Here is a 72,089-nt window from a genome sequence, read left to right as displayed (position 1 = left end):
TAATACAAGGCTGCAGGGAGGCTACTGCATCCATTCATTTGTCTGTTCAGTTGATGTGTATGGATTTGTCCTGCATTTATTTTAGTGTGCAGACATGCAGGGTGTGTTATATACAGACCTTTGAATGTGTATGTATCATTTTGTATAATATGCTTGGATTCTGTGCTTTCCATCTTGTAGAGTCACTGTGACTTCAGTTTCGAAAGGAGCTGATGGTTTACCTGCTTTGTTTTGTCCTTATTCAATAAAGGAACATAATGTTACACATTGTGTTTTTATATTCATATGGAATGTGTATTTGTTTATATGACAGAGTACTAGGGCCACACTGAAGAAAAAGGATAGTCATACATTTATGAGGCTGGTTCTTTCTGCAGAAAAGCTACATATTGTTTTTACAGTTTTGATACTTATGACAATGTGATACTTAATATTCTGGCACATCAGCATGTCTTTGTTTATGAAACCATACTGAAGTACAATTTCACGAAATGCCCCACATCTGTCATTTTAACAACTGTCCTCCTTTAAAACAACTGGTTACAATATTATGACTTGTGTTTTTTTCCCCTCTGTGGCCCTAATATTCTATCATTTTATATATAGCCTTATAGTCTATGGGAAACTGTAAATTATCTAATGATAGCAACATCATCTAAAAATCATTTTTTATCCAAAATCATTGAAATTAATGATCACAAACGTTTAAATAATAACAGTGGGTCTAGTTATATGTGATAACAATGTATAGTGAGCAGTGAAATAACTATTGGTTTCCATTTGTGGTGACTGCTGACTGACATTAGGGATGAGATTAAATAGATCCTGGAATTTAGCCTGGTCTGGAGCAGGCTAGCTCCACAGAATAAATCTCCATGGTAATTTATACCATAACATATCCTCCTGCCCCCTATCCATCTTTAGTGCAACCGGATTACGGATCAATTGAGCCAGGATCACCAAGATATCCTGGCTTAATCCCTTATCCTAGTTTTGTGCAACAGGCCCCAGGTGTTTGGAAATTGCTCCCAAGGATGAACCAGACTTGTGGAGGTCTACAATTGTTTTTCTGAGGACTTGGCTGATTTATTTTGATTTTCTCATGATGTCAAGCAAAGAGGCACTGAGTTTGACGGTAGGCCTTGAAATACATCCACAAGTACACCTCCAATTGACTCAAATGATGTCAATTAGCCTATCACAAGCTTCTAATGCCATGACATCATTTTCGGGAATTTTCCAAGATGTTTAAAGGAACAGTCAACTTAATGTAAACTTCTGACCCACTGGAATTGTGATACAGTGTACTATAAGTGAAATAATCTGCCTGTAAACAATTGTTGGAAAAATGACTTGTGTCATGCTATAAACTATAGTTTGTTAACAAGAAATTTGTGGAGTGGTTGAAAAACGAGTTTCAATGACTCCAACCTAAGTGTATGTAAACTTCTGACTTCAAATAAAATAAAATCACATGTATTTGTCACATACACATGGTTAGCAGATGTTAATGCGAGTGTAGCGAAATGCTTGTGCTTCTAGTTCCGACAATGCAGTAATAACCAACGAGTAATCTAGCTAACAATTCCAAAACTACTGTCTTATACACACAAGTGTAAGGGGATAAAGAATATGTACATAAAGATATATTAATGAGTGATGGTACAGAGCAGCATAGGCAAGATGCAGTAGATGGTATCGAGTACAGTATATACATATGAGATGAGTATGTAAACAAAGTGGCATAATTTAAAGTGGCTAGTGAAACATGTATTACATAAAGATGCTGTAGATGATATAGAGTACAGTATATACGTATACATATGAGATGAATAATGTAGGGTATGTAAACATTATATTAAGTAGCATTGTTTAAAGTGGCTAGTGATATATTTTACATCAATTCCCATCAATTCCCATTATTAAAGTGGCTGGAGTTGAGTCAGTGTGTTGGCAGCAGCCACTCAATGTTAGTGGTGGCTGTTTAACAGTCTGATGGCCTTGAGATAGAAGCTGTTTTTCAGTCTCTCGGTCCCAGCTTTGATGCACCTGTAATTAAATCAAATCAAATTTTATTTGTCACATACACATGGTTAGCAGATGTTAATGCAAGTGTAGCGAAATGCTTGTGCTTCTAGTTCCAACAATGCAGTAATAACCAACGAGTAATCTAGCTAACAATTCCAAAACTACTACCTTATACACACAAGTGTAAAGGGATAAAGAATATGTACATAAAGATATATGAATGAGTGATGGTACAGAGCGGCACAGGCAAGATGCAGTAGATGGTATCAAGTACAGTATATACATATGAGATGAGTGTGTAAACAAAGTGGCATAGTTTAAAGTGGCTAGTGATACATGTATTACATAAAGATACAGTAGATGATATAGAGTACAGTATATACGTATATATATATGAGATAAATAATGTAGGGTATGTAAACATAATATTAAGTAGCATTGTTTAAAGTGGCTAGTGATATATTTTACATCAATTCCCATCAATTCCCATTATTAAAGTGGCTGGAGTTGAGTCAGTGTTTTTGCAGCAGCCACTCAATGTTAGTGGTGGCTGTTTAACAGTCTGATGGCCTTGAGATAGAAGCAGTTTTTCAGTCTCTCACGGTCCCAGCTTTGATGCACCTGTACTGACCTCGCCTTCTGGATGATAGCGGGGTGAACAGGCAGTGGCTCAGTGGCTCGGGTGGTTGTTGTCCTTGATGATCTTTATGGCCTTCCTGTGACATCGGGTGGTGTAGGTGTCCTGGAGGGCAGGTAGTTTGCCCCCGGTGATGCGTTGTGCAGACCTCACTACCCTCTGGAGAGCCTTACGGTTGTGGGCGGAGCAGTTATCGTACCAGGCGGTGATACAGCCCGACAGGATGCTCTCGATTGTGCATCTGTAGAAGTTTGTGAGTGCTTTTGGTGACAAGCCGAATTTCTTCAGCCTCCTGAGGTTGAAGAGGCGCTGCTGCACCTTCTTCACGATGCTGTCTGTGTGGGTGGACTAATTCAGTTTGTCTGTGATGTGTACACCGAGGAACTTAAAACTTACTACCCTCTCCACTACTGTTCCATCGATGTGGATAGGGGGGTGTTCCCTCTGCTGTTTCCTGAAGTCCACAATCATCTCCTTAGTTTTGTTGACGTTGAGTGTGAGGTTATTTTCCTGACACCACACTCCGAGGGCCCTCACCTCCTCCCTGTAGGCCGTCTCGTCGTTGTTGGTAATCAAGCCTACCACTGTTGTGTCGTCCGCAAACTTGATGATTGAGTTGGAGGCGTGCGTAGCCACGCAGTCGTGGGTGAACAGGGAGTACAGGAGAGGGCTCAGAACGCACCCTTGTGGGGCCCCAGTGTTGAGGATCAGCGGGGTGGAGATGTTGTTACCTACCCTCACCACCTGGGGGTGGCCCGTCAGGAAGTCCAGTACCCAGTTGCACAGGGCGGGGTCGAGACCCAGGGTCTCGAGCTTGATGACGAGTTTGGAGGGTACTATGGTGTTAAATGCTGAGCTGTAGTCGATGAACAGCATTCTCACATAGGTATTCCTCTTGTCCAGATGGGTTAGGGCAGTGTGCAGTGTGGTTGAGATTGCATCGTCTGTGGACCTATTTGGGCGGTAAGCAAATTGGAGTGGGTCTAGGGTGTCAGGTAGGATGGAGGTGATATGGTCCTTGACTAGTCTCTCAAAGCACTTCATGATGACGGAAGTGAGTCGTTTAGCTCAGTTACCTTAGCTTTCTTGGGAACAGGAACAATGGTGGCCCTCTTGAAGCATGTGGTAACAGCAGACTGGGATAAGGATTGATTGAATATTTCCATAAACACACCAGCCAGCTGGTCTGCGCATACTCTGAGGGCGCGGCTGGAGATGCCGTCTGGGCCTGCAGCCTTGCGAGGGTTAACACGTTTAAATGTTTTACTCACCTCGTCTGCAGTGAAGGAGAGTGAATGTTTTGGTTGCGGGCCGTATCAGTGGCACTGTATTGTCCTCAAAGCGGGCAAAAAAGTTATTTAGTCTGCCTGGGAGCAAGACATCCTGGTCCGTGACTGGACTTCAACTGTACACACATAGGCTATGAAAGAGGTGAACTTCTCTTATTATGTCTCTTTGAAAATGTTGTGTAATGTTCTTCATTGTCCTATATTATTGTACAGTAGCTATGTCCTCTCCATTACTGTTGTTTGTAGAGGCTTATATTCCAGGAAATAACTACAGTAGGCTATTGACATCAAAGGAAAAGTTTCTCAGAACACTTGTGTGTTGGACGCCACAAATACATTTAAGTCATGCTCTTATCCAGAGCAATTAGGTTGCTTAAGGGCACATCGACAGATTTTTCGCCTGGTCGGCTCAGGGATTCAAACCAGCAACCTGTCGGTTACTGGCCCAATGGTCTTAACTGCTAGGCTACCTGCCACAGCTAAAAGCTAAATGTTACGAGCTAAATGTCACCATGGTGTCAGCTAATGGGAATCCAAATAAATCGAATCCCAAAATGGCTCTGTCTCGCTCTTTCACATTGTAAACACACTATATCCAGGCCATGAAAACCCCACCTAGGTGAATTTGTTTTATATATAGGCCTTCCTGAGCTGCGCTGTGCTCGCCCCAGGGCTATTCTTCATTATTTGACACACGTTATGTATGAGAGATGAGTAATATAGGACTACAATTGGAGAAGGCTCTCACCATGGCATTCAATTACATTTCTTTTCAGTAGGATGGTATAATTATTTTAAAAATCACAGAAGAAGAAGAAGGATGTTCTAGATCTGGAGGTAAATGAATATTGCATTTCTGACATGGAACTTCCCCAAGAAGTTGGAAAATGTATTATGAGATGGAGTTACGTCAGGATGCCACCGGGCCACTAGCAAAGCTTGGAGAAGAGGAATATTGGGCCAGGGACACGGAAAGGTGGATTTCGGGGGAGGAATGGAGGAGGAAGAAGAGGTCGAAGAGAAGGAGGAAAGAAGAGTTTGAATTTGATGAAGATTTTGATAAAAAGGGAGATGGTGTGTCGAAGAAGACTGGGGTCAAGTAAAAACAGAGTGAGATGTCTGCCAGACTTAGTTCTGAAGGTGAAATGGAAGTGAATGAAGGAGATTTTAAGTGAGGTGTAAGTTGTGGTGAGGAGCTTGGAGCCCGAGCCTTGCATCGATGGATGTGGTTAAGATTAAGATTGACCCAGTGGGAGTGAGATTCTTGGTGAAAATGGATCCAAGCCTTTTGGCTGATCCATCTGTGGTATCAGGTTGGATGGAAAAGATGAGTGCTGTTGAGCCGGTGAAGGTGGACTAGTGGACTCGTGATGTTTGTTGTGTACATTCTGCCCAGAGGGTGCGGGCGCTCCGTGCAACACAACATGGGGCAAGATCTGTATCTTGCTTTGCTCTTAGGAACAGGGCACCATTGAAGGGAGTGATTTCTAGGGTAGCGTTAAGTGTGGAGGTAGAGCAATTGATGTTGAAGATTCCTAGTGTTTGTGACACCTGTTGTTTGGTGCGACGCAGACGCGGTGGGAGCATGGTGAAACAGAGGTGACACATTCTGTTCTTTTGAGTCTTTACCCAACAAAGTCATGTTACAGTGGGGAGAACAAGTATTTGACACACTGCCGATTTTGCAGGTTGTCCTACTTACAATGCATGTAGAGGTCTGTAATTTTTATCATAGGTACACTTCAACTGTGAGAGACTGAATCTAAAACAAAAATCCAGAAAATCACATTGTATGATTTTTAAGTAATGAATTTGCATTTTATTGCATGACATAAGTATTTGATAACCTACCAACCAGTAAGAATTCCAGATCTCACAGACCTGTTAGTTTTTCTTTAAGAAGCCCTCCTGTTCTCCACTCATTACCTGTATTAACTGCACCTGTTTGAACTCGTTACCTGTATAAAAGACACCTGTCCACACACTCAATCAAGCAGACTCCAACCTCTCCACAATGGCCAAGACCAGAGAGCTGTGTAAGGACATCAGGGATAAAATTGTAGGCCTGCACAAGGCTGGGCTACAGGACAAATAGGCAAGCAGCTTGGTGAGAAGGCAACAACTGTTGGCGCAATTATTAGAAAATGGAAAACGTTCAAGATGACGGTCAATCACCCTCGGTCTGGGGCTCCATGCAAGATCTCACCTCGTGGGGCATCAATGATCATGAGGAAGGTGAGGGATCTCCCAGAACTACACGGCAGGACCTGGTCAATGACCTGAAGAGAGCTGGGACCACAGTCTCAAAGAAGACTATTAGTAACACACTACGCCATCATGGATTAAAATCCTGCAGAGCAAGCAAGGTCCCCCTGCTCAAGCCAGCGCATGTCCAGGCCCGTCTGAAGTTTGCCAATGACCATCTGGATGATCCAGAGGAGGAATGGGAGAAGGTAATGTGGTCTGATGAGACAAAAATAGAGCTTTTTGGTCTAAACTCCACTCGCCGTGTTTGGAGGAAGAAGAAGAAGGATGAGTACAACCCCAAGAACACCATCCCAACCGTGAAGCGTGGAGGTGGAAACATCATTCTTTGGGGATGCTTTTCTGCAAAGGGGACAGGACAACTGCACCGTATTGAGGGGAGGATGGATGGGGCCATGTATTGCGAGATCTTGGCCAACAACCTCCTTCCCTCAGTAAATCAAATCAAATGTATTTATATTTTTATTTATTTTACCTTTATTTAACCAGGCAAGTCAGTTAAGAACAAATTCTTATTTTCAATGACAGCCTAGGAACAGTGGGTTAACTGCCTGTTCAGGGGCAGAACGACAGATTTGCACCTTGTCAGCTCGGGGGTTTGAACTTGCAACCTTCCGGTCACTAGTCCAACGCTCTAACCACTAGGCTACCCTGCCACCCTTCATACATCAGCTGATATCTCAAAGTGCTGTACAGAAACCCAGCCTAAAACCCCAAACAGCAAGCAATGCAGGTGTAGAAGCACGGTGGATAGGAAAAACTCCCTAGAAAGGCCAAAACCTAGGAAGAAACCTAGAGAGGAACCAGGCTATGTGGGGTGGCCAGTCCTCTTCTGGCTGTGCCGGGTGGAGATTATAACAGAACATGGCCAAGATGTTCAAATGTTCATAAATGACCAGCATGGTCCAATAATAATAAGGCAGAACAGTTGAAACTGGAGCAGCAGCACGGCCAGGTGGACTGGGGACAGCAAGGAGTCATCATGTCAGGTAGTCCTGGGCGCCAACCCAGACAGGAAGATCACATCAGTGACTCAACCCACTCAAGTGACGCACCCCTCCCAGGGACGGTATGAAAGAGCCCCAGTAAGCCAGTGACTCAGCCCCTGTAATAGGGTTAGAGGCAGAGAATCCCAGTGGAAAGAGTGGAACCAGCCAGGCAGAGACAGCAAGGGCGGTTCGTTGCTCCAGAGCCTTTCCGTTCACCTTCCCACTCCTGGGCCAGACTACACTCAATCATATGACCCACTGAAGAGATGAGTCTTCAGTAAAGACTTAAAGGTTGAGACCGAGTTTGTGTCTCTTACATGGGTAGGCAGACCATTCCATAAAAATGGAGCTCTATAGGAGAAAGCCCTGCCTCCAGCTGTTTGCTTAGAAATTCTAGGGACAATTAGGAGGCCTGCGTCTGGTGACCGTAGCGTACGTGTAGGTATGTACGGCACGACCAAATCAGAAAGATAGGTAGGAGCAAGCCCATGTAATGCTTTGTAGGTTAGCAGTAAAACCTTGAAATCAGCCCTTGCCTTGACAGGAAGCCAGTGTAGGGAGGCCAGCACTGGAGTAATATGATCAAATGTTTTGGTTCTAGTCAGGATTCTAGCAGCCATATTTAGCACTAACTGAAGTTTATTTAGTGCTTTATCCGGGTAGCCGGAGAGTAGAGAATTGCAGTAGTCTAACCTAGAAGTGACAAAAGCATGGATTCATTTTTCTGCATACTTTTTGGACAGAAAGTTTCTGATTTTTGCAATGTCGCGTAGATGGAAAAAAGCTGTAAGAGCATTGAAGATGGGTTGTGGCTGGGTCTTCCAGCATGACAATGACCCGAAACACACAGCCAGGGCAACTAAGGAGTGGCTCCGTGAGAAGCATCTCAAGGTCCTGGAGTGGCCTAGCCTGTCTTCAGACCTGAACCCAATAGAAAATCTTTGGAGGGAACCGAAAGTCTGTATCGCCCAGCGACAGCCCCAAAACCTGAAGGATCTGGAGAAGGTCTGTATGGAGGAGTGAGCCAAAATCCCTGCTGCAGTGTGTGCAAACCTGGTCAAGAACTACAGGAAACGTATGATCTCTGTAATTGCAAAAAAAGGTTTCTGTACCAAATATTAAGTTCTGCTTTTCTGATGTATCAAATACTTATGTCATGCAATAAAATGCAAATGAATTACTTAAAAATCATACAATGTGATTTTCTGGATTTTTGTTTTAGATTCCGTCTCTCACAGTTGAAGTGTACCTATGATAAAAATTACAGACCTCTACATGCTTTGTAAGTAGGAAAACCTGCAAAATCAGCAGTGTATCAAATACTAGTTCTCCCCACTGTATAAGTTATCCTGTTTCAGTGGGAAAAGTTGTGTGTTAACTGTAGGGGTGCCCATGTTCCTGGGGATCGGAGGTGTCTGGTGTGAGAGAGGCAGGTTGAGGTGGCCAGGGTCAGAGATGTGCAGAAGGTGTCGTATGTTGAGGCAGTGAAGAATGTTGAGGAGGATGGATCAAAGGTGAGGGATTCTGAGAGGATCACTGTGAGTAGTAGATCTGTGCCAGCACAAATGGATAGGTTGGCTTCTTAACGTTCATAGCAATTATTATCAGCTGTACTGCAGAGATGGAACATGAGTCACAGAAAATAGATGTTGTGGTGTCAGCTGCAGAGAAGTACTTGGGTGTACGAGATTTGACTTTAGAAGAGTTACAGGATGTGCTGAGTGGTGGTGTCCTGTCCTCCCAGAACATTGGCCTGGTGTAGGATCAGAGAGTTAGAATAGTGGAATAGGGTGGTGGGTTTTAATTAGTGTAGGGTTAGTTATCACAAAGTATAAGGGATTTATACTATAATCCAGTTGGGGGCGGTAATGCAACATATTGGATGCCAACCACCATTAAATCCCAACGAAGAAGAGGTTCAATGTTTCCGGGCTGCCGCCCACACCACCAGAGGCATGGTGGATAGTTGTTGACACTAGAGCTTATAGCTGAAATGTTTGAGAGCACATGGCAAATTGACTTTGTGCTGTATTACTAAATCAGAGAAAATATGGATACCTGCCTGTTTGCCTGCGTCACTGTCTGTGCCCATTTGTTTCTACATGTTGTATGTGTGTCTGATGATTTTAAAAGTTCATATTCTGTTTAACTCACACCCAAATAATGTTGTTGACTCACCCTATACTCATATTTGTGGCCAAAGCATAAATATCTAAAAAATCCCCACCTCAACTTGTATCTTGAACATACGTACCATTTAAAAATGCTTGCTATTTAAAATGCTGTCTACTCACATTCATACTATAATGACCACTATACATCCGCACCATTCTGTTTTGAGGTATGCCCACACCATTCCAACACAGAAAAGCTGCTTTTTAACATGCTCAATTACTATTTTTTGGAAGGGAAACCATTTCACTCATATTGCAATTAATTATGGTCATATCATAAAAATCTGGAAACACTGGACAGTTCCTCTGAAAGAAAATGTATAAGCCTACTGAAATGAAGCATTATAATTGAACTGTGAAAACGAATTGACAATTTGTTTAAACTTGATTGCTGAACCGGTGACTATTGAAAACCAGGCATTACATTTGGAAACTATTTTTGTTGTCTGCCTCTGCTCTTCACTTTGTCTGCTCAACCCAGACCATAGAACCTGTCACTTTTCCACCTAATGACACTTATAAAACCAAATCCTATATCCTTTTAATGAGCCACGGAACAAAACTCAGTAGTTGTGAATAGCCTTTATGAGCACCAGGCCTTATAATGACAGTAGAGCTTTAGAGCTATAATGGGCTCATTTTTGGAGGGGAACATTTTCTTTGTATTCATTTTGGAATAGAATGTCTTACGCATGCCAACAGGAACCCCCCTGCCCTGGCCCTTTGCAACCTATGCCACCATTGCTAAAAAAAAAATGAATCCAGGAGGAACACTGCAGTTGCGCTCCATTATATTGGGACTCTTGCGTGATTCTACATTTCATAAAAAAATGTATTCTCAAATAAGTTTAAATTGAAAAAAACGTTTGATGTTCACACGTGTATTGTTTGATTTACTGGGGCATTCACATGCTCGTGGGAAGCTGAGAACTGAGAAGTGGAAAGTCCTGTAGGCCTTCGTCATGTGGAAGGGCCAACTAGTCACAGCCTTGCCTGGCATGAACTTATTAACTTTTTATGTGGGTGGGTGTATGATGGGGTGCTACTCTATGTACAGTATGTTCTGTCAATTGAATCTGTATTTATGTGGAAGCAGCAGCAATCTCTATTGTCTAAGTCAAATTTCCCTTCAGGGACAATAAAGTGTATCGTAAGTCATACATCCAAGAAGATTGTGTTCAAGTGCTTTTGAAGTCAGACATTTTTTAGCTAGCTTCATAAGCTAGCAATCATTGCTAATAATAAAGTTAGCTAGCTTGCTTAACATTGACAATATGGTCACACTAGCTACATTATCCATATTGATAAGGTTGTAATAAATCCGTTTTGGACTGTTGTCATTTTTTTGCTGAAAAGGTAAACGGTCAGTGTGAAATATAAGAAAATTGAAAAGAATAGTAATTATGTCAACCAAACAGCTGGTATCAGGCAAGATTTGGTCTAGACTTCAGGTATTGGAATAACTATTTAGGTTTGTTTCTCTCTCTCTCTCTCTCTCTCTCTCTCAGTGGCTAGCTGTAACATCTTGCAATTCATTCCATTTGACACTTTTAAAAATTTTACCTTTATTTAACTAGGCAAGTCCGTTAAGAACATTCCTATTTACAATGTTGTCCTTGGAACAGTGGGATAACTGCCTTGTTCAGAGGCAGAAGGACAGTTTTTTTCCTTGGCAGCTCGGGGATTCGATCTAGTAACCTTTTGGTTGCTAGATCAAAGGCTCCCTGCCACCCGTGACTGCGCTGACCACTAGAGTACCTGCCGCCCCATGACTGACTTCAAAATGGTCAGTCACGGGTCAATAATATACGGATAGTAGAAGCATGTCTATCTAATACATTTAATGACAAACCATCTAACTACTTAGATAAACATATTAATTACCTGTTGCATAATGTTTGGCGCTGGTAAATGGTTTGCCATGTTCAGAACATGCGGGCACAGGGGGGAAGATTTGGTGCGTCAGACTGTCTACTTAAGTAGGCAATAGAAAAAAAGCCTGTATCACTTATTTGTCTTTTATTTTTATTTTTTATTAATAAAATCAATACAGGAAGTACATGTGGGAACACAAGTATATATAAATAATATACAAAGGATAATTGGGCTAGGGGGCGGGGCTAGGGGGTACAATATCACATTACACAAGGACCTTAAGGGACATACACACACTTAGAATTCTAACAGCTTTTATGTTAGAGTATTTAATTGTCTTAAAATATAGTTCAATTTATGTTTGTAAGGTAAGAAAATGTGGTGTTTTGTTTGTAAATACATTTGTGAATATGACATTTGGCCAAAAGAATAATGAAATGAATTACATAAAATTGTTTCAGCTTATTTCTATCGTAGGTAAAGAATCCAAGCAATACATCTCTCCACAATAGTGTAAAATCTTCATAAATGTGTTCAATTATAAATCTACTGATGTCTTGCCAAAGTTTCCTTACATGAATACAATGCCAAAAAAATGCAACACCATTTCTGGGTGGTCATTACAAAAGGTCAAATTTGAGTTTGTTTTCCTTAAACTTCTTCATATAGTGGTCAGGATAATATTTATGAACAATTTTAAAAGGAAACTTCCTTAATTTTGTTAATAAGTGGGTATGTGTGTGGTGTTGGGGTTCGTTCCTTGTCAATCATTGGCTCATTGGTGAAATTAGCATTCAGACAATATCTTTAATTAAATAATTCAAAAACCTTTATTAATGCAATTGCAGACAGAAGTTGACAACGGGAACATAGCACATGTTTCCAAGTAAGTTCTGCAAAATAGAAAATACAAAATCAGAGTTGTTTTATTATTCCTACAGTCATATATCTTAGTGATGTCACTGCCTACGTCATTACCTTCTACTCATGAGACCAAAACCATGCCTACACAGCTATAAAAACAAGAGTTTTAGTGTTATCGTAAAGCTCAGCAGTAAATGTCCACTCCCCTAGTTGATTTATAGAGGAATGTCTGACTAGTCTCTTATCTCTTACACTCCCCTGCATGGTTCTGTCTCACAGTCACACATTTCTCAGACAGTTTCTTTATTAGAGGCAGAGATTAGAAAGGACAGTGGAACAATATTAAACCTTTATAATAAATATATATATTGTTAATCTGTAGTCTAGTACCCCATAAATGTAAGGAGGTAGGGGTCTTGTAACCCCTCCCCTTCTATTAATACAACATAAGCATAATCAATTATTATAATACATCAAACATTTGGTACAGCCCCTATCATGACCCCAAGGTGAACCCGACAGTGGCAACATCCAAAATATATTATTAATCAAACCATTCCAATAAGGCATGACATAACACCCTGGTGAAACAAGGTTCATATCGCTCTGTTGTTGAATGGAACAAAAGAGAAACAAATCTTTCCTACTGATGAGTCAACAGGGTTAATGGAAGGTAGGCTCTGAGGGTCTGGTCTTGACAGGCTCCTGAATAATAAATAAACACCTGAGGGAATGGCATCTAAAACAATTGCAAAATATTTAGTTGTTACAGGGACCTTGAAAAGCAATTCCTTATATGTAAGTAAGTAAAAAACCCTCTACATTTACAAGTTGGCTCACCAATAGGATATTATTTCGGAACCAATATTCTAAAAACAAAAAAGTATTTTTATACAATATATCCCGATTATTCCATATATAATATCTGTGTGGAGAAGAATTATGCTAATAAATGAAGGACCATGACAAGGTAGTAAAATCCAGAAAATTCAGCCCACCATACTCATAAGTGTTCATTACAACAGTTTCCTAATGTAATGGGAATGGTTTCTCCACAGAAAGTTGAAAAGCATCTGGTCTATCTCCTTGCTTATTTTACCATAAAGATATAACGATAGAGCTCCATATGTTAGCCTAGAGATGTCACGCCCTGACCTGAGTATTCTTTGTTTTCTTTATACTGTATATTTTGGTTAGGTCAGGGTGTGGCGAGGGTGGTATGTGTGTTTTTGTCTCATCTAGGGTGTTTGTACTGTCTATGGGTTTTGTAGATTTATGGGGTTGTTTCCATCTAGGTGTTTATGTAGGTCTATGGTTGCCTAGATTGGTTCTCAATTAGAGGCAGGTGTTTATCGTTGTCTCTGATTGGGAACCATATTTAGGCAGCCATCTTCTTTGGGTATTTTGTGGGTTATTGTTTATGTCTAGTTGCACGTTAGCACATTGATTATATAGTGGTCACGGTCGTCTTGTCGTTTTTTTGTTTAAGTGTTCTTCATTAAATAAAGAAGAATGTATTCTAACCACACTGCGCTTAGGTCCACTCCATATGACGATCGTGACAAGAGATACCTTCAGGCTTGGTTATTAGGACTCTTCCTTTTAAAGATAAGTCCCTCTGTAGCCATTGCTTTAGCTTCTTCTGGGTTTTTTAATACGAGGGTTAAAATGTAGTAATCCTCTAGACTTCTGATCCTTAGTAATGGTTATGCCTAAATATGTAAGTTAATTCTTTCACTGGAATACCATAATATGAAGGTGTCACACAATCTTTGACAGCCATGAGTTCACATTTATTAATGGTAAGATATAGACCAGACACTTTGGAAGGGATTGTATCACATTGATCGAAATGGGAATTTGGTTAGCATCTTTCAGAAAAAGTGCAGTATCATCAGCCAGCTGGCTTATAAAAATGTCTTTACCAGCTATGGAAATACCTTGTACAGGACTATTATTTAAATAATTTGTAAGAAGTTGGGTGATTAATAAAAACAGATACGGAGAGATAGGACAACCTTGCCTAATTCCTCTCTTTAACTCAAATCTAGGTGAGGTGCCATACTTCAATTTGATAGAACTGTTACCATTTGTATAGAGTCTTAATAGCCTTACAGAAAACATTCCCAAAGCCAAATTTCTCAGTGGAGTGGAAGAGGAACTGATGCTCTACTGTGTCAAATGCTTTATAAAAATCAAAAATGAATATGAGTCTATCCTCTGTTATTAGGTCTGAGTGGTCAAGTATGTCTAATACTAGTCTGATATTATTAGACATATGTACAGTTGAAGTCGGAAGTTTACATACACTTAGGTTGGAGTCATTAAAATTTGTTTTCAACCACTCCACAAATTTCTTGTTAACAAACTATAGTTTTGGCAAATCAGTTAGGACATCTACTTTGTGCATGATGTCATGGCTTTGATGTCATGGCTTCATTAGCTTCTGATAGGCTAATTGACATAATTTGAGTCAATTGGAGGTGTACCTGTGGATGTATTTCAAGGCCTTCCTTCAAACTCAGTGCCTCGTTGCTTGACATCATGGGAAAATCAAAAGAAATCAGCGAAGACCTCAGGAAAAAAATTGTAGACCTTCACATTTCTGGTTTATCCTTGGAAGCAATTTCCAAACGCCTGAAGGTACCACGTTCATCTGTACAAACAATAGTTCGCAAGTATAAACACCATGGCACCAAGCAGCCATCATACCGCTTAGAAAGGTGACGCATTCTGTCTCCTAGAGATGAACGTACTTTGGTGCGAAAAGTGCAAATCAATCCCAGAACAACAGCAAAGGACCTTGTGAAGATGCTGGAGGAAACAGGTACAAAGGTATCTATATCCACAGTAAAACTAGTCCTATATCGACATAACTTAAAAGGCCGCTCCGCAAGGTAGACGCAACTGCTCCAAAACCGCCATAAAAAAGCCAGACTATGGTTTGCAACTGCACATGGGGACAAAGATTGTACTTTTTGGAGAAATGTCCTCTGGTCTGATGAAACAAAAATAGAACTGTTCGGCCATAATGACCATCGTTATGTTTGGAGGAAAAAGAGGGAGGCTTGCAAGCCGAAGAACACCATCCGTGAAGCACGGCGGTGGCAGCATCATGTTGTGGGGGTGCTTTGCTGCAGGACCGACTGGTGCACTTCACAAAATAGATGGCATCATGAGGGACGGAAAATTATGTGGATATATTGAAGCAATATCTCAAGATTAAAGCTTGGTCGCAAATGGGTCTTTCAAATGGACATTGACCCCAAGCATACTTCCAAAGTTGTGGCAAAATGGCTTAAGGACAACAAAGTCAAGGTAATGGAGTGGCCATCACAAAGCCTGGACCTCAATCCTATAGAACATTTGTGGGCAGAACTGAAAAAGAGTGTGTGCGAGCAAGGAGGCCAACAAACCTGACTCAGTTACACCAGCTCTGTCAGGAGGAATGGGCCAAAATTCCCCCAACTTATTTTGGGAAGCTTGTGGAAGGCTACCCAAAACGTTTAACCCAAGTTAAACAATTTAAAGGCAATGCTACCAAATACTAATTGAGTGTATGTAAACTTCTGACCCACTGGGAATGTGATGAAAGTAATAAAAGTTTAAATAAATCATTCTCTCTTCTATTATTATGGCATTTCACATTCTTAAAATAAAGTGGTGATCCTAACTGACCTAAGACAGGGAATTGTTGCTAGGATTAAATGTCAGGAATTGTGAAAAACTGAGTTTAAATGCATCTGGCTAAGGTGTATGTAAACTTCCGACTTCAACAGTATGTTCCTCATAAAGCCAGACTGTGTTTCATCAATTATTGCATTAAATTATTTTTGCAAGTAGTAAGGCAAATTTCGTATAGTCATAATTAAGAAGACAAATTGGAGACGAGTTATTGATGAGCAGCACGTCTTTTTTTTAGGCTTAGGTATCAGTGTTATTAGCCCGACTCATTGTAGGAGGGGGAACATTGTTTTTAATACTCTCTAAAAAAGACTTCAATTAGGAAGGGAGCTACTTGGTCAGAAAATAATTTGTAAAATTCTGACGTAATTCCATCAACACCTGGTATTTATTGTTCTTTAGATGTTTGATAGACTCTATAATCTCTTCACCTTTGATGGGTTCATCACACTGATAGAGTGAACATTATTCAGTGAGTCAAAAAACATCTGTGTATTCCTGACAGTATGAAAAGCTATACAATTTCCTGTAAAAATTGCTACAGTATTTAGCAATTCATTTTTGGTTATCTGTAATAACACCATCAAATTTTAACTTATGGATAGTGTTATTTGTGGAGGGAAATTTCTCAAGTCTAAAGAAATAGGATGAATTCTGTTCTCCCTCAATCCATTTTTTCCTAGATCTAATAAAGGCTCCTTCTGCTTTTAATCTATATATATTATCCAGTTTATTTCATCTTTATACATTATCCAGTTTATTTCAACTCTCTATATTATCCAGTTTATTTAATCTCTATATATTATGCAGTTGATTTAATATATATATATATATTATCCAGTTTATTTAATCTCTATATATTATCCATTTTATTTAATCTCTCTATATTATCCACTTTTGTAAAGTGAAAGGGAAGTTATCTTAATGATCACATTTTCCTCCTCAGCTCTTCTAGTTTTAGCAGGATTACTACCATACTACAACGAGCTATTTAGCTTCCAGTAGGATGCTCTACCAAGGTTAGTATCAGGGGTAAATATTTAGATATCAATATAAATGGCCCTATGGTCTGTGAGGGGAGTAGTACAAATATTTGTAGTAACAAACTCACTATCAATACATTTGGATATAAGCCAAAAATCGATTCTGGACTGTCTGGAGCCTGTTTTGTTACTCCAAGTGAACAATCTGTCGGCTGGAAACCTCTCTCTCCATATATCAGTAAGATCAAACTTTTCCATAAAAAGTATTAAACCCAAATTCTGATTGGATGGCCTACCTGGGGGCCATCTAGCTGATGAATTATCTATAGTTATGTTAAAGTCCCCTCCTAAGCCTGTCTATCATGTTCATTGATTGGGTTAAGACGAATCGTCACTCCAAAAATAGTGGACCAATGGCGACTCATTGTCTACGCCTCCCTCTAAACCCCGCCCTTCAAGGAAAAATAATGCCAAAACTCGCAATCGAAAAGACTGTCAGTGAAAGCAAAGAAACAGACATCGAAAGCGAAGATCCGAGTAGCGTAACCAAGAGGTAGTCCATGCAAGCAAGAGCGTAGGCTAAATGTATTCAATAGGATTAAGAAGTTTTACCGAAAACGATTTTTGCATTCATTTTCAAATATTTGTTTTAATCATTTGTCATAGAGTTTTGCTCTCGCTTTAAAATGATTTGCTTACAAGTTTTTGGGTTTTGATGTATTCTTTTTGTTTACAATTCTATACATTTTGCTTTCAATTGTTTGGTTTTTGATTTCAACATCCATTATTTCAACCGTCCTCAAAACTATAATGTTTACATTCTCAACTTCATTTTTCATGTTCACGATTTATTTTTATTTTGAATTCAATACATATCTCGTGAAATTGACCCCACAAATAAGGCCCGAGGTAAGGGAAAGGGGATACCTAGTCAGTTGTTATACTGAATGCATTCAACTGAAATGATATACCAAGGCTTTCAGCCAAACAGCATTCAGGGCTCCAACATCCCAGTTTATAAAAATACATACAGTATTACCTTGCTCCAAGCATGCACATTGGAGCACTGGAGGGTTGTGTGGAGCCAAATAGGTGCCAAAAGGTTGAACGTACATATCATTAGGATCCATATGTAAAGAAAATCCATACGTAAATGATTAGGATCGTAAGAAAAGACATGCGTGAAAGGTAAATGTGAAATTTCATCAGCAAATGACATGTAGCTAGCTAACTAACTAGCTTACACACAGTCGATCTCGGCTCGTGGCATATGATAGCTAGCTAGTGTTACCTAGTTAGTTAGCTCACGTCACTGACAAAATGACACATTGTTGTGCAAGGAGTAAGCTTGTCTAGCTAGCCACTGTTGAAGTACCAATTACAGTCATGGTAATGGTTAGCTAGCAAAGAGGATGAAATATCTCAAAGGAGAAAGTTTACTGTCCACAAGGTCGCCCTAGTCAAGGACCCACATGCAGTACCTAGGTATATAAGTTATTGATTGTCGTTATTAGTTTTTCTAATGAGTTATCAAAAAGTAACTACGTTAGCTAGCTAAGTAGCCTAACACAAGTTTAACTGACATCAATAATAACCTTGTCACACTGTCTTCGGGTTCTACAAATAAATGACATAATGGAGGCTTCAGACCAGCCTCTTGCGGGTGGTCAATTACCGACCAATCGATTTAGACTGTTTGGAATTCACCTGCAATCAAGAGCTCACTTTCATCAGTGCTGTGGCTAACGTCAGTCACATCCCTGAATATGTTTTAGGACCTTTGATGGAACTGCTGAACCGTGTCAGAGGTTGAGAAGTTGATGTACCTTAAGATGAGCCACTACACCTGGAGCAAGGACAAACCGGCAGGCCCAGACACACTGTACCTTAGAGCCAGCTCCAGGAACTGTTTGCCCAGTTTTTGCCAGTAGAAAGCATTGCACAAGTCCTTGGTGTGTCAGAACGCACTGTTGCCAGACGTATGAGAAAGAACGATCGATCAGTCCAGGGATCATCCTCTCAATGGCCGACGAGGAGCTAGACAATGTACTGTAGTGTCGGCTATCAAATCCAACATGCCCCATGCAGGCTAGAGAGTTGTGAAGGGAGCTTGCTCGCCCAGGGCCAATGTGCACAGTGGGCAAGGGTAAAGGCATCGAATTGTCACAGCATGGGTTATCCTTTGGATGACCAGGATGGGTTGTGTTGTCCGACGAACATATTCGGTGGCTGGGCCCCAGGAAGTTATGCACCAACCACAAACTGATTAGGCAAATTTTAGAAACAAATCTAACACATGAATGTGTGTTTTTGTTTTAAATGAACCAAATGTTTTTAGAATTAAGGGATATTGTGCTGGTGCATAAAAGTCCTTCATTTAAAGATTCAGACGTTTTATTAGACCCAATCCAATGTAGACCTTTAGGAGTCCTTACTATTGAAGATTGATTTGGCATGAAAAATACAAGTCACCAGTAGACAAGTGTCATATCTTGTACCTAACACGTGAAATTCTGAGGCTGAATATGCAGTATACTGAATTCTCTCATGCTTTGTTGTTTAACATTTTAAATGAGTCAAGTCAATGTGCTTATACATAGCAGCTGATATTTACGTAGCATCTGCCCAGTTTGTTGAAAGTGTTATTGCATCAAGGTAGTGGCCCTTTAGTATGGATGTTTCTTTCCTTGCCAAATTTATTTCTAATAGTAATAATGACACATTCTACAAGTCTACATTGGCTCAGATCATCAGTAGACAAGTGTAATGATATCTTGTATTTAACATAAGTACTTCTGAGGCTTAATATGCACTGAATTCCCACATACAATGCTTTAACATTTTAAACTTGAGTAAACTTTGTGTACTTGTACACTGTTCTCGAAGAGGTGGATGTCAATTAAGGCATCCCTCCGCACCTCTCTGATTCAGAGGGGTTAGGTTAAATGCGGAAGACACATTTCGGTTGAATTGCATTCAGTTATACAACTGACTAGTATCCCATATTTCCCTTTACGTAGCAGCCCAAACTTGCATAACTTGTCCAGTTTGTTGAATATTATTGCATAAAGATAGTGGCCCTTTTCTGTAGTCTGGCCCCGAGCCAATGTATAGACATCAGCAGTCTAGAGGTGAAATGACATCTTGTATTAAACATACACATTTCTGGGCTAAATATGCAGAGCACTGGATTCTCACAGAATGCACTCTGTTTAAAATGTTAAACTCAAGTCAGCATTAAATGTACTAATACATAGCATCTAGGGTCTGATAGCCCATACAGACTATTAATTAGAAAAATGTCTTTTTTTATGCTTACGTATAGCATTCCCTTTTGAATTCTAAATCCAGCCATACCCCAACTTAACTTTCCTTGACTTGCCCATTCAAGGTACACGTTTCAGATTGCAGTTCTATTCTATTTCAAAAAACAACAGCCGGCATACAGAAGGTTTGCAGTCTGTACTAACAAACCGCATGAGGGCTTATTTTACTTATAGTAAAACGTACTATGCTAAAGTTACCTAGCATAGGAACAATGGATGACAAACTGTGGCCAGATAAGCTGGCAGCAAATAACAAATGAAGCATTTTAATGCCTCAAACAATTTCACAGTAACCTACTGGATTCAATTTGCCATTTGAAACATTGTGAAACCCTGGGCCACCATAGCAAATTGCCTGTGTGAAAACATGCTTACATTCCTCATAGGTTCTCATGTGTGCAGATGGTAACATGTCAGTTTTTGAGCAAACACTTACTGTAGGAAAATACAAACTGTTACTAGGGTTGCACACAAGACAGTCATGACCAAACAAGACAGCCATGACCAAACAAGACAGTCATGACCAAAGAGGACGTTGATGATAAAATCCCTCCTTTCTCTTGGTCGTAAGGGCACGTGGGCTTGGCCACTTAACCCTGCATGACCGATGGGATGGTTACCTGCTCATATTGTTGTTTGCCTTCCATTGGTCCTGAAAGACAAGATTCATTCAATGCTGGCTCATATGAATAGTGTTTACTGTGGTGGGTTTTTATTTTGTCATTATGGGGTATTGTGTGTAGATTAATAAGGGGGAATAAATAAAAAAAATCAATTTTAGAATAAGGTTGTAACATAACAAAATGTGGAAAAGTCAAGAGGTCTGAATACTTTCCAAATGCACTGGGTATATATATGGGTGATTAGAAATTATGCAATTACATTGATGGAAGCCACAATCTATCTGCAATATTAAAGCTGATCTACCTCCTAAAAAAAAAAATATATATATATATATATATATATACACACACACACAGTATATTCCAACACTTCATTGTGGCATTGTCAGGCACTTACAGTTGAAAGTTTAGGCTAACACACATGATTGCATAGCCATTGTCACAAATACAGTTACATTTCTATGAAATGTAATGAAATACAGTTTGAGTTTCAATGAAGGATTAAGGTAATTAGTAAGAGATAAAAAGCTTGAGAGCATACCACAGCCTCTGCATGAAGTTACTGTGAAACAAAGGTAAATAAAAGCCCTTTTTCTCAGTTATACTCTGAGCAGTTACTGCCTTTTTGCTTGGTAGGGCAGAATACTCCTGTGCCCTCTGGGAATATTATAACCACATCAATTAATGATTCATTTTCTCTGTATTGAAGAGCTGGATAAGTATCTCCATATTAGAGATTGAAGAGCTGGATGCATGCCATGAAATCACTGTGCAAAATATGACCATAGTGCACTTGCTTATTTTCAAAAAACTCTTGTGTCAAAAGCACAGCCTGTCCTGAAAGTGCACTTCATTGCTTATGTCAAAAGCACAGCCTGTCCTGAAAGTGCACTTCATTGCTCGTCTCCAAAGTACACTGGTCCTCAAAGTATACTTCATCGCTTGTCCTGGAAGTAAACTTGATGAAGCCCACAGTCTAATCCTAATGTACAGATGACTCCTGTTGGCCTCCATATGTGTATCAACATTCTTTCCAATCATTAGTTTACAGATAATATTTCTTTCATGTTCACTCTGGTGCGTTTAGTGTGCAAATATTGGTGGTTAAAGAGTCTTAACCACCAATATTTGCACGATCTGATATCGCCGTGTTGGTGTTGTTCCTAAAACATCATAGTTAAAGTTGCTCCAGGACCATCATTGCAACTGACCTGTAGTTAGTTGGTTACCCCAGTCCAAAGACAGAATATTCCCCTGCTGGAGGCCTGTGCCTAAACCTAAGCCCAGCTGTGCCAACATTAATTATGATGTGGTAGGAACACCAACACGGCGATATCAGTTCAGTCATCAGTATTTGCTCCATGTCACCTGCTCTCCCTGCCCTGTTGGCATCCTCATGCTCTCTCTCTCCCTATTCAGAACGCACCAGAGTGAACATGAAATACATATTAAGAGTAAAAAAGTACACCACTTGTTTACTGATAATATTTATTTCATGTTCACTCTTACCATGATGTTCAGGAATGGATTACTAACCAATAAGCCCGCGTGAGTACCATTGTTGATCGCTGGGTGAATGTTTGGCTAATAAACTTTCCAGGTGAGTTAGTATGATAGCTAACGTTAGTGATGGTTGATTGATTAGCACTCGTAAATCGGTCCGTTTTTACCAAAAACGTTTGTTTCCACTCCATGCAATTACTGACATTTTTTTGCAAATATTTATTTCCACAATTACAGTCCCGCTCAAAATGACGTGTTGACGTCAACACTATCAGAATCGACAGTGAAATAGCCTACGTAACACTCATATTACATTATAGTTTTCCACTTGTTAATACATTTGAAAGTAATGAAATAGAAAGACAGTACAGTGTTTAACATTTATTATATCTACCCACAGCAGTCGAGCAACGGCTTCTGCTGGAGTACGGCAAAACCACTTGGACAAGCCACACGGTAGTAATAATAATGGCAATTTGTTAAGTTATAATTATGATTACATTTGCTAATGATTACTTCAGACGGCGATGCGTGGTTGCCTGTCGTAGCATGGCAAAAAAAAAGTTGATATTTTTTATAACAATATGTGTGGGGGGGGGGGCATTTTGAGCATATTTTAATGAGTAAATAACCTCATGTCACAGTGAGTAAGGTTTACGTGCAATTCTAATATATATTGGGGGCCACCCCATATATATTATAATTACGGCCCAGATGCACGTAAACATGACTCACTGTGACATGAGGCTATTTACTCATGTTCATGAGTTTCATGAACACAGAAATTGCACTCCCAGACCACCAGGAGGCAATGTCTGACAAAATACACTTCTAGAGACCGAGTGACCAAATAATGCATACCAAAAGCAGTTCATTTGCATCCTCTCATGTCTACTAATTACCTAAAAAAAATGCAAACCCAGTCCTGAAAAGCAAGAAAACAAACAGTTCTCATACCACCATGCTGGACTATTGGACCCAGGTGTGGAGGAGACAGTATAAATCATCATACCATTTTTATGACAAAACCTGTTTTTTAGGGCAGATAGAGATTTTAAAAATGGCTACTCTTGTCATCTGAGCTTCATTGATTTGACCTTGGACCGTGTTGTTTTTTCTCTGAGTGAGTTATCTCAGATAGCCATCAGGGCTACCAGGGAGGTCTACATTGAATGTTTTCAGAATGAGTTATTACCTAAAGATGAACCTTACCAAGGTTAAGGCCAGTCACTCAGACAGCACAAACACCACTGGTCCTGGAAAGCTGCAGGATGTTTCAGATGGGTCAGAATAGAGAAGAGTACACTTTTGGAATGATCTAGAATTACACTTTGGTTTGTTCAACCTATTCTATTCAGTTTGTCTGAAATCGAATAAAGAATTTGTCAGATCAATGTGATTTTTGGAATTGAATGAAAGCTTCATTAATTGCTTTCAACACCTCATGTGCATTGAAAAGCGATGGGGGCAATGTAGCGGCAGCAGCCAATCAGAAGAGATGGAGGCGTGGTTTATTGGGGGCGTGGCTTTCATTTTTTTTTTTTTTTTTTTGTCATTCCAGTTAATCTGGTCTATTGTATTTGTTTTTCCAATTTAAACCTGAATACTGCCATCTTCTGTAAAGATACTGCCATAAGAGCACATTATAAAGTAAATGTAGCCTAGTGGTTAAGATTGTTGGGACAGAAACTGAGTGCTGATTTGAATCCCAGAGCCAACTAGGTCAGAAAAATCTCTTTATGTTCCCTTGTGCAAGGCACTTAACCCATTAGTTGTTCCCTTGGCATGGCCAGTAGGTTGACATTAGGTTCTATTTGTTATTTATTACGTTTAACGAAAGGGGAAAAGTAGGTTCAGTGTTGAAAGAAATAGGTCGCAACTTGAAATATAAGTTTGGTAATAATCAAATATAACTGTTGGCATTGAATTATATATTTGCTTTCAACAAATGTAGTTTTTTCAAATGAGAACCTAACTAATTTACTTGTAATCAGTTGGACTATTTTTTGGGGGGGTTGATCCAAATAGTACGTGCATATTTAAGTGCATATCCTTTTCTCTGTCACTCACCCTTGCATCCACCAGAGCCAATCCTAGTCCTCTATCTCTTCTCTGTAGCTCTAGAGTAAACACACTTCATCCTCCTGATGCTCAGTCTCTGGTTCAACCAGCTCCAGGCTGTGGGGGGTGTTAGGAGGGGTGAGGAGACAGGAGGGGTCCAGGGCAGACCTCCTCTGGGTGAGGGGGCTTAGGTCTGTCTCTCTGAACTGGAGCTCCAGGCTCTTCAGCTTTTGGGTCAGTAGGGCCCCACAAGAGTTCAAATCACTTGGGGGAGAAGGGCTTTGCTGGGGGGGAAAGGGGGGAGGGTGAAGGGGAGAGGGCGTAGATAATTGAGAGGGGGGTGATGGGGGAGAGTCCAGAGGTAGGACCTTCTCTACGGGGGGGGATTCAAGAGACTCCAGGGAGGCCTTTGGGAGAGTTGCCATTTTTGTCAGCTTGGCTTCCGTGGGAACAGCATAATCCTGTGGGAGTTCCAGAACTAAGCATATGAGTTCTAAAAGAGTTCTAGAACAAAATAGTTCCACGAAAAAGTAGTAAACCAGTATCATATAGATATAAACCCATGTCTAATTAATTCAAGCAACAGTTGTGAACCAAATGTGTTACCTGTTGCGTGTGCATATGACTGAAGTTCTCTGGTGACTCTTTGACAGACAGGTTGCTGATAAACTTCTGCAACCTCCTGAGCTGTCCAGCCAGGCCTGAGTCTGTCACCTCTCCCCCTAGCCTCAGGCTGAAACCAGAGCTGGGCAGCACCAGGGGAGGGTGGCTGTCAAAACTCTCCAGGATATCAGCTAGTGAGAGGAGGGCAAGAGGGGTTAAGAGAAAGTAAATCAAACGATAGTGTAGCACAAATATCATGTCGTCATAGGTTTAATACTGTGTCTATGTTGCTGGTTTGCTTGTCTCAGTTTGAAATGGCAACAGTGAAAAAACAAAGCCACAAAACAAGCCAGATGTTTACTATAGTGGATTAACAGCAGACAATCAACCAACTGACCAGTGTTCTGTGTAGCTAGTTGATCCTCATCAGAAGGGGCCCAGTGTGGGGGCCAGGGTGTGGCTGGGCTGTAGCCTCTCAGCAGGTGGTGGAGCTGGGCTGGACTCAGACTGGGGAACGCACACCGCAGGGATTCCCAGGAGGACTACAGGGAAAATGTGTGTGTGGAGGGCTGAGCTTGTGTGTGTCACCTCTCCCCTCTCCCGTGAGTGTGTGTGTGTGTGTGCACATGCAGGTGGTATGAGCGTCTCTGACCTGCATTAGTTGTTCCCTTGGAGTGGCCAGTAGGTTGACAGCAGAGGAGAGTGTGTGGAGATGTTCCACAACCAAGTCACCCAGTCCAGACCCTTGGGCCCAGTCCAGTAGCAGGTCTAGGTTAGCGCTGATATGGACCCCTCTGGACCACTGGTAGAATTCATCCTCTGAACCTTCACTCACAAAACGATCCGTGTTAATGACGTAGAAAGAGAATGTGTGTGTGTGTGTGTGTGTCCTCACCTCTCTCCATGAGTGTGTTGAACAGTGAAGCATTGATGAAGTAGAAGAGATAGGCCAGGAGCTGAGAGGAGATATCATGGTGGAGCTGACAGTCCTGTAGCAGTCTGCTGGTCTCTGTCAGGACCTCCAGGACCTGGTCTGTCTCTCCAGGGACCTGCACACCACCGCTATCCAGGAACGGCTCATTTTGCTCGCGGAGAAGCAGCCCACTGCTCCCCCTGAATGGGTCACTGTCCAGCAAACTAGGCAGAATTGGGTACAGAGTCTAGAGGGGATACAAAGATAAGATACTGTATATACAATATAACAAATTATACCGCTCCCCCAGCAGCAGAATGATTTCGCTGTGAATGTGGGTGTTTGACCAGAGATGAGGTCTGGCAGTGGGAGTAGTGGGAGACTAAACTACAGTTAATGTCTGCAGCCACTCTCTCTCTTATTTCTTCTCAGCCAAAAGCCCTCTTTCTTCTGCTCTACAGGGCAGGCTAGCTATGACAATGATGGCTTTGTTCTGGCTAATTGTAGTCAGACAGAACAAGCCCCCCCCTCACTGTCCCTCAGGACTCTCCTCTCCTCTACCCCACCCCTCTTCCCAATCTCACTTGGCACTGGGGCACCAGCCAGTGAGCTCCGTGGATTGACATTCCTACAGAGCTGAATATATATTGTGAAAAAAGCCTGTGAATCTGGCTTGTGTGGGCATGGCATGATAAACTGCTGAGTGGTACAGTACAGAATCTCTGAGTGACTTCCTCTCCTTCACATCCCTTTACAGTATAGTACAGCAGTATAGTGACTATATATCTCCATGCTTATTGCTCTGGTTTATTAGCCTATATACTGTACATTCATGAGTCCTAAGCCATTGCACATATCAGCGTAACATTTCCCATGACATCTAAACAGGAGACACGGGAAATTAGGAGAAATAGACCCAAACTATGTGTCCATGTTTTCAGTTGGAAAATGTAGCTCATCACCAGATGCCCAACAAAACAATGACCCCACCCTCAACATGTTCCACTGTAATGCCACATGTAGCCATGGCACTTATCGTGCCCTGAAGGCTGAAAGTGTGTGTGTGTGTGTTCGTTCATGCCAGGTCCTCCTCTGGGACCGGCCGATCACCAGAAGAGTCTTTTGTTTTCCAGCCCACACCAGCATCTGTTTCCCCTACACCAGATGGAATGGCACGACATGATCCCAACATAAGCACACACACTTTCATTTCTGTTATTATAGCTTTAGATAGACCATTCAGCTCTGTTTGGTTTACATTTGAATTTGCTCAGAAAACGGTAGCACATGCACAGTACAAGCCCACATGCAACACACCCACACCCACACCCACCCAGACCAGTAGTCTGAGAGCGGTGTGACAAAGGAGAGTATTGAGAGGGAGAATATAAATTCTGAGCTCCTGTCTCTTGAACCCCCCCCCCCCCCACACACACACACTTTGACACACAGTCACACATATAGGCAGCCCTCGATAAACACCCTTTTCCTATCAAAAATAACCCTGGCTGCCATACAAAGATGAATAGTGAATAGAGATCTGTGAAGAAGTGGGGCTTTGAGAAGCTTTCCCCATGAATGTTAGCCTGGCACACACAAACACACACACAGACACACACACACAGCTCGCCCCTGCTGCTAACACATTCCTAGCATTGTTTGGTCCAGTCTAGCTGTCAGAACTAACTGGAGCTATAGTCCTGACATATATGATCGATGAGGAGATCTACATCCAGAGAAACCCACCAACCACACAATCACCAGGACTACAGAGCTCTGCACAGCTCTAGGAGCAACACAATCACCAGGACTTCAGAGCTCTGCACAGCTCTAGGAGCAACACAATCACCAGGACTACAGAGCTCTGCACAGCTCTAGGATCAACACAAGCTTAGAACCACACAATCACCAGGACTACAGAGCTCTGCACAGCTCTAGGAGCACTAGGACTATACAGCTTGAGTAGGATCATAAGCTCAAAACAGAGATTTCGAGGATAGATTTGGAAAAAGGAATCATCAGACACACCAATAAACCACTAGATTTACATGAATTTAGATATAGCAATAAGTATTACATTGTCATCCATGAATGAACATACATGACCTAAACATCTGGAGACCCTCAGGGTCGTATGACTCAAATGCGTCCCAGCACAGCAGAAATGGATACTGAGGCCAGGTAGTTCACAGACTGGACAGACATTTCCTTCTGCATTGTGCAGAAATATGTAAACCACAAACTTATCTAGGGTGTTGGGATTGGGTTGCAGAGCATCATGGAAGTTGTGTGTGTTGAGACGACCACGTTTCAGATAAATGGTTGACCTGTATTCCTGTCTCCCGTCTCATCATTATTGAATTGTTATAAAGACGTGGTCATGAAACCCAGGTGACATAACAAAAGATTGACGACGAGTAAGTCTGAACCTAGAGCAACTATTCTGTCCAGAAGATGTTGGTTTTTACAAGTTTAAAACGTATTTTCCGTGGTACTGGCTCTATGTTACAGTGTATTGCTAGCAGAGGCAAGTGAATAGTCGAGCTAGCTAAAGAGAGAGAGTTAGTGTCGTCATGAACGGCAGAAAAGGATTCAAGACGGACGTCGTAGAAGGAAAACAAAAATATTAAAATGGGAGGGCTATACAGTAAAGGAAAGAACATTTCTTCAACTGTGAAGACAAACTCTGGAATTAAAAACTGCTAAATGAGCTAATTTGAGGATGAAAAGTCAGTGAGTGAAGTGAATGAAGATCACGTGACTGAGGAAAACAATACATTGATGAGGACAGAATTGTGCCTACATTTTTTTTGTGTTACGGGGCCAAAGACATTAGTTTACTATGATGCCTGCTACAGGGGAAAGGGGAAGCACGTGCCTTCATTTCTCAGTTGTACAACTGAATGCCTTCAACTGAAATGTGTCTTCCACATTTAACCTAACCCCTCTGAATCGGAGAGGTGTGGGGGGCTGCCTTAATCGACATCCACGTCTTCGGCGCCCGGGGAACAGTGGGTTAACTGCCTTGCTCAGGGGCAGAACAACAGATTCTTACCTTGTCAGCTCTAACCACTAGGTTACCTGCCGCCCCTACAGCCAGTCAGGCCAGGTAATAAGACGTATGGGGATATTGTGGAAATACTGAAAGGACACTTTTCACCAAAACTACTAGTTGCTTAAAGGTTTCTTCCACAGAAGAAATCCGGAAGAGGGAGAATCAGTGACAATGCTTTGTTGCTGCATTAAATAAACTATCAGAGTTGAATGATGACAACATTAGAGACAGACTAGTATGTAGGCTACAGAGTGAAGCTACACAAAAAGAGACTATTGACTGAAAGTAATCTGACCTTGTCAAGAGCCATTGAAGGTCAGTGTGTTCATGGAACTAGCTGCTAAAGAGGCTCAGCAGTTTAGTTCATCATTAAAAGTGCACAGAGTTGGAACTGAAAATCACAGATAGAGAAATGAAGGCACATGCTTCCACTGTGGCACGGGGGGACATCAGGCGCCTGTATGCTGGTGTAAGGACATGGATTGCCGAGCCTGTGTTAAAAAGGGCCAGACTGAGCGAGCGTGCAGAAACAAAAAGAGAAAATGTCAAAGACTGAAAAGAAGAAGGAATCATTCCAACAAAAGGAAAAAGAGACATGTTCACGCATTTGAGCAAGAGACCACTGAGATGAATGACTCATCCAACGAGGAAGTTGAACTGAATATACTGACTGTGGCACGGCTACTATGTCTCTCAGTTGCTAGAGAGGCAACCAGTGCGTATGGAGATTGACACAAGGGTAGATGTATCACGTGTCAGACACAGTCTACCAAAAGACACGGAAACACTTTCCACTTCAGCCAGTACACATCGCGTAAAAGACTTACACGGGTGAATCTGTCGCCGTGAGAGGCATCACTGAGGTCACTGTTTAGTTAAATGGACAAACTGAAAAGTTCCCACTCTACGTTGTGAAAGGGGACTTTCCATCACTGCTGGGCAGTTTATGAATCACACTGGATTGCAATGACACATGGAGACCCAAGCCTACCGTCCATAAACATGTAAAGATCTTTAATGGAGAGCTGGGTAGCATGAAAGACATTACAGCAGGGGTGTCAAACATACTGCCCGTGGTGAGGTTTGAGTAAAATAAAAAATAAAAATATAAAATATATATATAAGAATACTGAATACTTTCTTTATATATATATATATATATATATATATATATTTATTTTTTTACTCAAACCTCACCACGGGCAGTATGTTTGACACCCCTAAATATATATTTAATTAATTTTAGAATAAGGCTGTAATGTAACAAAATTTGGAAAAGAATACTGAATATTTTATATATATAAAAGAATAAGGCTGTAATGTAACAAAATTTGGAAAAGAATACTGAATATTTTATATATATAAAATATTCAGTATTCTTTTTCCAAATTTTGTTACATTACAGCCTTATTCTAAAATTAATTAAATATATATTTTTCTCATCAGTCTACAAATGTATAAAAAAAGAAAAAAAAAGAAAAATCACATTTACGTCGGTATTCAGACCCTTTACTTAGTACTTTGTTGAAGCACCTTTGGCAGCGATTACAGCCTTGATTCTTCTTGAGTATGACGCTACAAGCTTGGCAGACTTGTATTTGGGGAGTTTCTCCCATTCTTCTCTGCAGATCCTCTCAAGCTCTGTCAGGTTGGATGGGGAGTGTTGATACACTGCTATTTTCAGGTCTCCCCAGAGATGTTCAATCGGGTTCAAGTCCGGCCTCTGGCTGGGCCACTCAAGGACATTCAGAGACTTGTCCCGAAGCCACTCCTGCATTGTCTTGGCTGTTCGCTTAGGGTCATTGTCCTGTTGGAAGCTGAATATCAGTCTGAGGTCTTGAGTGCTAAGGATCAGTTTTACAGCAAGGATCTCTGTACTTTACGCCGTTCATCTTTCCTTCGATCCTGACTAGTCTCCCAGTCCCTGCCGCTGAAAAACATCTCCACAGCATGATGCTGCCACCACAATGCTTCACCGTAGGGATGGTGCCAGGTTTCCTCCAGATGTGACGCTTGGCATTCAGGCCAAAGAGTTCAATCTTGGTTTCATCAGACCAGATAATCTTGTTTCTCACACTCTGAGAGTCTTTAGGTGCCTTTTGGCAAACTCCAAGTGGGCTGTCATGTGCCTTTTGGCCACTCTACCCTAAAGGCCTGATTGGTAGAGTGCTGCAGATGGTTGTCCTTCTGGAAGGTTTTCCCATCTCCACAGAGGAATTCTGGAGCTCTGTCCGAGTGCCCATCGGCTTCTTGGTCACCTCTCTGACCAAGGCCCTTCTAGCCCAATTGCTTAGTTTGGCCAGGCAGACAGCTCTAGGAAGAGTCTTGGTGGTTCCAAACTTCTTCCATTTAAGAATGAGTAGGCCACTGTGTTCTTGGGGACCTTCAAAGCTGCAGAAATGTTTTGTTACCCTTCCCCAGATCTGTGCCTCAACACAATCCTGTCTCAGAGCTCTCTGGACAATTCCTTCGACCTCATGGATTGGTTTTTGCTCTGACATGCACTGTCAACTGTGGGACCTTATATAGACTGTTGTGTGCCTTTTCAAATCATGTCCTATCAATTGAATTTACCACAGGTGGTCTCCAATCAAGCTGTAGAAACATCTCAAGGATGATCAGTGGAAACTGTATGCAACTCAATTTCGAGTCTCATAGCAAAAGGTCTGAATACTTATGTAAATAAGGTATTTCAGTTATCAGTTGTTTTTTTGCAAACATTTCTAAAAGCCTGTTTTCGCTTTGTCATTATAGGATATTGTGTGTAGATTGATGAGGGGGAAAACATTAGGTAATACATTTTAGAATAAGGCTGTAACGTAATAAAATGTGCAAGAATTCAAGGGGCTGAATACTTTATGAATGAACTGAGGTAATTATTAGTCGAGTATAGTTTTCAAACTCGATCTTACTAAAATTAAAAAATAACTGTTGGCCGTCTCTTTGAGTAGGTGAATATACATAAGTTGTAATCTTGTTGACCAACGTCTCAACCAAATGTTACCCAATTAAGTTAAAATTACGAAGTTTGCCCAGTGGGCAGTTATGGTTGAGTAAAGCAACACCGACAGAACCACCAGTCATGATGGGTCCAGAACTGTTACTGGGTGACACCCTGACCCAGCCGTCATCACCTAGGGGCTCACAGTCATGTTCTCACGACACTGACTCAGCCGCAACAACACAAGTGTGTGAGGAGACTGAGGCTACTCAACTACCTACACCTGTGTCAACGCCTCAGTCTAGAGACATTGTTGTTGAGAGTCAGGTTGACCGCCGTTACCCTACAAGTGTTAGGCTGGAAACTAGATGCTTGGACTTGTAGAACAATTATTGATGTTCTCAATGGGGGCAATTTAACTAGGTGGGGAGGAGATGTTGTGTATGTTGTTCTGCAGAGCACCATGGGAGTTATGTGTGTTAAGATGACCATGTCCCAGATAAATGGTTGAAGTGTTTCCAGTCTCCTGTCTCATCATAATTGAATTGTTAAAAAGACATGGTTATGAAACACAGGGGACATAACAGAGAAGGTTCTGTCTGTTGGGTGAATCACTTGTCATTATCTGTAGACTGAGTCAGTTGAAATGCCAATGCACCAATACTGTCATGCGGTTGGGAGCTTCAGTTGAAGACCTGTACAGTTCAATAAGTCACCGCTGCTAACCTGCTAGCCTGCCTATCCCCGAACCCTCTCCAGGAATCTATTCTGTTTCCTCTTTGGATAAATCATAGTGATGATGCTCTTTCCCTCCCACTTCCTTCCTGGACAGGAAACAGATATGGAACGGTGCCCTGGCCTCGTCTGCCTCAGTAAGCATACAACTGACTTCCAGTTAGCGTAGCATTTAGCATAGGCTGCACCTAACGCTCGGCTTGAGTTAATTTACCTTGGCTAATGCTAACATGGCTAACGCTTGACGTGGCAACCTGTACATGACTAAGTCATGTTCTCTTGGTTTGGGTGGTACTGTAGTGTGCAGTCACAGGTCACAGGCAGGGTTAGGCAGAGGGTGGTCGAGGTGGGTGAGGACTGTATCTATGACGTCTGTTTATGATAACAACTATCCCTGACCCCCTCCAAGGAGTGATCAAAAGATGACAAAGCAAACTTCCATTGTGGAATTCTTTGTCAGACCACACACTGACTGATGGTGTGCTGACTGATATAGGGCAACCAGCTGTAACCCAGCTGCCAATAGGTCCTCTCAAACAGTATACACACACACACCTGGCAACACTTCTAAACTCCTTAATGACAAGAGGCCTGACATGCGCACACACACACACACACACACACACACACACACACACACACACACACACACACACACACACACACACACACACACACACACACACACACACACACACACACACACACAATACCCCTGCTGTCTGATTGTGGCCAGCAATAAAGCCCCCAGTGTAGTAGTGCAATAAGGCTGCTCTATCAGAAAACCTTTCTCATGTCTCTACTCTAGAGAGGACTAACTAACTGGACTCTTTCTCAGACTAAGAGACACAACAAACCCATCAGGCCCTGAAGGGAAAAGCTAAAGCAGGGTGAGCTAACTAGTACATCTGGGAATATGTAGAGTGTTGCTGAGGAGCTTAATCCTTTAAAATTCTGCAGTTGTGGGCTAGAGTTGTGTACCCCTGATCTAGTCTCATGTGCTGAACTCACTAAAATGCAACTGATGGAGTTTAAAGTTCAGGTGTGTGGGATACTGACCTTGGTGAGGTAGTAGACACACTGCTGAAAGGTCAACATGATAACTTCCTCCAGAACCATCATGGCTTCTTCACTGGCCAACCTCACACACGACAGCCTCATCTCCAACAGGGCTGGCAACAAACAGAAAATATAGGTAAATGTCTTAATAGATGTTATGGATCCTACGTAAAGTTCTTAGTAGGCTTTCTTTAGACTATTTTAGTCCCCTGGCTAGAAGGTGAAGCTAGGCTAGAAAAGCCCAAAACTAACCCATGCTCTCCTCCTCCTTGTCATTGTGTTCCTCTCCCTCTGCCTCCACCCCTTGTTCTCTGTGTGACCTCCAGGCCAGTGTTTGGGGCATCTGTTGTTGGATGTAATACAGCAGCTCCAGGGCATTGGACATCCAGACTACCAGGGTACGCAGGCCTGAAACCAGTTCTGCCAGGTTGAGAGGCTGCTGCTCCTCTGGGTCACTACAGAGACTGGGATACCAAGGAACAGATCTGGAATCAGATCCTCTGCCTAGTGGCAAGTACAGTACCAGTCAAAAGTCTGGACACACCTACTCATTCAAGGGGTTTTCTTTATTTGTACTATTTTCTACATTGTAGAATAATAGTGAAGACATTAAAACTATGAAATAACACATATGGAATCATTAAAACTGTTAAGCAAATCAGAATATATTTTATATTTGAGATTCTTCAAAGTAGCCACCCGTTACCTTGATGAGCGCTTTACACACTTGGTATTCTCTCAACCAGCTTCATGTGGAATGCTTTTCCAACAGTCTTGAAGGAGTTCCCACATGACCACTTGTTGGCTGCTTTTCCTTCACTCTGCGGTCCAGCTCACCCCCAAACCATCTCAATTGGGTTGAGGTCAGGTGATTGTGGAGGCCAGTTCACAAGTGTTTTGGGTCATTGTCCTGTTGAAAAACTAATTTACAGTCCCACCTGCAAACCAGATGGGATGGCGTATCGCTGCAGAATGCTGTGGTAGCCATGCTGGTTAAGTGTGCCTTGAATTCTAAATTAATCACAGGCAGTGTCACAAGCAAAGCACCCCCACACCATCACACCTCCTCCTCCATGCTTCATGGTGGAAACCACGCATGCTGAGATGATCCGTTCACCTACTCTGCGTCTCACAAAGACACAGCGGTTGGAACCCTAAATCTCAAATTTGGACTCATCAGATCAAAGGACAGATTTCCACCGGTCTAATGTCCATTGCTTGTGTTTCTTGGCCCAAGAAAGTCTCTTATTCTTATTGGTGTCATTTAGTAGTGGTTTCTCTGTGGCAATTCAACCATGAAGGCCTGATTCACGCAGTCTCCTCTGAACAGCTGATTGTGAGATGTGTCTGTTACTTGAACTCTGTGAAGCATTTATTTGGGCTGCAATCTGAGGTGCAGTTAACTCTAATGAACTTATCCTCTGCAGAGGTAACTCTGGGTCTTCCTTTCCTGTGGTGGTCCTCATGAGAGCCAGTTTCATCATAGCGCTTGATGTTTTTTTGCGACTGCACTTAAAGAAACGTTCAAAGTTCTTGACATTTTCCGCATTGACTGAAATTCATGGACTATCATTTCTCTTTACTTATTTTAGCTGTACTTCACATAATATTGACTTGGTCTTTTACCAAATAAGAATCTCAAATATAAAATATATTTTGATCTGTTTAGCACATTTTTGGTTAATACATGATTCCATATGTGTTATTTCATAGTTTTGATGTCTTCACTATTATTCTACAACGTAGAAAACAGTAAAAATAAAGAAAAATCCTGGAATGAGTAGGTGTGTCCAAACGTTTGACTGGTACTGTATAACTCTGTGTAATACAGTAATGGATATATTTGGCTTTGTGCAGGCACTCACACTTCTGGTTGATTAGCAGCAAGCTCCTTGGTGTGTTCCTGTTACAAAGCATGGGGACAAAATGAAATATTAGGCCTACTTTTCTGATCCAATCGTAGTTATATAATTTATTACATACACTTTAAGAGAAAATAAGAGATGATCATTCATACAGCCTTATTGACTATAAAGTAACATACAGTAACGTCACTTACCCACATGGCATTCTGGACCTGGCTGGCTATGAGCAGCAGTAGTCTGCGGAGGTCTGAGGTTTGGAGGTGTGTGGCGGAATGTTCGACACACACACTCAGCAGGAATGCTACAGTCAACGGCGGCTTGTCTCTATGGACACTCCCCATGGCAACGATTTCCTTGACAACGGCATCCTCGTGCTCCACAACGTAGAGTAGGTTCAGGCCGCGACCCTCAGGGTTGTTTAGGCAAGCTGTGGCCCTTCTAGACCTGACGAAGACCATGTCAGTGGAAACATGTCTAGTTAAAAAATGTTTTAATGGTGTTAAGAATGAACAAAAATTCAGGAGAGGACCAGACTTGAATGCAACACTTTAATTAGTTGCATTGAGCGCAGCTCCCTAGCAACTCAACAAGCATTAGCTGCAACTCATTCCTAATCAGCCTCCCGACCTGTCCTCATTCTCCTTAATCACCACTACCACCCTACTTAAAACTGACCAAACTGATGTTCTTCCTGTTTGTTCTGCAGCGTATCACGTGGCATGATGCTGTGTGTTTATGAGCTTTATCAAGTTTAGCATCCCGCCTTCTATCTAGTATCTCTTATGTTCTTCTAAGGATCTCATGGGGAGATTTCCATCACCACAGCAGCCTACTACCACTGCCTGATGATGATGTCTACCTGAGACTCCAAGCCAAATTCTACCCCTCTGGATTCTTCATCTGTAGCTCTCGGCTTCATCCAGTCCATTCTCATTCCCCTCCTGAATCCTCATTCTCATTTCCTCAATAAATATTCTAAACCCATTTCAATGTCTGGTCCTTAAACTTGTGAATAGCAAAATTTTTTTTTACAATAACGACCTGTATCACTAAAAGCTTGGAGGAAAAGCAACCAGTGAGCAGATGTTACCTTATTTCTCTGGTCCCACTAGCTGAGATACAGGTGTTGCAGAGTGCTGGTTCACTAGTAGCGAGTGTAGTGGCCCGGGGCAGAACCCCGGGAGCAGCAGTAACTGTAGGATCAGGAGAAGAAGTGGGGTCCTTCACCTAAAAACAAAATGCGTCAGAAGTCAAGTTTAACCTTAAAACCTGCGCAGTAAATATCTGTTTTGTAACAAACACAGAACTAGAACAAAATTGTTAGTTCTAAATGTTTTCATAAGCTAGGTTTCCATACAATTAGAGACTGATTTTCATGCAAATAGTCCCGAATCGGCATAAAGAAAATGTAATTTTCTTGGTGTGTTTCCACCAAATGGACTTGTTGCAGATCTGTCACATTCTGACCTCAGTTCTGTTATTATATCTTTGTTTTAGTATGGTCAGGGCGTGAGTTGGGTGGGTTGTCTATGTTAGTTTTTCTAATATTTGGGATTTCTGTGTTCGGCCTGTGTTCGGCCTAGTATGGTCCTCAATCAGAGGCAGCTGTCAATCGTTGTCCCACGCTGCAAAATTGGTCCACCGATCCTTCTCGCTACTCCTCTACAGAAGAGGAGGACGAGATCCATTACAGAAACACCCACCTCCAAAGGACCAAGCAGCGTGGTAACGGGCAGCAGCAGCAGCGGCCGGAATCGCAGGACCTGTGCCAACTTCCCGTGCTGACCGGAGAGCGAGAGGGAACGGGCAGGCACCGTGTTATGCGGTGGAGCGCACGGTGTCCCCGGTGCATGTGCATAGCCCGGTGCGGTACATTGCAGCACCTCGTATCGGCCGGGCTAGAGTGGGCATCGAGCCAGGTGCCATGAAGCCGGCTCAGCGCATCTGGTCTCCAGTGCGTCTCCTCGGGCCGGTGTACATGGCACCAGCCTTACGCATGGTGTCCCCGGTTCGCCAGCACAGCCCAGTGTGGGCTATTCCACCTCGCCGCACTGGTCTGGCTACGGGGAGCATTCAACCAGGTAAGGTTGGGCAGCCTCGGTGCTCAAGAGCTACAGTGCGCCTTCACGGTCCGGTCTATCCGCTGCCACCTCTACGTACCAGCCCTCCGGTGGCAGCCGCCCGCACCAGGCTGTCTCTCTATCTCCTCCTTACAGGTGCTCCCGCCTGTCCAGCGCTGCCAGAGCCTTCCTCCTCTCCAGCGCTGCCGGAGTCTCCCGCCTGTCCGGCGCTGCCGGAATCTCCCGTCCATTCGGGACTCATGGGGAGGGTCCCCAGTCAGAGGTCGGCGGCGAGGGTCGCCACTCTTAAGAGGCCACATTTTCAACTCTACCAATTGTTTTTTATCACAAAAACTGTGTTAAATAGCAAAACTGTGGTATTAGGATGTGTACTCTAGCCAACAGTTCACAAATACAGTGCAGGTAGGCTCGTCTACATGATGAAATTATTATGGATAAGAGCTCAAATAGCTCAAACGGATGTCAAGCATCGATCATCATGTCACCACATTAACACCCTCGGTATTTATTGGAAAGGAGCATCAAGATCACAGTGCACTTTCATCACCCTGTGAAGTTCCTAACTTATTCGTAGAGGGAGGACCACACAACATATCATCCGTGACTCCAAGTTTACTTCGATATTATGGTTATTATATCAATATTTTCACATAAATACTTTCCACTGCCATTTCTCGCATAATAAATTTTAGATCCCACGATGTCAAACAAACAAATTATTTGTTGCCATTTATAAAATTGTACCAAAACTCTGTTTCCATCACAGCAGTAGTGATTTTTTTAAATACGGTATGACTTTACTCGCATGAAAACTGTGGATGGAAACATGGTTATAGTGACTAAACATATTCACCTTCTGCATAACAACCCAGACAGTGGGGTCCTTGAACAAGAATAGGTAGTGACGTCCCATCCCGATGACATCACCTGGACTAAGCTCTGCCTCTTTGGACAACGTCTCCCCGTTCCGTGTTACCATAGCACTGTGGAAGGGACGGAGGCGGACGGTGGAACCTTTATCGTTGTGGTCATGGCGACATAGGCAGCAGTGAAGAGGCAGGATGTCGGGGGCAGAGAGCGGGAAGTCAACCTTTGATCTCTCCTTGTCTTCGCCACCACATCGACCAATCAAAGTGCTTGAACCGTTCAGCAGGTAGATGACGAAGTCCTGAGGAGAAAAAAAGAGAGATAATTTGAATTGTAAAATCCCATTTACTTTATTGGGTCAAGACCCTACAGTACATCAACAGTCAACCATCAGACATCATGCAACACGGCCCTTGTGTGTTCCAGCTTGTAAGAAAAATAGAAGTTTAAAAAGGGTTTAAAAGAACAACTCCAGATCCCCCTGATCATCAACAGAGCCCAACACCCCTTGAAGAACCCATGTATGGATGAAGAGCCTAATGTTCCCCACCAATCTGTAGAATGGCAATTCCACGGTAACGGAATTACACTTTGACTCAGAATTTTCACTTTAAAATGTATGCCAAACAAAAACCATTGATTTCAACATTTTGCTAACCATACAACTCTATGCACAAGGTCTACTTTGAACAATTTACACAGCAAATTTCACAAAACAACGCTTACTGAAAGACCTGTGCAGATGCAAAGTTTGGTAATAGAATTTGGGTAAAATCTCCCTCAGTATTTCACATTTTTCAAATCTCTGAAACATCTAATCCAAATTAAGATTCAAAGATGTCTGCAGAAAGAATGGGGTGTCGGCTTTGACATGACATCTTGAGTTTAAAAAAATATATTTTGGTTATTGAACTACAGTAGGTGAAATGGATTTACATCTGGTAACAGAATTATGATAATGGATTACATCATGGGCCCCTGATCTGTACAATACAGAAATTCGTAATTATGAATATTATTCTCTTCATGGTGATGTATCCTGAATAGGTACTCAAAGGTAGAAATATGGAAATATCCTTATTTTGCATATTTGGGTATTATTCTACACACTGGCTATTATTCTAGTGAGCTCCATCCCCAAACAAGACCACATTTGGTCCGGAACAGACCATGTCTGAACCAATCATACACGTATTTGTTTCACAAGTTTGGACATCACAGCTCAGCACAGCAGAGTAGAGTTCAGTACCATACAGTAGAGGGCAGGAAAGTAGATATGTTCAGCACAGTACAATAAAGTACAGTATAATTCAGCACACACGGTACTCTAATCTAATGTGCTCTACTGTACAGTACTGAAATCGACACTGTACACTGTACAGTATTGTACAGTACTTTTCTTTACTTTCTTTACTTCCTGTTGAATGCCTAATGAGCCAACGGTTTGTTGGTTTGGAAAGTTTTTAAAGTGTCTGAAAAAGTGTTCTATTGGAAAAGTTTGGTTACCTACACTACCGTTCAAAAGTTTGGGGTCACTGAGACGTTTCCTTGTTTTTGAAAGAAAAGCATTTTTTTGTCCATTAAAACAACATCAAATTGATCAGAAATACAGCGTGGACATTGTTAATGTTGTAAATGACTATTGTAGCTGGAAACGACAGAGCTGTGCGTAAGTTGACTATGCAAACAATTTGGAATTTTCAGCACATTTAATGTTTCTTATAAAAAAAGAAGTGATGCAGTCAGTCTCTCCTCAACTCTCCTCAGCAAAGAGAGACTGGCATGCACAGTATTTATATTAGCCCTTTGACTACAATAAAGAGCAAGACGCGCCGCTCTGTTCTGGGCCAGCTGCAGCTTAACTAGGTCTTTCTTTGCAGCACTTGACCACATGGCTGGACAGTAATCAAGATAAGACAAAACCAGAGCCCTGTGCAGGACTTGCTTTGTTGAGTCTGGTGTCAAAAAAGCAGAACATCTCTTTATTATGGACAGAACCTTTCCCCATCTTTACAACCATTGAATCTATATGTTTTGGCATGACTGTTTACAGTCTAAGGTAACACCAAGTAATTTAGTCTCCCCAACTTATTCAACAGCCACACCATTCATTACCAGATTCAGCTCAAGTCTAGAGCTTAGGGAATGATTTGTACCAAATACAATGTGCTTAGTGTGCATACAATGTGTATTTCAAGAGTCCAATTGTGGCAAGCTTTACACCACTCCAGCTGACGCTTGGCATTGCGCATGGTGATCTTAGGTTTGTGTGCGGCTGCTCGGCCATGGAAACTCATTTCATGAAGCTCCAACAAACAGTTCTTGTCATCTTGCCGTTTTCCTGTTTAAACTTATTGAGCTGGCAGAGTTGCAAAGAAAAATCCATATCTCAGACTGGCCAATAAAAAAAAAGATTAAGATCGGCAAAAGAACACAGACACTGGACAGAGGAACTCTGCCTAGAAGGCCAGCATACCGGAGTCGCCTCTTCACTGTTGATGTTGAGACTGGTGTTTTATGGGTACTATTTAATGAAGCTGCCAGTTGAGGACTTGTTAGGTGTCTGTTTCTCAAACTAGACACTAATGTAATTGTCCTCTTGCTCAGTTGTGCACCGGGGCATCCCACTCCTAGTAAATAGTAAAAATAAAGAAAAACCCTTGAATTAGTACATGTGTTCATCTTTTGACTGGTACAATACCCGACAATGACAGTGTTAAAACATGTTTGACATTTTTGCTAAATTATTGAAAATGAAATAAGTATTCACACCCGTTTGCTGTGACACTCCAAATTGAGCTCAGGTCCCACATTTGACTGTGCATGTCAGAGCAGAAACTATATCATGAAGTCCAAGGAACTTTCCGTAGATCTCAGAGATATAATTTTGATGAGGGATATATCTGGGGCATGGTATATTTCTAGAGTGTTTAATGTTTTCAAGAGTACATTGGTGTCCATCATTGGGAAATAGAAAAAATATGGAACTACCCTGACTCTGCCTATAGCTGGCCATCCGACCAAACTGAGCAACTGGGCATGAAGACCGTGGTCAAGGATGTGACCAAGAACCCCAATGACCACTCTGACAAAGTACAGAGTTCCTTGGCTGAGATGGGAGAACCTGCCAGAAAGACAACAGTTTCTACAGCACTCTACCAATCTGGGCTTTATAGGAGAGTGGCCAGATGGAAGCCACTTCTGAGAAAAAGGCACATGACAGCACACCTGGAGTTGTCAAAAAGGCACATGAAAGACTCAGAGTATAAGGCAAAAATAATCTGTGGTCTGATGAGACAAATGTAACTCTTTGGCCTGAATGCATGGAGAAACCAGGCACAGCTCATCACCTGTCTAACACCATCCCTACCATGAAGCATGGTGGTGGCAGCATCATGCTCTGGGGATGCTTTACAGCGGTACGGACTGGGAGAATTTTAAGGATAAGAGGGAACAATGAATGGAGCCAACTACAGGCAAATTGTTGATGAGAACCTGCTTCAGAATGCAAACAACCCTTGTCCAGACTGCAAACGTCATTGTCCTGTTGGAAGATTTACAGTCCAATGACAGGACAATGACCCCAAGCATATAGCCAAGCCAAAGCAATGCTGCAATGGCTTCAGAACAAGAATGTGAAAGTCCTTGAGTGGCCCAGCCAAAGCCCAGACTTGAATCCAATTGAACATCTGTGGAAAGACTTGAAGATTTCTGTTCACCGCCACTCCCCATCTAACTTAACAGAGCTTTAGAAAATCTACAAGGAAGAATGGTAGAAAATCCCCAAATCCAGATGTGCAAAGCTGATCCAGACATACCCAAGATAACTCAAACCTGTAATCACCACCAAAGGTGCTTCTACAAAGCATTGACTCAGGGGTGTGACTACTTATGTAAATTGAATATATCTGTATTTCATTTACAATACATTTGCAATAAGTTCTAAAAACAGGGTTTCCCTTGATCATTTTAGGTTATTGTGTTTAAATTGGTGAGAGAAAAAAATATATATTTTTCAAATTCAAATTCAGGCTGTAACAACAAAATGTGTAATAAGTCAAGGGGTATGAATATTTTCTGAAGGCACTGTATGAGCTGAACATAACAGTATGCCAGTGGAAGGGAGAACAGTAGCAAGTGACCCAACAGTTGTATGTGACTACTATGGTTTCCCATTGTAGCCAATTTAATTGCAGAGAAATATCTTAAAGATAGGTGGGTTTTTGGTCATGTAATTACAAGGCATAAGGCAATGTTTCTTAACTCACAGAAGGCACATTATTTCTCCAAAACAAAATATAAATGTTTGTATTAGTTGGCAGGGTTCTTTACTTCAACAAGATTGTGTTTTGATGTATTTCTAATACTTAGAAAAAATCTAGAATATATACATTTTTAGGAGGGAAAATGGTTGAAAATGTATATATGCCTTAATTTCTCAGAAATATTGACTCTTAGCTTTTATTTGACACCCAATTTGACATGCTCCTATGAAGTTCACATGTTGGTGCTCATGGGTCCTATTACATCGAAATGACCAGAGAGAGAGAGAGAGGGGAAGAGAGAGAAATTCGTTTTAGAATACCTGGCAAAACATACAGTATGAGATGAGTTCAATACCAAAACACCTCGCATTCAACTCTTTATTAAGCCTCTATCAATATTAAATGTGTGTTACACATGAGTGAGTTTGAAAGTATTATATTATATTATATATATATATAGATAACAAATGGTGAGATAACAAATAGATTACTATGGGAACAATAAACAAATACATTCAACATCCTAGGTGCTGACGTAAGATTATTTGTGTTGCGTGTGTGCGTGTGCATGTGTGTGTATGTATCACCGCCCTGAATCCGTTATAGCCCACTGTAATCAGTCAGGAAGCAGTGCCACTGTTGCACCACTCTGTATCCGGATCTGTGTTTTTACACACGTTTCTGCTCACGCTGGCATTTCCAAGAAGGATTCTCTCCGCTGTTTGTCCCTAACTGTCTCTGTGAATTTTTCCAGTGGGAAAATGGGATTGCTTGCCTGGAATCTCAGATGTTCCAACTGTAATGTTTACTGTGAGCCAGAGATAGCATGTCAGGGGCAGACAGGGACCAGAACCTGGCCTTGGAATTTCTAACACACCGTCCATTTTTTTCCTTGATGCCCCCATTATTATTCAAATAACCAGCCCATCTGGCATTTGCCTGAAATTCCAGATGGCCTGTCTGCCCCTGCAGCATGTGATGGAGCATCATAAATGTGTGTGTGTGTGTGTGTGTGTGTGTGCCCAATGCGGTGAGTAAGAGCAGGCAGAGAGTTTGAGGACAAAGTGGAGCCACGAGGGAGAGAATACTGTGATAGATTCTCTGTCCATTGTCCACAGACACCTTGAAAGAATGAGAACATAGTTATCTGTTTCCATAAGGAGCAGCAACCTCAGAAAGAGAGGGAGTGGGAGAAGGGTGAGGGAGAGAGGAGGGGAGAGAAAGGGGAGAGAGACAGGGGAGAGAGGTGTTCAAGAGGGGGGATTGATGAGACTCAATGTGTGTGGGGTACTCGTGGGGTGAGTGAATGGAGTCCTGTGTGTCCTACCTGTCTGTTGCTGTAGCCCTGTAGCAGCAGTAGGTAGGGGCAGTCTTGGGGAGGGTGAATGGAGTAAAGTGTTACGTTATCGTCACTGCTCTCTGTCTCCTCCCTCTCTCTCTCCATCTCAGGGGAAGGACAGAGGAGCTCTGTGTAAGTCTCTGATCCAGGGTCCTCCAGAGGGGGAACATTGGCGTCAACATAGCTCTCTTCATCTCTCTGTTTGAGGTTCTTATCGGGGTTCAATTTGTGATTCTGTTCCACATTCTGTTCATGGTCCTGACTGTGACACTGATTGTGGTTCTCGTCTTGACTGGGAGTGTGGAACTCATTGGGGTTCTGACTAAGGGGCTCAGTGGGGTTCTGTTGGTGTCTCTGTTGTGTTTCTGTGGACTGGGGTGAGAGGTCTGCTTCACTCTGGCTCCTCCACAGACCCGGCCCCCGTTCAGACTTATTCTGGCCCCCACATACCCTCCCACCCCTGTCCTTTTGGTTCCAAGCCCCACACACACCCCTCTCTAGGGTAGAGGTCACATACACACTCCTCCTCTCGATCAGGGCAGAGGTGACTCGAGAGCGGCTCTTCTGGAGTTTACGAGCCTGGGCGTTGATGCCTGAGAGACAGGAGAGAGTTTGGATATGTGTGTGTGTGTGTGTGTGTGTGTGGCTGCCAAAATCAACATGCAGAAGCTAACGTGCAGGAAACAGACTGCAGTGGTGGATATGATGGTTGGGAGAGAGAAACGTTCAACATTAAAACAGTAAAACACAGGCAGGGGGCTATCATAAGAGTTGGTTTAACCATTCATAAGACAAACACATAACAGGATGCACCTCTACATCATTTTGCTGTCCCTTAGTCCCTTCCCCCTAGCAAAGACACTACCCTGGTATCATATCCCACGTTAATCAATCAATTAACTACCAGGGAATAAAGAAAACCACTAGTACTGCAGACCTTGCAGTCTCCCTATCAGTCCTACCAGCAGTGACCGTGTCCTTGTCTCTTGATCTCTTTTCCTCCACACTGGCTCTCCTCTGGATCTCAAACCGCCTCGCCAAACCCTCCCTGGGTTTCCATAGTGACTGCAGGAGGAGGGGCTTCTCATTGTCACCGACGACCCGGAAGCATTCCGTCTTCCACTGGTGGTCACCCACGTAGCCAATGGAGTCGCAGAGAACATACGACTCCGCCTCTTCCTTGTTCAGACCGTACCTGGGCAATTAAGGGAAGTGAAGCTGTTTATAACAAGGATAGTATTTACAACTAACAACTCTTGGAGGACAATGGGAACGGACTTCAGTAGGCTTATGTTAATGCATAATGCATGTGCATTAACACGCCAAGCTCAGAAACCCACCCTGAGTATCTCCATTCTGTTTCTGGTTATAATACAGTATATTAAGTAAGGTGAGAGAGTGAGAGTGAGAGAGGTTCTCAACAGCATGGTTAAATTGGTCAGCCTTCACGGTTTGTGGTTCTCTCTAGAATGTTCCAAAACGCCCATGTAAACGCTAGATCTGGCACACACACACTCAATGCATTATACTGAAAATATAGCCAAAACAAAACATGACACACCACACACACCGGACATGTACAATCAATGCACTATACTGCAGTTATACTAAACAACTACCCTTGAGAACAATATATACATTTGTCTGAATTCTATTCCATGCATAGCATAGGCTCAACACCAGCGTGAAGGATAGTCATCTACTTCACAATGGGCGCTCTGGCATAGTACTTACAGCTCACAGACCCCTAACACTGGATAACAAGCTGCACATGGCACGTCGCTAAAACAATTGCCAAACAAGTTTCATATATGATCAAAGACTCCGTATGTCATTACAATATATTTATGATTCTCCAAGTACAGTATCAGTCAAAAGTTTGGACACACCTACTCGTTCAAGGGTTTTTCTTTATTTTGACTATTTTCTACATTGTAGAATAATAGTGAAGACATCCAAACAGTGAAATAACACATATGGAATCATTCAGAAAACAAAAAAGTCTTAAATAAATCAAATATATTGTACATTTGAGATTCTTCAAAGTAGCCACCCTTTGCCTTGATGACAGCTTTGCACACACTTGGCATTCTCTCAACCAACTTCATGAGGTAGTCACTTGGAATGCATTTAAATTAACAGGTGTGCCTTGTTAAAAGTTAATTTGTGGAATTTCTTTCCTCCTTAATGCATTTGAACCAATCAGTGTTGTAGTGACAAGGTAGGGGTGGTATACAGAAGATAGCCCTATTTGGTAAAAGAGCAAGTCCATATTACGGCAAGAACAACTCAAATAAGCAAAGAGAAATGACAGTCCATCATTACTTGAAGACATGAAGATCAGTCAATGCGTAAAACTTCAAGTGCAGTTGCAAAAACCATCAAGCGCTATGAGGAAACTGGCTCTCATGAGGACCGTCACAGGAAAGGAAGACCCAGAGTTACCTCTACTGCAGAGGATAAGTTCATTCGAGTTAACAGCCTCCGAAATTGCAGCCCAAATAAATCTTTAAATCTACCCAAAATCTAAGAAATCTAAGACAACATGCATACACACATGCGCACACACACACACGCACACTCCTGTACCTCTCCAGTGCCTCTTTGACCAGCTCCTTAGCACTGGAGTGTGTTGTTGCCAGGACGCTCTTGTAGTTTGCCCCCTGGCAGATCTCACTGCCAAAGATCTTCAGAATGCCTGGTGCCGTTATCTGATTGGACAGTTCAGCAGGGTCGTCTGTCATTGATGCATCCCCGGGAGAAACTAGATGGAAACGTCAGGAAGAAAAGTAGTGACTACATCATCAGAACCGGTAAGCAAGTGCACTTAATTTATTTTAGGCTGGGGTCGGGGTTAAGGTTTAGACTGCTTGCCAGTCAGATGCTTTCTGCTTAAGCCAACTCGTTTGTCATTGTCAAGGTTAGGGTTAATGTTTGTAAAAATACCATTTTGATTAGAAAAGGGCATACTTCTGTCATTCGACTCCTTCCAAGCGTGGCTAGGTAAGCCAGGTAACCCGGGTAAGGCCATAGCGGTGGCGTTATGGGCGGAGCCACGCTGGAACACAGCAGACAAGCGGTTGGTATGACGGCGGATGCGACTCCTGGATGGCTGTCGGATGACGTCCACGCCCACACTGTCAGCTGACCTGGTACTGGAACCAGAGGAGCCTGACCTGAGGGGGAGGGTGGGGGACACAGATCGAGATAATGAGAAAGAGAGATAAAGGGAGAGAGAAATATAGAGAGAAGTCGCTCTGTCAGTAAGCAATGTTGTCCCACCAATAAGAGTGCTACAAAATGCTAGAATTATTATTATTATTTTTTAGTTTATTTTTATTTTTACAGGGACAGTGGACATTAATCAACATTTCAGTAAAAGTGCCAGTTTTAGCCAGCCGGCTCATTTTCAACCGCAGTCCCTGGGCAGGTTATTAAAAACAATTATAATATAGACAATAGCAACATAGAACAAGCAAGACATAGCAACATAGGACAAGCAAGACATAGCATACAGACAGAGCAACATAGGACAAGCAAGACGTAGCATACAGACAGAGCAGCATAAAACAAAAAGCAGCAAGACAAAATTCATAAAAGCAACAAAGTGTTTCCACACCTCACAAGCTACAGACAGCAGACAACAGAGCGGCAACACACAGCTAGGGACCATGTTCACAAATCTGATTGACCTTTAGCCATGTCTTCAAGCATTTTGTGAAAGTGTGATATGTGGTGCAGTTATGTGTGTCTGATGGCAGTGTATTCCAGACATGGGAAGCTCTCACAGAGAATGCAGATTTACTAAAGGTGCTTTTCCTTAGGGGAACTATACAGTCACCTCTCATGGCAGACCAAATCAAATCAAATCGAATCAAATTTATTTAAATTTATTTATATAGCCCTTCGTACATCAGCTGATATCTCAAAGTGCTGTACAGAAACCCAGCCTAAAACCCCAAACAGCAAGCAATGCAGGTGTAGAAGCCATCAGACACACCTTGTGTGTGACACACCTTGTGGATCTGCTGCCATATGTCTGGGTTTTCTGTTTAACAAAAATATTGAGTGGAGGGGGAGCCAGGCCATTGAAGATCTTGAATACAAGACATGCGTCGGTGTATTGCACAAGATTTTCCCAACTCAAGAGCTCATGCTTTCTAAGGATGTGACAATGATGATGGCTATTGGGCTTCCTATCAAGCACTTTGAGAGCCTGTTTGTAGACAGACTGAATAGGTTTTAATGTTGTACAACAAGCTTGGGCCCAACTAGTCAAGCAGTATGTTAAGTGGGGGAGTATCATAGATTTGAAGGACAGTTTTGCTACCTCTGTAGTCAAACAATTTCGTATAAATCGGAAATTAGCTAGGTTGAATTTGGTTATTTGAATTACCTTTTTCACATGCTTTTTAAAAGAGAGGTTGGAATCAAGTATGATGCCAAGGTACTTAAAATCGGATACCACCTGGAGCTTCTCCCCTGACACATAGACATCTGGCTCAGTAGCATCTGTTGCCCTCTTTGTGAAGAACATGCAAACAGTTTTTTTCACATTGAGATGCAAACACGAGTCACTGAGCCACTTTGTAACCTGGACCATTACAGTAGTGAGTTCTTGTGCAGCTTGTTGTTTGCTCTTTGCATGCACATATATCACTGTATCATCTGCATACATTTGAACTTCAGACCCAGTACAGACAGAAGGCAGATCATTAATGTACAGGCTGAACAGGAGGGGCCCCAGTATTGACCCTTGGGGCACGCCCACATCATAGCTACGAGTGGGCGACAGCTCATTGCTCACTCTGACACACTGAGTTCTGCCTTCAAGGTATGATTTCATCCATCTCAAGGCATCAGGGGAAAAGTTGAACTAGAATGACATACTGTAGAACTCTAATTAAAAAACCCTCCAGAAAATCTAAAGAATAGTCATCTAAATCCACTGTGTCACTTCCTCATATCTCTACCCTCTTTGAGAAAGGTATCAACATTGAGTCTCAACTAGACATTACCATCCATCCATCAACAGTTACTTTACTGTGCTATGCTCAGTCTGTTAATGAGATAATATGGTGTTGTTAGACCTATTTCTGCAACAATCCATGTAAGCTTCTTATTTTAATTGCTCAATGCTTCATTGTTAAGGGAATTGGAGTTGTTTCTTTCAGATTACCGTTTATAGAGCCCCACAGTGTATGGGTCATAATACCCATAAAACCTAGTGATTAAAACCAGAAATGGTTCCAACCATTTTCTAACCATTCATTTCTCCCATAGGGGAATTTAGAACCACTTCAAACAAGGTCTCTGTTTCATGTAGGTTTTCCCTGGCGTGACATTTAAGAACCGTGTAAATCTCTCTCGGACAAGGTGACTTTTATCAATATATTCGTCTCTATTTACTCTCAGATTCGAAAAAAGCTATTTAGCATCAAAATAGACATCATGCAAAACTACAAATCCCTGCAAGCTCCGGCACTTTTGCTGCCAGCTACTACCTACCTTGATCAAAAACTAAATATATATTTTACATTTTCATTTACTCTTCCACATTTGATTTAACTCATATTTGTTGGCTTATTTATGCATTTGGTCTTGTATCTTGTACAGAATACTATCCTAGTAGAAGTCAGATATTTACAATGTGCCATGAATACTAGGCTAGTTTCTTGCCAAAAAGCTAGCTAGCAAGCAACCGAGATGACAATAGCAACATACCCTTATTTTACCAGATCCTCTTCTCCTTTAGCCAGTGAAGATCCATATTTAATCCCTTATGTCTGCCAACAATATGAACGAGGTCAATTCACTGTGTCAGAATTGTTCAATATGAACAATTTCAATTCACTGTGTCAGAATGCACTTGTGTATTAAAGCAAAATAGACGAAAGTTGTCTGTTCTGATCGACCAATTGATTGGTAAACATTTTAAAACGTATATTTTCCATATATAGACTGTGTTTTAATAAAATCAACTATATATATATGCATTGAGCTGGTCTGATGCTTTAAGCGCACTGTTTGATGAAATAAGACACAGAGATCAACCATCCTCCTCCCACACCTACCTGGCTTTCGCAGATTCTGCCATTACTCTCCTGAAGTTGGCGGTAATAGGCTACACGAGAAGTCGGCAACTGTTCTCATGTGGAATGCCAATTTAAACCAAAACTTGTTTCTCACAAGTCTAGCATAGGTTGTGAGCTCTGCAAACAACTGGTGGCGTGTATTCATGGATGCCAAGGGAAGCCAGGCTTCCCCCAAAAAATCATCAAGAAAAAAAAAAACATCTATAAAATAATTGATGTTATGACTCTCTGTGTTTCATACATTTCCTTTAATTCGCAAGAGGCTGAATGTATCTCACTGGAGAAAGCTTCCGAGCGAGCCAAAATGCGCCCATCTGTCTCTCTACTTGTAGGCCATCTATCTGATTCTGTCTGGACCAAATGAGTATGACATTATTGCCGCCCGTAGCATTGAATGCATTTGGCCTCACTTGATTCAAAAAATGTCAAATAATAGCCAATCAGCATCGAGCTCAACTTTGATTGGTCCTGGCACACTAAAAAAAAGTGTCAAGGGAAGCCTGTTTGGATTTGGCGTCACTCCTATCAAATCACATTGAGAGTATACATCATTGACATTAACATGATTCTGGTTCTGATCCAAGCATTCATTCATACATTGTTGTGCCCCTGTTCTGAGAGGATGGAAGTTCAATATGTAGCCAGATGTAAAAGGATCATGTTAACTACCTAACGTTACACATGAGTGGAAGTTAGTCTAGCGAGCAAGCATTTTAGCCAGGTAGCCTAGGACAACAAAAAATAAAAGCGTGTACAGTATGACAGTGATAGACTGTTTCATCAACATGACACACACACACACACACACACACACACAGAAATCAGAACCATGGACAGCCACATCATATTTAGCTTACGTTGAATGGACTAAATTGTTTTTGGTGTCTTTTAGTTGTCACTGTATTAGACCAAGCACATGTGATTTTATGATGTTGAAATGTTGGAGTTGAAATGGTGCTAGAATAGTTTTTATTTATTTATTTTACATTTTTTAACTAGGCAAGTCAGTTAAGAACAAATTCTTATCTACAATGACGGCCTATCCCGGCCAAACCCTAACCCAGACGACACTGGGCCAATTGTTCGCTGCCCTATGGGACTCCCAATCACGGCCTGAAATCGAACCTGGGTCTGCAGTGATGCCTCTAGCACTGAGATTCAGTGCCTTGGACCGCTGCGCTCGGGAGCACAGTTGAGGCCGTTCCTGTAACTCTCCATGGTTTAGTGGTCCGAAAATGGCGGAAACATTAACTAGCTTGACCATGCTGTAGGTCATGTAACTGTCTGTTACATGCAATATGCTTTGTGGGCTTCACCGTACAGATGTTGCTCTCCGGTTTCCGGAGTCGGACGGTGATGCGGTACGGAGCTAGATTTGGCCTCAGCTTGCGTCCGGAGGCTCTGCAATTGCGTCACACCCGCCATACGAAGCCTCCGACCACATTAATGGATCAAGCATAAATTGGCCTTTAGTCTCGGCCTCCGCAATGGGGTAATTCACTGAGATGGGCACGAATAAGACAGGTGTCTCGTGTGCTATGAAAAATATATAGATTTGCTATGACTCTACAAAAAATTGACTTGGTCGACCAACAGCCTACCGCCCAAACAATCAACCAGTCGACTAATTGGGGACATCCCTTCTGCTTTTCCATTTTAGGAATTAGACCAGCATAAATAACACAAAATGTAAAACAGCATATTGACCAAGGAGCAGAGTTCATCTTGTCAACCAATCAAACAATGTTTTAATGACAACATCCAAGCTGACAACAACTGGGACCACTGGTCTCTACCCACGGTACCCATATTTTATCGAGGTTCAATTGGCATTTATCACGGCCAGTGTGTAAGTGCCATTAAATGTGTTACTGAGTCTAAATGTTATCAAATCAGGAGAAAAACAAGTGAAGAAAGGAGCATAGGTAAAATGGAAAGAAAATAAAATAGAGATTTCCAAAGATAGTTCCAGCTTGCTAGGGTAGCTTCAAATAAAGTAGTACTTGAAGTAGGATACCTACCCCTCACCCACAGACACAAAATAACATTATCAAGAATGCCTAGCTTCACCATCTACGCTAGCTAGCTAGTTAACTAGCAAGCGAGACTGTTGGTTTATGAAGGCCAAAGAAAACGATACATTTCTCATGCATGTAAATGGAAAGACAAATTGATGGCTAATCTAGTCAGGCTAGTCTCACTAACTAGCTAACCATGCTAGATAACATGTATTGTGTCAATTTAAAACTTGCTCAAGATAGCTTACATATTTGTCAATTTATAAAATGTAGCCAATGTATTCATTATTAAATTTAGCAAACATTAGATAGTTAATCCAGAGATTCTTAGCTTTGCCTTGATTCGGCAATCTCATCCAGATCATCATGGCCCTGGTGAGTGATGTGAAGCTTGAGACTGTCACACCCTGATCTGTTTCACCTGTCTTTGTGATTGTCTCCACCCCTCCTCCAGGTGTTGCCCATCTTCCCCATTATCCCCTGTGTATTTATACCTGTGTTCTCTGTTTGTCTGTTGCCTGTTTTTTTTGTTTTTCTTTTGTTCGTAAAACCTACCAGCGTTTGTTTCCCTGCTCCTGCCTGTTTTCCTGCTCCTGTTTTCTAGTCCTTCCCGGTTTTGACCGTTCTGCATGCCCTGACCCGTTCTGACTGCCCCACCGTTTTAGATTATTGACCCCTACCTGACCTGACCCTGAGACTGCCTGCCGTTCTGGACCGTTTACACCCTTTCTGGATTACTGACCCCTGAGTGCCTTGACCTGTCGTTTGCCTGCCCCTGTGGTTGTAATAAACTCTTGTTACTTCTACACTGTCTGCATCTGGGTCTTACCTAAACTTGATAGAGACAGGCATTTGTAGTTCTGTATGATAGCCACATTAGCAGCAAATTAGCATTTCATTTTTTAGGGGGGTAAATACTGGCGAATATGTTGATAAAAGTCACCTTGTCCGAGAGATATTTACATGGTTATGTTCAAAATGTCAAGTCTACATGAAACACAGTCCTTATTTGAAATGTTTTTAAAAAATCCCCTATGGGAAAAATGAAAGGTGGAAAACCATTGGAATCATTTCCATGTTTGACCGCTAGGTATTATGTGTATTACAGAGCTGCCAACTCTCACGCATTGGGTGTGAGACACACGCATTTGACCTTCTTCTCACGCTCACACGGCACACTTCTTATATCTTACGCAGTACTGCATTTCTTTTTCTAATTGTATAGTCAATGCGTTAACTTTTCAACTGTGCTCCAAATCATTTTGAATCCGGAGTCTCTGCACCTGCAATTTAACATCATGAGCGGAACCTCTATCATTGTACTGTCTTGCCACAGCACAGTGAACCGCAGCACATTGAAACTGTGATTGGTTTCAATTTGATTGGTGTAGTTATGAAAGGGATCAAGGGGATTGGATGCATTTTTTTTTTTTTTGAAACGCTCCTCAAGATTAGAGCATTCTCTACTGAGATTGTAAAACTGTAAAATGAGCAGCACAGTAGCACTACATTGTATGTACAATGTTGCCAACAAAATTAGGTTTCTGTTACTCCCGTCCCTATTGCAGAATGCAGCCATTTGAGAGCATGTACTAAAGTCAAATGAATCCACACCTGCATTAGTCTATGGCAGGCTCGTTTGGTGATTGGAATGTAAACTGTCACAACGAAAAGGCAGCAGAGACCTAAAGTATGTTTTAGCAGGGACGTTTGGTAGGGTGACATCAGAGACGACCTCTCATTCAGGGCAGGTGGGGCTTTCCTGTTTTGCACGTTATTTTGGTATTAATACGTGTCACATATCAGTTTGTAAACAATGTAAAAAAAAGCATATATACATGTAATTGAGTTAATAAAGCAGTATACAAACTTGATCTCTTTTTTTGTGGAGTAAGGCAGTTCCAAAATGCAGATGTTTCAGCCTAGCTTAGTGCTTTCTGTGGTGGTGGTGGGGCAAGCCATCAGAAAATACATGTAACGGCGTTCTTCGTTTGTCGAAAGAGAGTCGGACCGAAATGCAGCGTGGTGGTTACTCATGTCTTTAATGAAAATAAGTGCGATACATGAAAATAACTAATAAATACAAAAACAACAAACGGAACGTGAAACCTAATACAGCCTATCTGGTGAACACTACACAGAGACAGGAACAATCACCCACGAAATACAAAGTGAAACTCAGGCTACCTAAATACGGTTCCCCATCAGAGACAACAAGAATCACCTGACTCTGATCGAGAACCGCCTCAGGCAGCCAAGCCTACACTCGACACACCCCTAATCAACCACAATCCCAATGCCTACAAAAAAAAACAATATGACAACACAATAACCCATGTCACACCCTGGCCTGAACAAATAATTAAAGAAAACACAAAATACTAAGACCAAGGCGTGACAGAACCCCCCCCCCCCCAAGGTGCGGACTCCCGGACGCACCTCAAAACCATAGGGAGGGTCCGGGTGGGCGTCTGTCCATGGTGGCGGCTCCGGCTCGGGACGTGGACCCCACTCCATAAATGTCATACTTCCTCCCCTTCGCGTCCTGGGATAATCCACCCTCGCCGCCGACCATGGCCTAATAGTCCTCACCCAGAACCCCACAGAACTGAGGAGCAGCTCGTGACTGAGGGGCATCTCGGGACTGAGGGACAGCTCGGGACTGAGGGGCAGCTCGGGACTGAGGGGCAGCTCGGGACTGAGGGGCAGCTCGGGACTGAGGCAGCTCGGGACTGAGGGGCAGCTCGGGACTGAGGGGCAGCCCGGAACTGAGGGGCAGCCCGGAACTGAGGGGCAGCCCGGAACTGAGGGGCAGCCCGGAACTGAGGGGAAGCCCAGTACTGAGAGGAAGCCCAGTACTGAGAGGAAGCCCAGTACTGAGATGAAGCTCAGGTAGGTAGTAGGCTCCGGTAGATCCTGGCTGGCTGGCGGATCTGGAAGATTCAGGTTGACTAGCAGATCTGGAAGATTCTGGTTGACTAGCAGATCTGGACGATTCTGGTTGACTAGCAGATCTGGAAGATTCTGGTTGACTAGCAGATCTGGAAGATTCTGGTTGACTGGCGGATCTAGCTGCTCTATGCAGACTGACAGCTCTGACAGCTCCTTGCAGACTGGAAGCTCTTTGCAGACTGGCAGCTCTGGCTGCTTCATGCAGACTGACAGCTCTGACTGCTCCATGCAGGCTGACAGCACCCTGCAGACTGGCAGCTCCTTGCAGACTGACAGCTCCTTGCAGACTGACAGCTCCCTGCAGACTGGCAGCTCCTTGCAGACTGACAGCTCTGACTGCTCCATGCAGGCTGACAGCTCCTTGCAGACTGACAGCTCCCTGCAGACTGGCATCTCCGGCTGCTTCATGCAGACTGACAGCTCTGACTGCTCCATGCAGGCTGACAGCACCCTGCAGACTGGCAGCTCCTTGCAGACTGACAGCCCCTTGCAGACTGACAGCTCCTTGCAGACTGACAAGCAAGGGCTGATTTCAAGGTTTTACTGCTAACCTACAAAGCATTACATGGGCTTGCTCCTACCTATCTCTCTGATTTGGTCCTGCCGTACATACCTACACGTACGCTACGGTCACAAGACGCAGGCCTCCTAATTGTCCCTAGAATTTCTAAGCAAACAGCTGGAGGCAGGGCTTTCTCCTATAGAGCTCCATTTTTATGGAACTGTCTGCCTACCCATGTCAGAGACGCAAACTCGGTCTCAACCTTTAAGTCTTTACTGAAGACTCATCTCTTCAGTGGGTCATATGATTGAGTGTAGTCTGGCCCAGGAGTGGGAAGGTGAACGGAAAGGCTCTGGAGCAACGAACCGCCCTTGCTGTCTCTGCCTGGCCGGTTCCCCTCTTTCCACTGGGATTCTCTGCCTCTAACCCTATTACAGGGGCTGAGTCACTGGCTTGCTGGGGCTCTCTCATGCCGTCCCTGGAGGGGGTGCGTCACCTGAGTGGGTTGATTCACTGTTGTGGTCATCCTGTCTGGGTTGGCGCCCCCCCCTTGGGTTGTGCCGTGGCGGAGATCTTTGTGGGCTATACTCAGCCTTGTCTCAGGATGGTAAGTTGGTGGTTGAAGATATCCCTCTAGTGGTGTGGGGGCTGTGCTTTGGCAAAGTGGGTGGGGTTATATCCTTCCTGTTTGGCCCTGTCCGGGGGTGTCCTCGGATGGGGCCACAGTGTCTCCTGACCCCTCCTGTCTCAGCCTCCAGTATTTATGCTGCAGTAGTTTATGTGTCGGGGGGCTGGGGTCAGTTTGTTATATCTGGAGTACTTCTCCTGTCCTATTCGGTGTCCTGTGTGAATCTAAGTGTGCGTTCTCTAATTCTCTCCTTCTCTCTTTCTTTCTCTCTCTCGGAGGACCTGAGCCCTAGGACCATGCCCCAGGACTACCTGACATGATGACTCCTTGCTGTCCCCAGTCCACCTGGCCATGCTGCTGTTCCAGTTTCAACTGACCTGAGCCCTAGGACCATGCCCCAGGACTACCTGACATGATGACTCCTTGCTGTCCCCAGTCTACCTGGCCATGCTGCTGCTCCAGTTTCAACTTCCACCTGACTGTGCTGCTGCTCCAGTTTCAACTGTTCTGCCTTATTATTATTCGACCATGCTGGTCATTTATGAACATTTGAACATCTTAGCCATGTTATGTTATAATCTCCACCCGGCACAGCCAGAAGAGGACTGGCCACCCCACATAGCCTGGTTCCTCTCTAGGTTTCTTCCTAGGTATTGGCCTTTCTAGGGAGTTTTTCCTAGCCACCGTGCTTCTACACCTGCATTGCTTGCTGTTTGGGGTTTTAGGCTGGGTTTCTGTACAGCACTTTGAGATATCAGCTGATGTACGAAGGGCTATATAAATAAATTTGATTTGATTTGATTTGACAGCAGCCTGCAGACTGGCAGCTCCTTGCAGACTGGCAGCCCCTTGCAGACTGACAGCTCCCTGCAGACTGGCAGCTCCGGCTGCTTCATGCAGACTGACAGCTCTGACTGCTCCATGCAGGCTGACAGCACCCTGCAGACTGGCAGCTCCTTGCAGACTGACAGCACCCTGCAGACTGGCAGTACAGGCTGCTCCGAACAGGCAGGAGGCTCCGGCAGCGCTGTAGAGGAGAAAGGCTCTGATAGAGCTGAACAGACGGGAGACTCCGACAGCGCAGGAGGGAAGGAAGGCTCTGATAGCGCTGAACAGGCGGGAGACTCCGACAGCGCAGGAGGGAAGGAAGGCTCTGATAGCGCTGAACAGACAGGAGACTCCGGTAGCGCAGGAGAGGAGAAAGGCTCCGACAGCGCTGGAGAGGCGGGAGACTCCGACAGCGCAAAACAGGCGGGAGACTCCAGCAGCGCAGGAGAGGAGAAAGGCTCTGGCTGCGCTAAACAGGCGGGAGACTCCGACAGCGCAGGAGAGGAGAAAGGCTCCGACAGCGCTGGAGAGGCGAGGCGTACTGTAGGCCTGATGCGTGGTGCTGGCACTGGTGATACTGGAGCGAGGACACGCACAGGAAGCCTGGTGCGGGGAGCTGCCACCGGAGGACTGGAGCGTGGAGGTGGCTCTGGATAGACCGGACCGTGCAGGCGCACTGGAGCTCTTGAGCACCGAGCCTGCCCAAGCTTACCTGGCTCGATGCCCACTCTAGCCCGGCCAATACGAAGGGCTGGTATGAACCGCACCGGGCTATGCACCCGCACTGGAAACACTGTGAGCTCCATAGCATAACACGGTGTCTGCCCGGTCTCTCTAGCCCACCGGAAAGCACAGGGAGTTTGGGCAGGTCTCCTACCTGGCATAGCCATACTCCCTGTACGCCCCCCCCCCAATAATTTTTTGGGGTTGCTTTTCGGGCTTCCTTGCCAACCGTGTTCCCTCGTATCGTCGGCTCCTATCTCCTGCTGCCTCTGCTTCCTCCTTGGGGCGGCGATATTCACCAGGCTGAGCCCAGGGTCCTCTTCCGTCTAATATCATCTCCCAAGACCAGAAGTCCTTATATCGCTGCTCCTCACGATTAACAAGGAGAGTTGGCTCAGGTCTATCTCCTGACTCAGCCACTCTCCCTCTGAGCCCCCCCCCAATAAATTTTTGGGGCTGCTTTTCGGGTTTCCTTGCCAACCGTGTTCCCTCGTATCGTCGGCTCTTATCTCCGGCTGCCTCTGCTCTCCTAAGTGCCTCCACCTGTTCCCATGGGAGGCGATCTCTTCCAGCCAGTATCTCCTCCCAAGTGTAACAACCTTTGCCATCCAATACGTCTTCCCATGTCCATTCCTCCTTTCGCTTTTCCTGCGGTCGCTGCCTGTTACCACGCCGCTCGGTCCGTATGTGGTGGGTGATTCTGTAACGGCGTTCTTCGTTTGTCGAAAGAGAGTCGGACCGAAATGCAGCGTGGTGGTTACTCATGTCTTTAATGAAAATAAGTGCAATACATGAAAATAACTAATAAATACAAAAACAACAAACGGAACGTGAAACCTAATACAGCCTATCTGGTGAACACTACACAGAGACAGGAACAATCACCCACGAAATACAAAGTGAAACTCAGGCTACCTAAATATGGTTCCCCATCAGAGACAACAAGAATCACCTGACTCTGATCGAGAACCGCCTCAGGCAGCCAAGCCTACACTCGACACACCCCTAATCAACCACAATCCCAATGCCTACAAAAAACCCCAATACGACAACACAATAACCCATGTCACACCCTGGCCTGAACAAATAATTAAAGAAAACACAAAATACTAAGACCAAGGCGTGACAATACAGAGCATTGCACCGTGATTGGCTCAGTGTTCGGTCACTGGGTAGAGCTAGAAAATTCAAGCCCCTTGGGTGCTGCCATAGAGTAATATTAAAGAGTGCCCATACAAGAAGGCTCAAGGTCATTGGCCACAGATAACATGACGTCAAAATCACATTATATCTACAGTGGCTTTGATTGGACTGATCATGTCAAAAATCATACCTTCAAAATCTTAGCTAGCAAGCTAGCAGTTATCATCATGAATCAAGTCGACAATCTACTGGCAAATCCTTTTTAATCCTTGTCATATGAAGAGAAATTATAGATAAAACTTATCGGTGTTCATCGGCCATTGGACAAACATTACACAACAAGTTGGAAATAACAAATTCAACAATGAGTGGTTAGGAAGGAATCAGTGGCTAACTGCAAGCATTACAAAGCAATCATTAGCCTGCTATTCAGTGTAGTGGCTGTGTGGTCCCCAATCTAAGATTTTTTTAAAACATTTGTATTATTATTATAATTAACCTTTATTTCACTAAACAATTCAGTTAAGAACAAATTCTTATTTACAATGACGGCCGACCAAAAGGCCTCCTGCGGGGACGGGGACCTGGGATTAAAATAAATAAATACAATATAAATATAAATATAGGACAAAACACACATCACAACAAGAGAGACAACACTACACTACATAAAGAGAGACCTTAGACAACAACACAGCAAGGCAGCAACACGTATGACAACACAGCATGGTAGTAACACAACATAACAACAACATGGTAGCAACACAACATGGTAGCAGCACAAAAAATGGTACAAACATTATTGGGCACAGTCAACAGCACAAAGGTCAAGAAGGTAGAGACAATAATACATCACACAAAGCAACTGTCAGTAAGTGTCCATGATTGAGGATTTGAATGAAGAGATTGAGATAAAACTGTCCAGTTTGAGTGTTTGCTGCAGCTCGTTCTAGTAGCTAGTTGGAGTGAACTGAAAAGAGGAGCGACCCAGGGATGTGTGTGCTTTGGGGACCTTTAACAGATTGTGACTGGCAGAACGGGTGTTGTATGTGGAGGGTGAGGGCTGCAGTAGATATCTCCGATAGGTGGGAGTGAGACCAAAGAGGGTTTTATAAATAAGCATCAACCAGTGGGTCTTGCTACGGGTACACAGAGATGACCAGTTTACAGAGGAGTATAGATTGCAGTGTGTCCTATAAGGAGCATTGGTGGCAAATCTGATGGTCGAATGGTAAAGAACATCTAGCTGCTCGAGAGCACCCTTACCTGCTGATCTATAAACTAAGTTTCCATAATCTAGCATGGGTAGGATGGTCATCTGAATCAGGGTTAGTTTGGCAGCTGGGGTGAAAGAGGAGCGATTACGATAGAGGAAACCAAGTCTAGATTTAACTTTAGCCTCCAGCTTTGATATGTGCTGAGAGAAGGACAGTGCACTGTCTAGCCATACTCCCAAGTACGTGTAGAGGTGAGTACCATAAGCTCTAAACCCTCAGAGGTAGTAATAACACCTGTGGGAAGAGGGGTATTATTCTTACCAAATCACATGACCTTTGTTTTGGAGGTGTTCAGAACAAGGTTAAGGGTAGAGAAAGCTTGTTGGACACTAAGCAAGCTTTGTTGTAGAGCGTTTAACACAAAAACCGGGGAGGGGCCAGCTGAGTATAAGACTGTATCACCTGCATATAAGTGGATGAGAGAGCTTCCTACTGCCTGAGCTGTAGGAAGAAGCAGATGTTCAGACTTTATACACTGTACTCTTTGAGAGAGGTAGTTAGCAAACCAGGCCAAAGACCCCTCAGAGACACCAATACTCCTTAACCGGCCCACGAGAATGGAATGGTCTACCGTATCAAAAGCTTTGGCCAAGTCAATAAAAATGAAGGGTCTCTTTTCCTATTTTAAAATGATAAACATTCAACATTGGCTATGCTGTCAATGAAGCATGATTGGTGCCTCGCTCAAAACAACTGTTAACTTGGAACTTTGCAAAATCTGACTTTAGTGAGTTCAAGCAACTGGGAACCCGGGAAAACTAGCTACGACTGGGAAAATGTGTTTTGAACTTTCATCCAACTCGGAATTATAAATTCGGAACTCAGGCCACTTTCTAGAGCTACGACCTGAAGATCACTGACGTCATCATGATTCTACTTTAATTTGGTATATTTTCACCTATTTATTGCACTTACTGTTCTGACTTGGTGGTGCACATCTAGCCTGTAACCTGTTTTTGAGAAATGTAATCATCAAATTTTGTAAGAGCTTTCATTGTCTGCTTATATGCACCTTTAATTTATCCTACTGTTCTGACTTGGTGTACAGGGAGAACACTGTAAGAATGGCCCATGTTCTGAATTCTGTTGCTGTACATTTCAAAAGTGCTGAACAAATAGTTATATTGACTACGTCCATCCTAGCTCGCTCATGAATGTCTTAATCAAAATTACGGATTGCCTCTTATCCGCTTGTCGTTCCCTTATGCCATAGTTTGTACATCTCAATTGTCAGTAGAAACCACAGTTGTTTAAGCAAGTCAGCCATATCAGATATGTTTTTTTAAAAGGCAGTAAATGAGGCTGAATGAACTGTTTCGCTGCCAGACAAGGCTCCGCTGATAGCCAGGTGTAGCAGTGGTAAGGTGTTGGGACTTCTGTTAGGACTCTGCTGTTGGGACAGCTTTATGTAGGTCCTAACAGTTTGTGGGCACCGTTTGCCACCATTATAGTGCAATTAATGTATTGTTTAGTGTTGTGTTGTGTAGTGGCTTTGCTGGCATGCATTCCCCATTTATTTTTTTTGCCCCACCAAGACTTACATGCTAAACTCGCCACTGGGTGACATGATTTTGTAACTATGAAAATAATTTTGTCAAATAGATTGTGAACCCAAAAGTTCAAGTTTGAATCTAGAGCGGGAACAATACATCTAAAAATAATTTGGTTAGGGACATGTACGTTCAGATTTATGTAACCTTGTCTTCAGAAGATGTTATTATATACAGTATTTACCTAATTTAGTCTGATCAGTGGAATAATTCTCATTTTTAACAATGGCCTAAAATATAGGGTAATTAGTGTGCTTGTCAGCAAGAACACTACTATTAATCCCCACACTTATTTTATTATTCCACTTCTTCACAATTTTGCCAGTCTATTCACATATTTGAAATTTTATATGCCTACTTGTGTATTTGAAAATTAATTACATGAGGCTATGTATTTTTGCAGCCATTCGTGGGCAGTTTTGAATAAGTCATAAAAATACGCATTGGATATTAAATGCTCCAGGAATCAAATATAATTTTGGACATTTAAGTTTTGTGCACATGCTAGGCAGAGATGTTAAGGGGACTCACAACTTCTGTGTGTGTAGAGTAAGATAATGGCAAGGATCTTAAACTAGTATGTGTAAATCACCTGAATATTGATATTCCTTTGATTTTTCTTAAAGGTTGGGTGATTTTGAGAAATTAATTGTTATAACAACACCCAGCACTTGGGAACATAGATCAGGGGTGGCCAGCCCTTCTGGACAGAAAGCAGGATTTTATTCCAGTCCTATTTTAAAGAGATCATTCACCCAAAATACAAAATGTTTGTGTTCTTACCTTGAAAGCTGTCTATCGACAAGGAGACTGCAATCTATGATTTGGTTCCCCACTGCCATCAACCATTAATATGAGTATTTCCTCGGTAAAGCCTTGGTGTAGTGGTGACACTCCTGACACCTGTCACATACAACTTTCCACCTGAGAACAGGATCAATCCCTGCTTCCAACCTTCCTACTGTGTCTCCCATTTGCCTGTCTACCCATTTCATTTCATTATAGTCTGAATAAACTGTCAAACCACCACCCGTGTAGGGGTTGTGCCAGGGGGTAATGGAAATTCAAATAGCAAATCTAAAAAAGTTGACAGCCCTGGTATTATAACTCATACTGTTGTACTCTATTGGAAAAGTTCTAAAACTTCCATAACCTTTAACCCTGTGGATGATATAGCAAATTCCAGGGTACCATGAGCGACATGCAGCTACAACCTTGATACTGTACGTCCAAGTATTTAGTATTTATTATGGATCCGCCTAATGCAAAGGCAGCAGCTACTCTTCCTGGGGTCCAGCAACATTAAGGCCGTTCTACAATTTCTAAAACTTTACAATTCATTCACAACAGATTTCACAACACATTAAGTGTGTGTCATCAGGCCCCTACTCTACTACCACATATCTACAACACAAAATCCATCCATGTTTGTATAGTGCGTATGTTATCGTGTGTTTGGATGTATGTCTGGTATGCATGTGTCTGTGACTATATTTGTGTTGCTTCACAGTCCCCACTGTTCCATAAGGTGTATTTTTATCTGTTTTTTAAATCTAATTTTACTGCTTGCATGAGTTACTTGATGTGGAATAGAGTTCCGTGTAGTCATGGCTCTATGTAGTACTGTGTGCCTCCCATAGTCTGTTCTGTACTTGGGGACTGTGACGAGACCTCTGGTGGCATGTCTTGTGGGGTATGCATGGGTGTCTGAGCTGTGTGCCAGTAGTTTAGACAGACTGCTCAGTGCTTTCAACATGTCAATACAGCTCACAAATACAAGTAGTGATGAAGTCAATCTCTCCTCCACTTTGAGCCAGGAGAGATTAACAAGCATATTATTAATGTTAGCTCTCTGTGAATATCTAATGGCCAGCTGTGCTGCCCTGTTCTGAGTCAACTGCAAATTCCTAAGTCAAGTCTTTGTGGCACTTGACTACATGACTGAACAGTAGTCCAGGTGCGACAAAACTAGGGCCTGTAGGACCTGCCTTGTTGATAGTGCTGTTAAGAAGGAAGAGTAACGCTTTATTATGGACAGACTTCTCCCCATCCTAGCTACTGTTGTATCAATATGTTTTGACCATGACAGTTTACAATCCAGAGTTACTCTAAGCAGTTTAGTCACCTCAACGTGCTCAATTTCCACATTATTAATTTCAAGATTTAGTTGAGGTTTAGGGTTTAGTTAATGATTTGTCCCAAATACAATGCTTTACATTTTTTGAAAGCATTGTAGTACAGTAGGCCTACATGCATTACTTACTGTGAAGAGCCATCACTTGGTTTTCTCCCCAGCTTTATGAAGCGCCGTTTGGGTGAGCAGGCAGGTAAACCCACGGAATGGAGTGAGTTTGTCTTGGGAGGCAGAGGGCTCCGGTCCAAAGTCATCTTTGTGGAGTCCATTCCAAGCTCCAGATCAAGGCTCCAAGAGCGTTAAACGCGTTCGTCTAAAAATAATATTCCTATTCTTTAAAAAATATATATATAATAATATAATAAATAAGTAACAAACACTTTTGAAATCAAACAAATGTGCAGAGTTGAGGAATTGCTCTTGGTAGTTTAGTTTTCTTTCATTCAACAGCGCATGCAGCTTCGAACGCGCCACTCCAAGTTCTGATGCAGCTGTTCCAGTCCCAGTTGTGCGGAGAAGTTGCCGAGAAATGATCGAGCAATTGCCAACACCCGTTTCAGGAGAACACCGAATGACTTGTAACACTAATCAGAAAGTGGAAAGTAAGAATCATCACAGTCCAAAAAAACGGAACATCTGTATTTTACAGTTAAGTCATTTACGCATTTTACCGCACGCAACGCAAGAGCTGCTACAAATGTACGAGATCGCTACATCTCTGTAGCCATTCAATTTCAGGTCTCAGTGCCAAGAAAGCGACAAGCGGGAAGGCGACGTTGGATGGTGCGCGCTGACAGAATGAATTTCAGAGTGCAACTGCGTGGGAGCGCACGTGCTAAGTGGTCGTCAGCCCACCACTGCCAACTAAAGTTAAGTATCGTAGTAGTTCAGTTCTTCTCTTTTGTTCTCTTTACACGCTCCCCTACAGCCCTATAGGCTAACCATCTTCAGAAAATGGGTTGAACTTGACAGTGAAATTTAATAGGTATTCCCCCGTTCGTCATGGCACTTTGGGTGCAGTGGAATTTAAGATACTCTTCCAATTTGTTTTCATTTTTTTTGCGCTGAGAACTCCACCTGGTGGCGAACACGCTTCACATCATAGATAACTTCAGGTCCAAATGCATGCCTCTTTCTCATCAATTATCACATAGTATTTCATCTGTATAGTGTCGTTTTGTTAGGTGAGATCATAATGCATAGTAATTTAGATACACTTCAGTTGTGAAGTAGTGTAAGGTATTCAAGATGACAATGTTTGAGCACTGTGGACAATGGACCTCATCATTCGCTCTTAACCAGGGTTGGGAAGTAACAGATTTCATGTAATCTGTTACATGTAAATACTTTCAAAACTGTAATCCGTTACGTTACCAGAAAAAGTATTGTAATCAGATTAGATACTTTTGAAAAACTAGATGATTACTTCGAGGATTACTTTTAAATTCAGAATGGATTTTTGCGAAAAAAATATTTGACACTTCTCTGGTTTAGCAATGACATTTAAATCAGCACTGACAAAAGGTGAAAGTTCAAGTTTGTTCCACTTAAGCAAATCTGACCACAGAATTGAGCAGGAATGGGCTTTTGTAGGCTACAGTCCAAGCTATGTCTTCCAATGGTGCGACAGCTGTATCCAAAAATGTTCCAATTTGAATTAACGCTTGGAGGTAAGGATGACTGCAGGGGGTGTAGTCTACAGCGATACGGAAATCACGTATTATTGATATCTACATAGGGCAATGATGTGAATCACACTGCTGCTCTCTCATTTAGCTAGTATTTTAAACCAATAATGGTTCAATTCAAGAAGTTTAAGCTGCCTATAAATAATTGTTTTTGAAACCAGTGGACAGCCAGTGAAATATGCGCTCTTGCAACAGCTGCATTGTGCGGATCCCAGCCAAAATAATAAAACTCGGGCTTTTATTGTTCAATGTAATTCATGCTGAATTTAAAAAAAATCCATAGACCTAATCCGCACATGCTAAAACTCGCAAACCTTCGATAGACTTAAAGAGGCAATCTGTAGTTGCTACATCCATTTTTGGACTTATAAATTATATATACAGTACCAGTCAGTTCCAGTCAGTACCAGTTTGGACACACCTACTAATTCAAGAGTTTCTTTATTTTTACTATTTTTTACATTGTAGAATAATAGTGAAGACATCAAAACTATGAAAAGCAGCCAACAAGTGCTCAGCATATGTAGGAACTCCTTCAAGACAGTTGGAAAAGCATTCCTTGTGAAGCTGGTTGAGAGAATGCTAAGAGTGTGCAAAGCTTTCATCAAGGCAAAGGGTGGCTAGTTTGAAGAATCTCAAATAAAACATCTATTTGGATTTGTTTAACATTTCTTTTGTTACTACATGATTCCATATGTGTTATTTCATAGTTTCGATGTCTTCACTATTATTCTACAATCAAAATAGTAAAAATTAAGAAGAAACCCTCCAATGAGTACAGTGGGTGTGTCCAAACTTTTTACTGGTACTGTATATATATATATATATATATATATATATATATATATATATATATATATATACTACCGTTCAAAAGTTTCGGGTCACTTAAAAATGTCCATGTCCATGTGGGTGGGGTTATATCTTTAACAGATTGTGACTGGCAGAACGGGTGTTGTATGTGGAGGGTGAGGGCTGCAGTAGATATCTCCGATAGGTGGGAGTGAGACCAAAGAGGGTTTTATAAATAAGCATCAACAAGTGGGTCTTGCTACGGGTACACAGAGATGACCAGTTTACAGAGGAGTATAGATTGCAGTGTGTCCTATAAGGAGCATTGGTGGCAAATCTGATGGTCGAATGGTAAAGAACATCTAGCTGCTCGAGAGCACCCTTACCTGCTGATCTATAAACTAAGTTTCCATAATCTAGCATGGGTAGGATGGTCATCTGAATCAGGGTTAGTTTGGCAGCTGGGGTGAAAGAGGAGCGATTACGATAGAGGAAACCAAGTCTAGATTTAACTTTAGCCTCCAGCTTTGATATGTGCTGAGAGAAGGACAGTGCACTGTCTAGCCATACTCCCAAGTACGTGTAGAGGTGAGTACCATAAGCTCTAAACCCTCAGAGGTAGTAATAACACCTGTGGGAAGAGGGGTATTATTCTTACCAAATCACATGACCTTTGTTTTGGAGGTGTTCAGAACAAGGTTAAGGGTAGAGAAAGCTTGTTGGACACTAAGCAAGCTTTGTTGTAGAGCGTTTAACACAAAAACCGGGGAGGGGCCAGCTGAGTATAAGACTGTATCACCTGCATATAAGTGGATGAGAGAGCTTCCTACTGCCTGAGCTGTAGGAAGAAGCAGATGTTCAGACTTTATACACTGTACTCTTTGAGAGAGGTAGTTAGCAAACCAGGCCAAAGACCCCTCAGAGACACCAATACTCCTTAACCGGCCCACGAGAATGGAATGGTCTACCGTATCAAAAGCTTTGGCCAAGTCAATAAAAATGAAGGGTCTCTTTTCCTATTTTAAAATGATAAACATTCAACATTGGCTATGCTGTCAATGAAGCATGATTGGTGCCTCGCTCAAAACAACTGTTAACTTGGAACTTTGCAAAATCTGACTTTAGTGAGTTCAAGCAACTGGGAACCCGGGAAAACTAGCTACGACTGGGAAAATGTGTTTTGAACTTTCATCCAACTCGGAATTATAAATTCGGAACTCAGGCCACTTTCTAGAGCTACGACCTGAAGATCACTGACGTCATCATGATTCTACTTTAATTTGGTATATTTTCACCTATTTATTGCACTTACTGTTCTGACTTGGTGGTGCACATCTAGCCTGTAACCTGTTTTTGAGAAATGTAATCATCAAATATTGTAAGAGCTTTCATTGTCTGCTTATATGCACCTTTAATTTATCCTACTGTTCTGACTTGGTGTACAGGGAGAACACTGTAAGAATGGCCCATGTTCTGAATTCTGTTGCTGTACATTTCAAAAGTGCTGAACAAATAGTTATATTGACTACGTCCATCCTAGCTCGCTCATGAATGTCTTAATCAAAATTACGGATTGCCTCTTATCCGCTTGTCGTTCCCTTATGCCATAGTTTGTACATCTCAATTGTCAGTAGAAACCACAGTTGTTTAAGCAAGTCAGCCATATCAGATATGTTTTTTTAAAAGGCAGTAAATGAGGCTGAATGAACTGTTTCGCTGCCAGACAAGGCTCCGCTGATAGCCAGGTGTAGCAGTGGTAAGGTGTTGGGACTTCTGTTAGGACTCTGCTGTTGGGACAGCTTTATGTAGGTCCTAACAGTTTGTGGGCACCGTTTGCCACCATTATAGTGCAATTAATGTATTGTTTAGTGTTGTGTTGTGTAGTGGCTTTGCTGGCATGCATTCCCCATTTATTTTTTTTGCCCCACCAAGACTTACATGCTAAACTCGCCACTGGGTGACATGATTTTGTAACTATGAAAATAATTTTGTCAAATAGATTGTGAACCCAAAAGTTCAAGTTTGAATCTAGAGCGGGAACAATACATCTAAAAATAATTTGGTTAGGGACATGTACGGTCAGATTTATGTAACCTTGTCTTCAGAAGATGTTATTATATACAGTATTTACCTAATTTAGTCTGATCAGTGGAATAATTCTCATTTTTAACAATGGCCTAAAATATAGGGTAATTAGTGTGCTTGTCAGCAAGAACACTACTATTAATCCCCACACTTATTTTATTATTCCACTTCTTCACAATTTTGCCAGTCTATTCACATATTTGAAATTTGATATGCCTACTTGTGTATTTGAAAATTAATTACATGAGGCTATGTATTTTTGCAGCCATTCGTGGGCAGTTTTGAATAAGTCATAAAAATACGCATTGGATATTAAATGCTCCAGGAATCAAATATAATTTTGGACATTTAAGTTTTGTGCACATGCTAGGCAGAGATGTTAAGGGGACTCACAACTTCTGTGTGTGTAGAGTAAGATAATGGCAAGGATCTTAAACTAGTATGTGTAAATCACCTGAATATTGATATTCCTTTGATTTTTCTTAAAGGTTGGGTGATTTTGAGAAATTAATTGTTATAACAACACCCAGCACTTGGGAACATAGATCAGGGGTGGCCAGCCCTTCTGGACAGAAAGCAGGATTTTATTCCAGTCCTATTTTAAAGAGATCATTCACCCAAAATACAAAATGTTTGTGTTCTTACCTTGAAAGCTGTCTATCGACAAGGAGACTGCAATCTATGATTTGGTTCCCCACTGCCATCAACCATTAATATGAGTATTTCCTCGGTAAAGCCTTGGTGTAGTGGTGACACTCCTGACACCTGTCACATACAACTTTCCACCTGAGAACAGGATCAATCCCTGCTTCCAACCTTCCTACTGTGTCTCCCATTTGCCTGTCTACCCATTTCATTTCATTATAGTCTGAATAAACTGTCAAACCACCACCCGTGTAGGGGTTGTGCCAGGGGGTAATGGAAATTCAAATAGCAAATCTAAAAAAGTTGACAGCCCTGGTATTATAACTCATACTGTTGTACTCTATTGGAAAAGTTCTAAAACTTCCATAACCTTTAACCCTGTGGATGATATAGCAAATTCCAGGGTACCATGAGCGACATGCAGCTACAACCTTGATACTGTACGTCCAAGTATTTAGTATTTATTATGGATCCGCCTAATGCAAAGGCAGCAGCTACTCTTCCTGGGGTCCAGCAACATTAAGGCCGTTCTACAATTTCTAAAACTTTACAATTCATTCACAACAGATTTCACAACACATTAAGTGTGTGTCATCAGGCCCCTACTCTACTACCACATATCTACAACACAAAATCCATCCATGTTTGTATAGTGCGTATGTTATCGTGTGTTTGGATGTATGTCTGGTATGCATGTGTCTGTGACTATATTTGTGTTGCTTCACAGTCCCCACTGTTCCATAAGGTGTATTTTTATCTGTTTTTTAAATCTAATTTTACTGCTTGCATGAGTTACTTGATGTGGAATAGAGTTCCGTGTAGTCATGGCTCTATGTAGTACTGTGTGCCTCCCATAGTCTGTTCTGTACTTGGGGACTGTGACGAGACCTCTGGTGGCATGTCTTGTGGGGTATGCATGGGTGTCTGAGCTGTGTGCCAGTAGTTTAGACAGACTGCTCAGTGCTTTCAACATGTCAATACAGCTCACAAATACAAGTAGTGATGAAGTCAATCTCTCCTCCACTTTGAGCCAGGAGAGATTAACAAGCATATTATTAATGTTAGCTCTCTGTGAATATCTAATGGCCAGCTGTGCTGCCCTGTTCTGAGTCAACTGCAAATTCCTAAGTCAAGTCTTTGTGGCACTTGACTACATGACTGAACAGTAGTCCAGGTGCGACAAAACTAGGGCCTGTAGGACCTGCCTTGTTGATAGTGCTGTTAAGAAGGAAGAGTAACGCTTTATTATGGACAGACTTCTCCCCATCCTAGCTACTGTTGTATCAATATGTTTTGACCATGACAGTTTACAATCCAGAGTTACTCTAAGCAGTTTAGTCACCTCAACGTGCTCAATTTCCACATTATTAATTTCAAGATTTAGTTGAGGTTTAGGGTTTAGTTAATGATTTGTCCCAAATACAATGCTTTACATTTTTTGAAAGCATTGTAGTACAGTAGGCCTACATGCATTACTTACTGTGAAGAGCCATCACTTGGTTTTCTCCCCAGCTTTATGAAGCGCCGTTTGGGTGAGCAGGCAGGTAAACCCACGGAATGGAGTGAGTTTGTCTTGGGAGGCAGAGGGCTCCGGTCCAAAGTCATCTTTGTGGAGTCCATTCCAAGCTCCAGATCAAGGCTCCAAGAGCGTTAAACGCGTTCGTCTAAAAATAATATTCCTATTCTTAAAAAAATATATATATAATAATATAATAAATAAGTAACAAACACTTTTGAAATCAAGCAAATGTGCAGAGTTGAGGAATTGCTCTTGGTAGTTTAGTTTTCTTTCATTCAACAGCGCATGCAGCTTCGAACGCGCCACTCCAAGTTCTGATGCAGCTGTTCCAGTCCCAGTTGTGCGGAGAAGTTGCCGAGAAATGATCGAGCAATTGCCAACACCCGTTTCAGGAGAACACCGAATGACTTGTAACACTAATCAGAAAGTGGAAAGTAAGAATCATCACAGTCCAAAAAAACGGAACATCTGTATTTTACAGTTAAGTCATTTACGCATTTTACCGCACGCAACGCAAGAGCTGCTACAAATGTACGAGATCGCTACATCTCTGTAGCCATTCAATTTCAGGTCTCAGTGCCAAGAAAGCGACAAGCGGGAAGGCGACGTTGGATGGTGCGCGCTGACAGAATGAATTTCAGAGTGCAACTGCGTGGGAGCGCACGTGCTAAGTGGTCGTCAGCCCACCACTGCCAACTAAAGTTAAGTATCGTAGTAGTTCAGTTCTTCTCTTTTGTTCTCTTTACACGCTCCCCTACAGCCCTATAGGCTAACCATCTTCAGAAAATGGGTTGAACTTGACAGTGAAATTTAATAGGTATTCCCCCGTTCGTCATGGCACTTTGGGTGCAGTGGAATTTAAGATACTCTTCCAATTTGTTTTCATTTTTTTTTTGCGCTGAGAACTCCACCTGGTGGCGAACACGCTTCACATCATAGATAACTTCAGGTCCAAATGCATGCCTCTTTCTCATCAATTATCACATAGTATTTCATCTGTATAGTGTCGTTTTGTTAGGTGAGATCATAATGCATAGTAATTTAGATACACTTCAGTTGTGAAGTAGTGTAAGGTATTCAAGATGACAATGTTTGAGCACTGTGGACAATGGACCTCATCATTCGCTCTTAACCAGGGTTGGGAAGTAACAGATTTCATGTAATCTGTTACATGTAAATACTTTCAAAACTGTAATCCGTTACGTTACCAGAAAAAGTATTGTAATCAGATTAGATACTTTTGAAAAACTAGATGATTACTTCGAGGATTACTTTTCAATTCAGAATGGATTTTTGCGAAAAAAATATTTGACACTTCTCTGGTTTAGCAATGACATTTAAATCAGCACTGACAAAAGGTGAAAGTTCAAGTTTGTTCCACTTAAGCAAATCTGACCACAGAATTGAGCAGGAATGGGCTTTTGTAGGCTACAGTCCAAGCTATGTCTTCCAATGGTGCGACAGCTGTATCCAAAAATGTTCCAAT

The 72,089-nt window shown here is 42.3% G+C and overlaps 1 protein-coding gene across 1 annotated transcript; it reads right to left on the bottom strand.

The window, feature by feature from the left end:
- Positions 1-22,439: 22,439 nt before the first annotated feature.
- On the bottom strand, positions 22,440-64,863 carry LOC109870563 (ras-interacting protein 1). The gene is made up of 16 exons (XM_020461125.2): positions 64,004-64,863; positions 46,995-47,200; positions 46,614-46,788; positions 44,987-45,219; positions 44,013-44,617; positions 38,407-38,721; positions 36,563-36,699; positions 35,667-35,916; positions 35,473-35,510; positions 33,860-34,071; positions 33,608-33,720; positions 25,800-26,064; positions 25,557-25,729; positions 25,302-25,446; positions 24,908-25,095; positions 22,440-24,762 (listed from the first exon to the last, which is right to left on the bottom strand). The coding sequence occupies exons 1-16, from the start codon at positions 64,141-64,143 to the stop codon at positions 24,361-24,363; spliced, it is 3,597 nt and encodes a 1,198-aa protein (XP_020316714.1). The 5' UTR covers positions 64,144-64,863; the 3' UTR covers positions 22,440-24,360.
- Between the last annotated feature and the right edge of the window lie 7,226 nt (positions 64,864-72,089).

The sequence above is a fragment of the Oncorhynchus kisutch genome, linkage group LG25, assembly GCF_002021735.2.
Source record: "Oncorhynchus kisutch isolate 150728-3 linkage group LG25, Okis_V2, whole genome shotgun sequence".
In the NCBI taxonomy this organism is placed as follows: Eukaryota; Metazoa; Chordata; class Actinopteri; order Salmoniformes; family Salmonidae; genus Oncorhynchus; species Oncorhynchus kisutch.
The sequence above is the reverse complement of the archived record's forward strand: the minus strand, read 5'-3'. Positions and strand labels throughout refer to the sequence as shown.

Bases quoted from the DNA above. Each gene is read 5' to 3' on its own strand.
- LOC109870563 (XM_020461125.2), bottom strand. From the start codon at position 64,143: ATGGACTCCACAAAGATGACTTTGGACCGGAGCCCTCTGCCTCCCAAG. The intron at 36,700-38,406 runs GTGAATATGTTT...TTTTGTTTTTAG, and splicing joins TCTGGGTTGTTATGCAGAAG to GTGAAGGACCCCACTTCTTC. The intron at 24,763-24,907 runs GTAACACATTTG...GAACTCCCACAG, and splicing joins GTCATATGCACACGCAACAG to GATTATGCTGTTCCCACGGA.